This window comes from Limanda limanda, chromosome 21, assembly GCF_963576545.1.
Source record: "Limanda limanda chromosome 21, fLimLim1.1, whole genome shotgun sequence".
NCBI classification, from domain to species: Eukaryota; Metazoa; Chordata; class Actinopteri; order Pleuronectiformes; family Pleuronectidae; genus Limanda; species Limanda limanda.
This window is the reverse complement of record NC_083656.1, coordinates 465001-522500: the sequence shown is the minus strand read 5'-3', so window position 1 is coordinate 522500 and position 57500 is coordinate 465001. Positions and strand designations below refer to the sequence as shown.

At 46.9% G+C, this 57500-nt stretch overlaps 5 protein-coding genes across 9 annotated transcripts in view; 4 read left to right on the top strand and 1 right to left on the bottom strand.

Moving 5' to 3' along the window:
• LOC133027381 (SUN domain-containing protein 2-like) overlaps positions 1 to 6488 on the top strand; it is a 10464-nt gene extending 3976 nt beyond the window's left edge. For 3 of the 4 annotated variants that reach the window (XM_061094373.1, XM_061094371.1, XM_061094372.1), the window contains 13 exons: positions 615 to 699; positions 1142 to 1194; positions 1272 to 1468; positions 1577 to 1828; positions 2704 to 2766; positions 2844 to 2905; positions 2987 to 3131; positions 3203 to 3640; positions 4363 to 4447; positions 4798 to 4913; positions 5024 to 5191; positions 5259 to 5351; positions 5669 to 6488. In XM_061094373.1, the coding sequence (XP_060950356.1) occupies positions 615 to 699; positions 1142 to 1194; positions 1272 to 1468; positions 1577 to 1828; positions 2704 to 2766; positions 2844 to 2905; positions 2987 to 3131; positions 3203 to 3640; positions 4363 to 4447; positions 4798 to 4913; positions 5024 to 5191; positions 5259 to 5351; positions 5669 to 5815 (1904 nt within the window). In that variant the 3' untranslated portion in view covers positions 5816 to 6488. The remainder of the gene's footprint in view (positions 1 to 614; positions 700 to 1141; positions 1195 to 1271; positions 1469 to 1576; positions 1829 to 2703; positions 2767 to 2843; positions 2906 to 2986; positions 3132 to 3202; positions 3641 to 4362; positions 4448 to 4797; positions 4914 to 5023; positions 5192 to 5258; positions 5352 to 5668) is intronic. The other variant, XM_061094369.1, reaches the window with a different exon arrangement.
• A 1540-nt stretch (positions 6489 to 8028) lies between these two features.
• On the top strand, positions 8029 to 15390 carry LOC133028123 (microfibril-associated glycoprotein 4-like). Its single transcript, XM_061095318.1, has 7 exons — positions 8029 to 8144; positions 12274 to 12337; positions 12771 to 12929; positions 13530 to 13568; positions 13640 to 13736; positions 13904 to 14074; positions 14980 to 15390. Exons 1-7 carry the CDS (start codon positions 8029 to 8031, stop codon positions 15240 to 15242), a joined length of 909 nt encoding a protein of 302 aa, XP_060951301.1. The 3' UTR covers positions 15243 to 15390.
• A 511-nt stretch (positions 15391 to 15901) lies between these two features.
• Positions 15902 to 23376, top strand: LOC133028122 (uncharacterized). The gene is made up of 16 exons (XM_061095317.1): positions 15902 to 15922; positions 16092 to 16251; positions 17043 to 17213; positions 17959 to 18043; positions 18486 to 18538; positions 18616 to 18812; positions 18921 to 19172; positions 19798 to 19860; positions 19942 to 20003; positions 20085 to 20229; positions 20301 to 20834; positions 21557 to 21641; positions 21992 to 22107; positions 22218 to 22385; positions 22453 to 22545; positions 22863 to 23376. The coding sequence occupies exons 1-16, from the start codon at positions 15902 to 15904 to the stop codon at positions 23007 to 23009; spliced, it is 2352 nt and encodes a 783-aa protein (XP_060951300.1). The 3' UTR covers positions 23010 to 23376.
• Positions 23377 to 31190: 7814 nt separating this feature from the next.
• LOC133028121 (ficolin-2-like) lies at positions 31191 to 42825 on the top strand. Its single transcript, XM_061095316.1, has 6 exons — positions 31191 to 31455; positions 31527 to 31647; positions 32489 to 32727; positions 33174 to 33190; positions 33403 to 33452; positions 42408 to 42825. The coding sequence occupies exons 1-6, from the start codon at positions 31429 to 31431 to the stop codon at positions 42665 to 42667; spliced, it is 714 nt and encodes a 237-aa protein (XP_060951299.1). The 5' UTR covers positions 31191 to 31428; the 3' UTR covers positions 42668 to 42825.
• Positions 42826 to 46266: 3441 nt separating this feature from the next.
• On the bottom strand, positions 46267 to 56945 carry a1cf (apobec1 complementation factor). 2 transcript variants are annotated; one of them, XM_061094859.1, is made up of 13 exons: positions 56856 to 56945; positions 54289 to 54439; positions 54014 to 54148; positions 53807 to 53937; positions 53477 to 53715; positions 52850 to 53014; positions 52537 to 52634; positions 50946 to 51083; positions 50170 to 50314; positions 49323 to 49558; positions 48577 to 48713; positions 48336 to 48490; positions 46267 to 47862 (listed from the first exon to the last, which is right to left on the bottom strand). In XM_061094859.1, exons 2-13 carry the CDS (start codon positions 54388 to 54390, stop codon positions 47708 to 47710), a joined length of 1836 nt encoding a protein of 611 aa, XP_060950842.1. In that variant the 5' UTR covers positions 54391 to 54439; positions 56856 to 56945; the 3' UTR covers positions 46267 to 47707. The 2 variants fall into 2 exon arrangements, with proteins under 2 accessions (XP_060950842.1, XP_060950843.1); XM_061094860.1 differs by having other exon boundaries at positions 47794 to 47862; positions 48326 to 48490.
• Positions 56946 to 57500: the final 555 nt, after the last annotated feature.

The window sequence follows — 57500 nt, the reverse complement described above, 5'->3', positions numbered from 1 at the left end:
TCGAGGAGAACTTCCTGCCTCAGTACAAACCATCTTCTCTGAATTTCATGTCTTGCTCCTCTGCACCAGCAGCTCCCTGTGGCCCAGAGGTGTGTGTTTTCATATTATATCTGATATCTCAGAATACCTTCAGGGAATTTCATCAAATTTGGCACAAACTTTCCCTTGAACTCAAAGAAGAACTGGTTTGATTTCAGAGGTCACAGTGACCTTCAAACAACCACAGGGTGGTGACTCGATATCTGTCTTCTGCAGTTTGGTGAGTGTCAGCTGACAGGAAACGTGTTCAGCTTCATGGAGCGCCGGACGCTCTGCAGGGTTATTGATATTCTTCTTCTCTGACCTGGTGTCTGAGCTTCTTGAGTTAATGTTTGTTTGTTCTTGGCTCTGCAGCAGATTTGTGATTAATTTACAGAAGCAGGAAATGACCCGGTGTCCTCACCTGTCTCTGCATCTCGTGTCTGTAGTTGATCTCAGCAGCTTGAGTCACCTGACAACCTTCCACCGCCGTGTTCCACCTGCTGCTGAAATCTTCACTGATCCTGTGTGTGTGTGTGTGTGTGTGTGTCTGTTTGTGTGTGTGTGTGTGTGTGTGTGTGTGTGTGTGTGTGCAGGTAAAACAGGAGGGGCCATCCTCCGGTGGCTCAGCAGAAGATGGCATCACATGACTGCTCCTGACCGTCCCGTCCTGCTGACACGGCAAGTTTCCTTTTTCTTTTACTGTCCTGTTGCCGTGGTTACAACTGGACACGTGTGGCATCAAAAGATCAGAAATGTACGGAGCTATAACGAAGCCTTGAAAGTAAAAACACTCAAGTTGAAATCAGAGAAATGTCTGTTGTGGATTTGATGAGACGTTATAAACTAGATGACATTCACACATGAATGAAGACGATTGGAGTTGTCTTAATAAAAGGAAATTAAACATCTAAATATCATCTCAGTTAAGCAAAATATTTTAAATTACAACAAACCTGTTGAATTGATAAACTCCACATCCAACAGGACTTTGTGAGAGTTTCACTTTTCTCTGTCGAACCATTATTCAGTAAATAACTTCCTTATAAAATACAAACACGTCTTCAGCTGAAGTCAAACTGCAGCACCTGTTTGTTAATGAACCAGATGTTGTTTCCTGCAGCTTCCCGCCCAGATGTGTCCTGCTCCTGGTTCCTCTGCTGCTCGTCCTCATCGGTCAGCTTCACATCCTCATCATACATGTCATGTTTGCAGCTTTCAGACTGTGAGCTTTTCTCTGGCTCCCTCTACAGGCCCGTGTTGGTTCGGCCTCGCCGGCCTACAGTCCGTCCTCGCAGCTCTAAACCTCACAGATTGGACGAAGGTGGTCTCCGACGTCCCCCCTCTGTCCTCCATGTACAGCTTCATGTCCTCACAGAGCCCATCAGCAGAGACCGCTGCAGAGGGGTCGGGGGAGGAGCTCTATCCTCGACCGCCACCAGCCGAGGAGGTAGCGACGCCACGTTCAGCTGGTAGAGCGAGAACGTTCCATGTGGAACTATTTACCTCCGAGCGTTTCAGATCCATCTCTTTAAATCCAGATTTCATTGTTTGCCAGGAGGAGTCGGCCCGGCTGGTCGACCTGGAGCGGAGCCTGACGGAGCTGTGGCGGCGTGTGGAGGCCGCAGGTCAGCAGGCGGAGCAGAGACACGGGGAGGTTCTCCAGCTGTACGCCGACCTGCAGCAGCGGCAGGTCTCTGCTCAGAGCGGCGAGGACGACCTGCAGCAGCGGCTCAGCAGCCGGATCGACCACGAGCTGACGGAGCTGAGGAGGCGACTGGACGAGGAGCGACAGGTCAGAGAGCAGCAGGTCAGGATGTGGTCATTAGTTTTCTTTTCATTCATAGTTATTTATAATCAAGTTTATGGTTAAACTGTCAAATATCAAAGCTCAGAGAGAGTTCAGAGGCCGAACTGTAGATTGGATGATTCCGAGCAGGTTGGGAGCTGAGCATGATGGGAGATGCGTTTGTCTTCCTGCGTTTGTCTTCCTGCGTTTGTCTTCGTGTGTTTGTCTTCCTGCGTTTGTCTTCCCGCGTTTGTCTTCCCGCGTTTGTCTTCCCGTGTTTGTCTTCCTGCGTTTGTCTTCCTGCGTTTGTCTTCCTGCGTTTGTCTTCCTTTGTTTGTCTTCCCGCGTTTGTCTTCCCGCGTTTGTCTTCCTGCGTTTGTCTTCCTGCGTTTGTCTTCGTGCGTTTGTCTTCGTGCGTTTGTCTTCGTGTGTTTGTCTTCCCGCGTTTGTCTTCCCGCGTTTGTCTTCCCGCGTTTGTCTTCCCGCGTTTGTCTTCCCGCGTTTGTCTTCCCGCGTTTGTCCTCCTGCGTTTGTCTTCCTGCCTTTGTCCTCCTGCGTTTGTCTTCCTGCGTTTGTCTTCCTGCGTTTGTCCTCCTGCCTTTGTCCTCCTGCGTTTGTCTTCCCGCGTTTGTCTTCCTTTGTTTGTCTTCCTGTGTTTGTCTTCCTGCGTTTGTCTTCCCGCGTTTGTCTTCCCGTGTTTGTCTTCCCGCGTTTGTCTTCCCGCGTTTGTCTTCCCGCGTTTGTCTTCCTGCGTTTGTCTTCCCGCGTTTGTCTTCCTGCGTTTGTCTTCCTGCGTTTGTCTTCCCGCGTTTGTCTTCCCGCGTTTGTCCTCCCGCGTTTGTCTTCCTGCGTTTGTCCTCCTGCCTTTGTCCTCCTGCGTTTGTCCTCCTGTGCAGACGCAGCAGCAGAGTCTCTGGTCTGGTCTGGATCAGCTGCAGCTGCTGGCGGCTCACACGCAGGTGAGAGCTTCGACCACAGGTTGTTCATCATGAGACTCGCTCCTCGGACGCAGTGACAGGTGGACGATGTGTTTCAGGAGGATCGGTGGAGGCGAGAAGCTGCGTCCGTTCCACAGTCAACGCTTCCTGCCGCCATCAGGTAAACAACTAGGCAACGTGAAGCTGAGGAAGAGGATGAAAACACAGAGTAAAGATGTTCCTCTTTTCTAACTTCCTTCAGCACGGGTGTGGACCGTCAGTCCCACGACGGCCTGCGGGCGGAGGTAGCGAGGCTGGAGGCGGCTCTGGAGGACGTGAGGCGGGAGGTGGACGCTCTGTCTGGGTTCAAGGAGCGTTGCCAACAACTGGATGGAGTCCAGCAGACGGTGAGAAGAGAACAGTTCTTCAGCCGGGAGGTTCGACTCTTTAACCTTTTTGAATCTCTTCCTCCGGTCAGATCTCGGAACAGGTCTCGGTTCAGGTGCGCGAGGAGCTTCGGGTTCTCGTGAACGGGAATCGGGTGAGAGCGGCGGGCGGAGGAGACTCCGACAGTCTCCCAGAGTCGCTCCTCCAGTGGCTGTCGCAGCAGTATGTCAGCAGGGCTGACCTGCAGGTGGCGCTGTCGACTCTGGAGCGCAGCCTCCTGCAGAACATCAAACTGCCGCATGGCAACGAGGAGGTCGCAGAGAGCGTCCTGCAGACCCCCGGGGACACCGTCCTGCAGACCCCCGGGGACACCGTCCTGCAGACCCCCGGGGACACCGTCCTGCAGACCCCCGGGGACACCGTCCTGCAGACCCCCGGGGACACCGTCCTGCAGACCCCCGGGGACACCGTCCTGCAGACCCCCGGGGACACCGTCCTGCAGACCCCCGGGGACACCGTCACGCCCGAGGTGAGGGGGGGTTCGGTCTCAAATGTCGTTAAAAAATCTTTCCTTTATTCGGGATCAAGACCCTTTGAAAGGAAAAGTTTGTTCAATCGTCTCCGTCATTCAGAGTCTCGGGGTCAGATTCTTTAGCTAGCAGCAGCTTAGCGTAGCATAGCGCCTGGGAACGGCTAGCCTCGGCCTCTAAACAAGCTCAGCGACGAACTGCTTTGTGGTTCTGCTGCGTGAGGTCGAAGCTGACACCAGCCAATCAAATCCCACATATGCTAACACATGTTGTGACGTCAGAATGAGGCTAAGGAAGCTGCACAACACAGATTCTCTTTTTTAAACATTGCCAGCTAGCGTAGCAAGTTAGCCTATGAGCCAGGAAACTCATCATGATGCCATTACACGTGTCACTAGCGCCAACACAATGCATATGTGAGTCCTTCATACGCCTGGAAGATCCTCAACTCACGTTGACTGTTATTGAAGTGACGGTTCTGTGTGATGACGCTTCTCTCGACGCCGCTGAACCTGCTGCTGACTCTGTCTCGTGGTTGTTAGTTTTGTTAAAGCATCAGAACTGAGGAATGAGACAGATTCATATTTGCGTTGTTACGGTGATTTTCATGTTGTGGACGCTGGACAAACACGTCTCTGTTAATCCGGTTTACTTTGCTCAGAGGTGTTTTCCCAGGTTCCAGCTCTTGAAAGTTAAACAAGCTTTGTGTCGTCTCCTCCAGGAAGTCCACGTGATCGTGAAGAACGCTCTGCGGCGGTTCTCCCAGGACCAGACTGGCCTCGCCGACTACGCTCTGGAGTCTGGAGGTCAGGAGAAGCTCGGTGGTCGTGTCGCACCCGTAACGTTTATATTTATTTATTGTCAGAAAATCTCAGGTTAGTAAGTAAGAATAAAATTATACGACGAGTCAACTCCACTGCACAGACATTAAGCTAAAATATCTGATAGGAAGGCTGCCATCATGTGGTGGTTGTGTGTCTGTGCAGTCGTGCTCATGGAGCGGCGCGGTGGTAAAGCGGTTCCGTCCACACATGTATATCCATCATGACGTCTCAGACTGTTTTTACACATCGAGTAACTCTTTAAAACCCGGTGGTTCGGGAGCTGCGATGTCGTCCACATTCATTTGAGTTTACTAACATCTGCATTCCTGCAGGGGGCAGTGTTGTGAGCACTCGCTGCTCCGAGACGTTCGAGACCAAGGCGGCGCTGCTCAGTCTGTTCGGACTTCCTCTCTGGTATTTCTCTCAGTCTCCTCGAGTTGTCATCCAGGTAACATCTGTTCATCAGCTCTGTTCCACACGAGCAAAAACTAATATACACAAGCGTCATCATCTTTCTTCTTCACGCCTGATGAACGCCGCCCTGCTGTCTTCCTGCAGCCGGACGTCCATCCTGGAAACTGCTGGGCGTTCAGAGGCTCCACCGGTTTCCTGGTGATCCGTCTCTCCATGAGGATCCTCCCCAGCGCCTTCTCCATGGAGCACATCCCCAAAGCCCTGGCGCCCAGCGGCGCTCTGCACAGCGCTCCCCGAGACTTCAGCGTCTACGTAAGAGTCAACGCCATCGCCAGCGCCCTGTCGGAGATTCTGCTTCTTACTGAACGCTTTGTTTCAGGGTCTAGATGACGAGCAGCAGGACAGAGGGAAGCTGCTGGGAGCGTACACGTATGACCAGGATGGAGAAGCTCTGCAGACCTACGCCGCCACGGTGAGTTTCCTGTTTACCCAACATGCATTTCAACTCAGAAAGAAAAGGCTAAAAATAGTTGTCTGTTTGATCCTCGATCTCAACATCAGTGAAGTTCTGACAATTATTGAAGGAGTGTTTTCCTTCCAATGATTCAAGTATTTAAATGAACAACTGTCTATTTTGTTCTAAAAACGTTTTAACTTGAACTTGTTTAATCTTTTACTTTTTGCGACGGTTGAAAATCTCATTGTGATGCTGGTGAGTCAACAGCTGAGGAAGCCAAACTTTATCTGTGACTTCACTGCACTCGTATCATAATGTTTCTGTTTCAACAGGAGGAGAACGATCAGATGTTCCAGATCCTGGAGGTGAAGGTTTGGTCCAACTGGGGCCACGAGGAGTTCACGTGTGTTTACCGGTTCAGAGTGCACGGCTCGCCCAGCGGCGTCCGACGACCACGCTCACACACTCAGTCAGACTGAGGGTTTGAATTGAAGCTGTGCTGCTCGCTGCTGATTGGCTGCTGACTGTGCCTGAGCATCCACGCACTTCAATTTCAAGTGGATGTTGTTGATCAAAGTCTCGACAGTGACGGTAGCCCCGCCCCCTTTAGGCGTGATCCGAGCGCCGTGGCTTTCCTGTGGAGTGACGACACTTTGACGACTTTGAGTTTTCTGTCCATAGTTATTTTTATATCTGCGTTGTTTTGTATTTGTGGTTTATGGGTTTTTATCTTTGCCTTTGTCACACAGACAGTTTTATAGGATCAGCTCATATTCTGTATCAACACATCTATGAACATGTTTTAATTGTTCCTCCTGTTGACGCTTTAATAAACTATGATTTTACCATGTGGCCTCTGAGCAGATTAATGCACTCGGATCTTTCAGAGTTTCAGGAAAATACATTTCTTTAAGTTTCAGTTGCACAAAGAAATAATTTGTCAGTAGAAAATAACGTTGTTTGTTTAACACAGAAAAACCAAAATCTCTTCAGGAGGAAACGTCAGCGTCGGTATAAACGAGGAAAAACCTGATTCCTGTTTTAGAGAACTTGAATAAATGTGTTTTTTTTACTAGAAAATAAATGATTGGATAATCTGATCCAGAGCAGCACATTAAATCATGACTGTTCAAATCTGCTCCGATGAACGTACAGAGCAGATAAATATCAATAAAGAATATTACACTCTACTGCCAGGACCTGAACCAGAGCCCGGACCAGAGCCCGGACCAGAGCCCGAACCAGAACCTGAACCAGATCCTGAACCAGATCCTGAACCAGATCCTGAACCAGATCCTGAACCAGATCCTGAACCAGATCCTGGACCAGAGCCTGCACCAGAACCTAGACCAGAGCCTGGACCAGAACCTGAACCAGATCCTGGAACAAAACCTGAACCAGAGCTTGAACCAGAACCTGAACCAGAGCTTGAACCAGAACCTGAACCAGAACCTGAGCCTGAACCAGAGCCTGGACCAGAGCCTGCCTTCTCACTCAGAGGGGGCGTGTTCTCCCCATGGCGTGCAGCATGTGTCTGCAGGTCAACTGGTCTGTTAGTTTTCTGAGGCCGACACAAGAGGTTCATGTTCATTGTGTTGAACGTGTTGTTGCAGTGATGTTGGCAGTGAGGGTCACACCCAGGGGGGGGGGGGTAGTATGAAGGAGAGTTTTCCTTCCAATGATTCAAGTGTTTAAATGAACAACTGTCTATTGTGTGTGTATAATGTGGTGTGAACGTGTTGTTGCAGTGAGGGAGAGTCGAGGGTCACACCCAGGTTCTAAAAACGTTTTAAATTGAACTTGTTTAATCTTCTACTTTTTGCGACTGTTGAAAATATCATTGTGATGCTGGTGAGTCAACAGCTGATGAAGACAAACTTTATCTGTGACTTCACTGCACTCGTATCATTATGATTTATTAGATCATGATCATTTATGTTTCAATAACATTTGACAATCGTGTCTTTTTTTAATCTGTTCCATTGCTAAGATATAAAAATGAGATTTCACTTTTTTGTGACAGGAATTGTTAAATGTCTTTATTATATCATATTTGTTTAGTTTATTATACATTTATCACTGAATCCTTTTATTTGACAAACCTCAAATGTAAGAAAACAGTCAAAACACTTTGTACAGATCTCGTGTTAATTCTGAACGTTTTTTTTCTATTCTAATCAAATTTCTTCTGATGTTTTTTCCAGAATCAGAAACAAAGTCTGACATATTTATAATATTAGTAATTTTTAATCTGCATTTATGAACAATATTGATCGATGATCAGTCCACGTCCATCTGTATAGTTTATATTCTCTCTTTTTTTTATAAAATACATTTTTATTTATCCCACACACATGCACAAACATGCACAGACACACTCATGCAATTGAGGGAAATGTAACCTCTGCTTTGAACCCATCTGGTGCAGGACACACAGAGCAGTGAGCAGCCATGTACGGCGCCCGGGGAGCAGATGTTGGGGGAGTAAGGTGCCTTGCTCAGGGGCACTAGACAGGGTAGGGAGAATCCTCTTGGATTTTTGGACAGATCAATCCAGGTTCGTCTTTTTGTTGTTATTCCATCCACTGCTCTGTGCATCTTCGTACCGCACAATGACGAGATGCTTTTTCAACTGATCGGACACTTTTTATAACTTTTAACCGCACTTCGGTCTCTTCGGATCACTGGGAGCATGCCTGCAACACACGCCGGCTTTGTTTACACCCGCGACCAGCTGATGGCCCTGAGGCACACAGCCCTCTTGGCCGGAGAGAGACCCACCATCCCAGAGGAGCTGAAGAGGAGACGGCGAGGCTGCAGAGCGGGACTTAAACGGAGGATGGAGAAGAGGAAGTTTAAGACTTATAGAACACTTACTTCACATCATATGTGTGTTGTGCAATAGGAGTAGACTTGACGTTGGCTAATTATTAATAATCATGAAATATGATTATTTCATGATGATTATGAAAATTATTTATTAAAAATAATTAAAAATTATAAGGCTATCACTTAAGAATAGTAAAATAATTAATTAGAAATGATGAGGTTATCCATTAAGAATAGTTAAATAATTAATGAAAACAATAAAACTATCAATTAAGAATGATACAATCTGTAATTATTACTTATCGTAGCAGGGCACCACCCTGATTACAGGGACCAACAATCAATCTATAAATATCAGTCTCATTTGATAAATGTTAAATTAATAATCTCAATAGTTAATGTTAATGATTATATAATAAACAATGAAGGGTTTTAAGTTCGAGCACAGGCTATCATAATCCAGCTGTATTCACACACATATGCACAAATAATCACAGAATACAGATACTTTAATTACAAAAGCATTTATTAAAAAGGGGAAATTAAGTTAATGTTATTTAATGATTCATCATTTTAACAAACTCCAATATTTCAAAGATAACCGCATCAGCAGCACTTGTCACAATTCAGAAACACATGCGAAACCTATGGTTTATGTATGTCTGTCTGTGTGTGTGTGTGTGTGTGAGAGAGAGAGAGGGGAGTGGCAATGACGTATGACGCAGTCACGTGGTGACGTGGTCTGGTCACATCCAAGATGGCGGCCGATAATGATTCAAGGAATTATTAGGGCCGAAAAACTCTCAAAATGGTGGTGACTACAAACAAAATGGCGGCGCTGCTTTGGAATTTAGAGCCAGAATGGAGGGCGGGTCTAGAGATGAATAATCTTCTATGGCCACCGGACCACGTGTAAGACACAAAGGATGAGGTAGAACAAAGGATTATTTGTCCTAGCTTAGCTTTGGCGTCAAAATGGCGGCGAGATGCGTTCAGGCCCTCTAACTATAGATTTAACTATGTGACGTGAACTGTATAAATACAGATCGGAACATGTGTGTAGGTAGGTTTAGGAGAAAAGAGAGAGAGAAGAGAAAGAGAGAGCATGCCAGGAAATATCAAAGAAGCTCTTAAAAACACTGCAGAGACAAGTTTTACAATCACTCTAGCACTCAGCACCCAAGCGGCGTTGTGTGCTGAGGTTTGACCGGTAAAGTCTCTGTAAAGTTGGTCAGACGGTCACAGTGCAGCCGGAGACGCTTCGTCGCGGCGCTTAAACACTGTAACAAAGCCGGAACCCCGGAAACGGAAGTGCCGGCTCGTCACGGCTAAAAATAGGAGACACAGAGGTCCCATAAACAAATACACTCAAATAAAGACAAAACGCTAAGTATTAAAACTAGTCTCTGCCCAGACAAAATAGCCTCTTACTGTGACCGTGGTTTCGTAGGGTGCATGCGCGTTCCGCGCGAATGTCCCGGACATCCATTGAAAAAAACTCGTGGTCTCTCAAGCGGGGCTCCGGAGCTTCTCGTGGGGGCCCGGAGCTCGGCGCTGGACCGGAAAGGGAGCGGATTTTCTCGTGCTGCCTTGGACGGAATGAAACTTCGTCTTCTTCTGTGGCAGCGGAGATCGTGTTGCTGTACAGGAACGGAGTGGATTTTCTCATACTCCTCCGCGGAATTGAACGTCGCGCTTCTGCAGGGAACGGCTGTGGGGGAAGGCGTCTGTCGATCGTGTGGGAAGAATAAAAAGTCCGTGGGCAAAATGTCTGAGCTCACCCGCGAGTGAATTTCCTGTTAGGTCTTCCAAGTTAAAATAGCAAAAAAAGTTCTATCAAAATAAAACTTCGACTGAGATAAAAGGAAGAGAATTAAAATGAATGGAAACAAGCATTTGTGATTCGCTCCCTATAGCAACTAAATCATCTAGATAGACCTGGAGAGGTCTGGAGAGGTCATCAGCGCAGGGAAAAAAGCTGAAACAACAGTAGTTCTCGCCTCCTTTAGTTACTGGGTTATCTGGTCAGGCCTGGGGAGGTCTAGTTGCAACGTCAGTACAGGAAAATGCCAACGTTTTCTGTGAGTTCAGCTGTTTTGTTCCACCTGAGGAGTTCCTGCCTCCTCAGGAAGTGGTCATGGGCTTCAGTTGGCTCTCAGCCAATGGAATGTCAGGGTAACAACCTTAGTGGGCGGGGATTCGACCTCAGTGGGCGTTTTAGAGTCACGGTGGGGGTCCCTGAAGGAGCCCAGGAAGTGCCCCCCCCCCCCCCAGGAGAGGCTCCACGTTGTCTGAGGAAGGTGTGAATTAAGAGTGAAAACTGGTTGAACTGGTTTCAGCTTGGCCTACAGGCCGCAGTTTTATTGCCCTTTGTCTGGAGGTCAGATCTCAGGACTTCACCCCAACATGTGATATGTGTTAATATAAACCATATTGATATTATATATCATTTTATACAATAATATTGTCTTTTGCACACTCTGTCTACATATTCTTACACTCATAGTATATTATATTATCTATTGTATAGTCAAATATTTATACCTCATATCATATTATATCATACTCTCTGTATATTCTTTGTATATATAAGTCTATATACACATATTTATACATGTGTACATGTTATTAATATTATTATATTTACTATTATTATTATATATACTGTTGCTGCCATTATTACTATATACTGCTATTATATTTGTATAATTACAATCATATATAAATATATATTATGTTATATTATATACTATATATACTGTACTATTTTTATATACTGTCTAATAATAACATTACCATCATATCATCAGTACTATTACCATCCTCTTGCCACTGCACCTTATCTACCTATTTATCTTGTGTTTCTGTTTTTATTCTTTTTACCTCAATATTTTTTATTTTTTTATTTTATTGTAATGTATTTTATTGCATTCACATATACCGGCTGCTATGACGACTTAATTTCCCTTCGAGGATGATTAAAGTAATCTATCTATCTATCTAATGCAGCTAACCATTAACAGTAGCATTGGTTCATGTTGTATAAAACACGTAGCTGAGCTGAGTCCACATCTGGTGACGTTAGGGACCCGCCTTCAGTTGAGCGTGTTTGGAGCGATTAGTTGAACAAACATGTTTTTATTTGAACGTACGTTGTTCTACTCAAGCGTTTACGACTCTTTAACATAATATTTGTTTTTCTTCACTATCCGTCCAAAATAAACTTTTTCTTTATTTCATTAAAGTAATTAGGTGAGGGAGAGTCGACTGTCGAGGGTCACACCCAGGTTCCTAGCAGCCTGGGGGGGGCGGGGGAACTCGTGGTTTGTTGACATATGAGACGTCACAGATTCATGTGCAGATAAAAGACGTGAAGGAGAAACATCAGTTCATCTGTTTCCTCTGAAGGTGAAGACGTCTCTTCAGTTTGACTCAAAGGTGAGTTCACACAGGTGAGGTGAGACAGGTGAGGTGAGACAGGTGAGGGGAGACGGGTGAGGTGAGACAGGTGAGGAGAGACGGGTGAGGAGAGACGGGTGAGGAGAGACAGGTGAGGGGAGACAGGTGAGGAGAGACAGGTGAGGAGAGACAGGTGAGCAGAGACGGGTGACGAGAGACAGGTGAGGAGAGACGGGTGAGGAGAGACAGGTGAGGGGAGACAGGTGAGGAGAGACAGGTGAGGAGAGACAGGTGAGGGGAGGTGAGACGGGTGAGGTGAGACGGGTGAGGTGAGACAGGTGAGGGGAGACAGGTGAGGTGAGACAGGTGAGGTGAGACAGGTGAGGTGAGACAGGTGAGGTGAGACAGGTGAGGTGAGACGGGTGAGGAGAGATGGGTGAGGGGAGACGGGTGAGGGGAGACAGGTGAGGTGAGATGGGTGAGGGGAGACGGGTGAGGAGAGACAGGTGAGGGGAGACAGGTGAGGTGAGACAGGTGAGGTGAGACGGGTGAGGAGAGACAGGTGAGGAGAGACAGGTGAGGTGAGACAGGTGAGGTGAGACAGGTGAGGTGAGACAGGTGAGGGGAGGTGAGACAGGTGAGGTGAGACGGGTGAGGTGAGACAGGTGACTTCACTCATTGGTTGACTGTGTTTTTGTTTTATTTTCAGATTCAGCAGAAATCTGTTGGTGATGGAAGTTTCCTGGACGCTGGTGAGAGGAAGAGACCAGAAGGTGAAACTATATACAAACACTAACCAGACAGGGCACCTCTCTCTCTCGCTCACTCGCTCGCCCCCTGAGCGTCCTCTCTCGACCAGGGGGGGGGCAGGCCCTACCTGTGATGATCCCTTCACAGAGTTTGACTTCCTCTAGAGTCAAGTTTGATCGTCTTCTCGGCGTCCGCCAGGTTATACCGTGGTCTACTGGTGTTCAGATGCACTAGTCCATTGCTATTTGTGTGTTTTAAGCGTGTGTCATACATGTTGTCATACTCCACTCAGGGAACATGTAATCTTCTGTTGTGTTGTTGTCCAGAAGTTTGTGAGTCGTGGCTTTGGGGACAAACTATGTGGATCTTTATCTTGATAAGCTCCACCTCTGTTGACTGTGGCCACACCCCCATGACTCAAGAGGTCAAAGTATTGAAACATCTGCTCTGTTCCAGATGTTTCAGGTGGTCCTCCTCCTCCTCTTGGCTCCGGCGCTGACCAGCTGCCGTGTGGCTGAGTTTCCAGCTGACTGCAGCCAGGTCAGTGAGGTCGGAGGTCAGCAGCAGAGCGGCCCCTACTCCATCTACCCTGCAGGAGAGAAGCTCGGAGTCCAAGTACGTTCACACGTTTTTATTATTGGACAGAAACACGTTCACCTCTCATACGTAGAATCATTAAAGCAACATGTCACTGATACTGATCAACAGCGCCCCCTGCTGCCACATGAGGGGATTGATTCCTGCTGAATCTTGGAGATAAACTCTGGTTGTTAATAACTTCAGAGAGTTTCTAACTGATCTCAGTTCAGCTTCACTCTTCAGCTGCAGCTGCTTGAGACAGGTTGTGACTCTCAGTCAGTTCTTCTCTCAGGAGATGGAACCCACTCAGCAGGGGGGGGGGACCCACTCAGCAGGGGGGGGGGGGGACCCACTCACCGGGGGGGGGGGGACCCACTCAGCAGAGTCACAGAGAACAGACGCTCAGGGAGAGAAGGAGGAAACTTCCTCTTGTTCTCACTCACACATCAGACTCTCTCTCATCCAGCTGCTGCTTTCAGGAGGAAACGTTTGAATGAAGTAGATTCCATTCTTGCCATGATCACTGGTATCAGATGAATCTCTGGGCTTCTATTGGTCAGTGTCACCGAACGTGTTGGAAGTGGAAAAGACGAGAGTGAAACATTAGAGTTGATCACATGTGTTGATGTGTTGCAGGTGTACTGTGAGATGAGTCCAGACCAACCAGCCTGGACAGTGAGTATTTTTACTGACTTTCAATAAACGTCAAATCAGTCAGACTCATAATCCTCTGTTTACCTGCTCAGGTGATTCAGACCAGGATGGATGGAACCGTCAACTTCTACCGGCCCTGGACTCAGTACAAGGTCGGCTTCGGTTCGGTGACAGGAGAACACTGGCTCGGTGAGAAGTGGAACCACAAGAACAGCTGAGAACCTGACTGTTAACACACAACCTCCTTCAACTGTGTGTGTGTGTGTGTGTGTGTGTGTGTGTGTGTGTGTGTGTGTGTGTGTGTGTGTGTGTGTGTGTGTGTGTGTGTGTGTGTGTGCGTGTGTGTGTGGTCACAGGTCTGGACAACCTCCACTATCTGACCTCAGGACCCACGAAGTTTGAGCTGCAGGTGGACATGGAGGACTTTGAGGGAAACAAAGCGTCTGCACATTACAGGATCTTCTCCGTCGACTCTGAGTGTAACGGATACACTTTGACTGTGTCTGGATTCACAGATAAAGGAGCAGGTAAGTGAGTGTGTGTGTGTGTGTGTGTGTGTGTGTGTGTGTGTGTGTGTGTGTGTGAGTGAGAGACATTTATCATTAATCTTCTTTCATTTTAGAAAATAAAAAAATGTTTTTTAGTTTTTGTTCTTTTCTTGAGTCAAAAGAAAAACTATTAAAAATCTTTTCCATGGACACTTCTCCTGAGAGACTGCATCGAACTGATAGACAGAGACAGACAGAGACAGACAGAGACAGACAGAGACAGATAGAGACAGATAGAGACAGACAGAGACAGATAGAGACAGACAGAGAGAGACAGAGACAGATAGAGACAGATAGAGACAGATAGAGACAGACAGAGACAGACAGAGACAGACAGAGGCAGACAGAGACAGACAGAGACAGATAGAGACAGACAGAGAGAGACAGAGACAGATAGAGACAGATAGAGACAGATAGAGACAGACAGAGACAGACAGAGACAGTTAGAGACAGACAGAGACAGACAGAGACAGACAGAGACAGTTAGAGACAGATAGAGACAGACAGAGACAGACAGAGACAGACAGAGACAGATAGAGACAGACAGAGAGAGACAGAGACAGATAGAGACAGATAGAGACAGACAGAGACAGATAGAGACAGACAGAGACAGACAGAGACAGATAGAGACAGACAGAGAGACAGAGACAGATAGAGACAGATGGAGAAAGACAGAGACAGACAGACAGAGACAGACAGACAGAGAAAGAGACAGATAGAGACAGATAGAGACAGACAGACAGAGACAGACAGAGACAGATAGAGACAGACAGAGAGACAGAGACAGATAGAGACAGATGGAGACATGTTTCCTTCAGAAAAATCCCTCGTTCATTACAGATATTTTCAGTCTATGACACTGTGTCTTCTCTGTGTCTCTGTAGGAGACTCCATGACGGGCCACAGTGGCATGAAGTTCTCCACCTTTGACAAAGACCAGGACAAGTGGTCTGGTAACTGTGCCTCAGCCCACATGGGAGGTTTCTGGTACAGCGGATGTCACCATGCAAACCCGAATGGGGTTTATCGCTGGGGGCAGGAGAAGACTCCCTATGCTGCTGGAGTCATATGGTACACTTGGAAAAACACCCATGACTACTCTGTGAAGTCCATGGTCATGAAGGTCCGTCCTGTGCAGCCTAAGTAACTTTCCAGGAGCAGCAGCAGACACATGTTTATCTGTCTCAACATCTGTCGCCTTCATCAGTCAAAGTCAAATGAAATCAAACGTTTGAACCCTGATGTTAATCATCGCCTTCTGCATGTCCTCAATAAACCAGACGCAACAAATCTGATGTGAACATTTGTCTTTGTCTCATGTGTCTTTTCATTTGTTTCATATGTCCCATGTGTGTCATGTGTCTTGATTGTAATAGTCCATATATATATCAATTTCAAAATACAAAGAAATAGACCAAAAGATTTAGTCTTGTCATTCACAATTTCACAATGCAATGAAATAAAACGTAACTTATTTGAAGACGACATAAAAATGCATGTCGTCGTCTTAAACTTGAACACAGGGAAAATGCATAGGGCACTCTCTAGACCAGTGCCGCAGTTTTCCACATCTAAAACAAGCGTCAGTTCTTCTACGTCCTCTTCCCCTCCATTGACCTCTCCCTCTGCCGCGGCCTTGTGTCTGATACGCCGCCAGCTGCGCCATCTGTAGCTCTGTAAACTCTTTTCTTACTGTTCAAGAGTTTTTTCAGCATTGGTGGCATGTAACTCGTTCTTCCCGAGATTTGCAGACTCCCAAGCGATGCAGGTTGTTTTCACCATCTCACTGATCTCCGGTCTGACGCCATGGATGAAGCGATCCCTCAAGTGAGCTTCCCACGGGGTGATAGGATTCTGTCGCCCCGTGGCATTCGGCCTCTCGAGGCCACTATTTGCAGTTTGGACCTCTGAGAGCCTCTTCAGGTGTGCTTCTGAGTGTGAGCTGCCGACCACTGAGTGCTATAGGCTGGAGGGCTGTCTTTCCCCTCTGCTGCAGGGAGGTCGAGGTCTGGGTAAAGTTGAGAGACGGCTGGAACTGCCGCTTGCGCCGTCTGCAGCGGTGACGGCCGAGCGCTCGGCGGGTCCTCATGCAGCACCGCTGCCGGCTGTGATCGCCGCTTTGGCGGAGGTGAGTCGAGATCAGGATCTAAGTGGAGGTCAGTAACTATTACTGTCATTAGCACTTCCTGTCATTAGCACTTCCTGTCAGTAGCACTTCCTGTCAGTAACTCTTCCAGTCAGTAGCACTTCCTGTCAGTAGCACTTCCTGTCAGTAGCACTTCCTGTCATTAGCAGTTCCTGTCAGTAACACTTCCTGTCAGTAGCACTTCCTGTCAGTAACACTTCCTGTCAGTAACACTTCCTGTCAGTAGCACTTCCTGTCAGTAACTCTTCCAGTCAGTAGCACTTCCTGTCAGTAGCACTTCCTGTCAGTAGCACTTCCTGTCAGTAGCACTTCCTGTCAGTAACACTTCCTGTCAGTAACACTTCCTGTCAGTAGCACTTCCTGTCAGTAACTCTTCCAGTCAGTAGCACTTCCTGTCAGTAGCACTTCCTGTCAGTAGCACTTCCTGTCAGTAGCACTTCCTGTCAGTAGCACTTCCTGTCAGTAGCACTTCCTGTCATTAGCAGTTCCTGTCAGTAGCACTTCCTGTCAGTAGCACTTCCTGTCAGTAGCACTTCCTGTCAGTAGCACTTCCTGTCAGTAGCACTTCCTGTCAGTAGCACTTCCACCTCGTCATCACTGCTCCTCCTTAAGAGGAGTTTCTGTTACTAAGCAACCAACTGCAGAGGAGACATCTACTTCCTGTTTACATCACATGACCATGTATGTTAATGGTCACATGACGTGTGTTTGAGTGTCAACGGAGGTTGTTTTAGAATAATAACCTAATTGTGGGAGGAGCCTGATTTTTCGAATGACCTTTTCATCACATGACCGTCTCAGCTTCCTCTTTTGTCGTGTGTCTGTCAAACGCACTGAGCTCACTGCTGACACCTACAGGTGACGACTGTAAGGAGACGCAGCTCTCGGAGACGGACGCCGTCCCCTCGTCCTCGAGGTCGTCTCTGGCGCCCTCTGTGTTGGGGCTGATGCGGAGCGCTGCTGTTTTCACAGGTTCTGAGTTACACATTTTACTTTCACATTATTTCTTCCTCTGGATTTTTTTCGTCTTATTTGTCGTAACGTGCGTTTGTGAATCAAATCAAAGTCCGGAGGCTCTTTCACTTCCTGGTAAATGACCCACAACTCGAGGAGAACTTCCTGCCTCAGTACAAACCATCTTCTCTGAATTTCATGTCTTGCTCCTCTGCACCAGCAGCTCCCTGTGGCCCAGAGGTGTGTGTTTTCATATTATATCTGATATCTCAGAATACCTTCAGGGAATTTCATCAAATTTGGCACAAACTTTCCCTTGAACTCAAAGAAGAACTGGTTTGATTTCAGAGGTCACAGTGACCTTCAAACAACCACAGGGTGGTGACTCGATATCTGTCTTCTGCAGTTTGGTGAGTGTCAGCTGACAGGAAACGTGTTCAGCTTCATGGAGCGCCGGACGCTCTGCAGGGTTATTGATATTCTTCTTCTCTGACCTGGTGTCTGAGCTTCTTGAGTTAATGTTTGTTTGTTCTTGGCTCTGCAGCAGATTTGTGATTAATTTACAGAAGCAGGAAATGACCCGGTGTCCTCACCTGTCTCTGCATCTCGTGTCTGTAGTTGATCTCAGCAGCTTCAGTCAGCTGACAACCTTCCACCGCCGTGTTCCACCTGCTGCTGAAATCTTCACTGATCCTGTGTGTGTGTGTGTGTGTGTCTGTTTGTGTGTGTGTCTCTGTTTGTGTGTGTGTGTGTGTGTGTGCAGGTAAAACAGGAGGGGCCATCCTCCGGTGGCTCAGCAGAAGATGGCATCACATGACTGCTCCTGACCGTCCCGTCCTGCTGACACGGCAAGTTTCCTTTTTCTTTTACTGTCCTGTTGCCGTGGTTACAACTGGACACGTGTGGCATCAAAAGATCAGAAATGTACGGAGCTATAACGAAGCCTTGAAAGTAAAAACACTCAAGTTGAAATCAGAGAAATGTCTGTTGTGGATTTGATGAGACGTTATAAACTAGATGACATTTACACATGAATGAAGACGATTGGAGTTGTCTTAATAAAAGGAAATGAAACATCTAAATATCATCTCAGTTAAGCAAAATATTTTAAATTACAACAAACCTGTTGAATTGATAAACTCCACATCCAACAGGACTTTGTGAGAGTTTCACTTTTCTCTGTCGAACCATTATTCAGTAAATAACTTCCTTATAAAATACAAACACGTCTTCAGCTGAAGTCAAACTGCAGCACCTGTTTGTTAATGAACCAGATGTTGTTTCCTGCAGCTTCCCGCCCAGATGTGTCCTGCTCCTGGTTCCTCTGCTGCTCGTCCTCATCGGTCAGCTTCACGTCCTCATCATACATGTCATGTTTGCAGCTTTCAGACCGTGAGCTTTTCTCTGGCTCCCTCTACAGGCCCGTGTTGGTTTGGCCTCGCCGGCCTACAGTCCGTCCTCGCAGCTCTAAACCTCACAGATTGGACGAAGGTGGTCTCCGACGTCCCCCCTCTGTCCTCCATGTGCAGCTTCATGTCCTCACAGAGCCCATCAGCAGAGACCGCTGCAGAGGGGTCGGGGGAGGAGCTCTATCCTCGACCGCCACCAGCCGAGGAGGTAGCGACGCCACGTTCAGCTGGTAGAGCGAGAACGTTTCATGTGGAACTATTTACCTCCGAGCCTTTCAGATCCATCTCTTTAAATCCAGATTTCATTGTTTGCCAGGAGGAGTCGGCCCGGCTGGTCGACCTGGAGCAGAGCCTGACGGAGCTGTGGCGGCGTGTGGAGGCCGCAGGTCAGCAGGCGGAGCAGAGACACGGGGAGGTTCTCCAGCTGTACGCCGACCTGCAGCAGCGGCAGGTCTCTGCTCAGAGCGGCGAGGACGACCTGCAGCAGCGGCTCAGCAGCCGGATCGACCACGAGCTGACGGAGCTGAGGAGGCGACTGGACGAGGAGCGACAGGTCAGAGAGCAGCAGGTCAGGATGTGGTCATTAGTTTTCTTTTCATTCATAGTTATTTATAATCAAGTTTATGGTTAATCTGTCAAATATCAAAGCTCAATTTCGTTTGATCAGTCGGGCAGAAGAAGATCAGAGTGTAAAACATGAGAGTTCAGAGGCCGAACTGTAGATTGGATGATTCCGAGCAGGTTGGGAGCTGAGCATGATGGGAGATGTGTTTGTCTTCCTGCGTTTGTCTTCCTGCGTTTGTCTTCGTGTGTTTGTCTTCGTGTGTTTGTCTTCGTGTGTTTGTCTTCGTGCGTTTGTCTTCCTGCGTTTGTCTTCCTGCGTTTGTCTTCGTGTGTTTGTCTTCGTGTGTTTGTCTTCGTGTGTTTGTCTTCGTGCGTTTGTCTTCCTGCGTTTGTCTTCCTGCGTTTGTCTTCCCGCGTTTGTCTTCCCGCGTTTGTCCTCCCGCGTTTGTCTTCCTGCGTTTGTCTTCCTGCGTTTGTCTTCGTGTGTTTGTCTTCCTGCGTTTGTCTTCGTGCGTTTGTCTTAGTGTGTTTGTCTTCGTGTGTTTGTCTTCCTGCGTTTGTCTTCCCGCGTTTGTCTTCCCGCGTTTGTCCTCCTGCCTTTGTCTTCCTGCGTTTGTCCTCCTGTGCAGACGCAGCAGCAGAGTCTCTGGTCTGGTCTGGATCAGCTGCAGCTGCTGGCGGCTCACACGCAGGTGAGAGCTTCGACCTCAGGTTCACTGTTCATCATGAGACTCGCTCCTCGGACGCAGTGACAGGTGGACGATGTGTTTCAGGAGGATCGGTGGAGGCGAGAAGCTGCGTCCGTTCCACAGTCAACGCTTCCTGCCGCCATCAGGTAAACAACTAGGCAACGTGAAGCTGAGGAAGAGGATGAAAACACAGAGTAAAGATGTTCCTCTTTTCTAACTTCCTTCAGCACGGGTGTGGACCGTCAGTCCCACGACGGCCTGCGGGCGGAGGTAGCGAGGCTGGAGGCGGCTCTGGAGGACGTGAGGCGGGAGGTGGACGCTCTGTCTGGGTTCAAGGAGCGTTGCCAACAACTGGATGGAGTCCAGCAGACGGTGAGAAGAGAACAGTTCTTCAGCCGGGAGGTTCGACTCTTTAACCTTTTTGAATCTCTTCCTCCGGTCAGATCTCGGAACAGGTCTCGGTTCAGGTGCGCGAGGAGCTTCGGGTTCTCGTGAACGGGAATCGGGTGAGAGCGGCGGGCGGAGGAGACTCCGACGGTCTCCCAGAGTCGCTCCTCCAGTGGCTGTCGCAGCAGTATGTCAGCAGGGCTGACCTGCAGGTGGCGCTGTCGACTCTGGAGCGCAGCCTCCTGCAGAACATCAAACTGCCGCATGGCAACGAGGAGGTCGGAGAGAGCGTCCTGCAGACCCCCGGGGACACCGTCCTGCAGACCCCCGGGGACACCGTCCTGCAGACCCCCGGGGACACCGTCCTGCAGACCCCCGGGGACACCGTCCTGCAGACCCCCGGGGACACCGTCCTGCAGACCCCCGGGGACACCGTCCTGCAGACCCCCGGGGACACCGTCCTGCAGACCCCCGGGGACACCGTCCTGCAGACCCCCGGGGACACCGTCCTGCAGACCCCCGGGGACACCGTCCTGCAGACCCCCGGGGACACCGTCCTGCAGACCCCCGGGGACACCGTCACGCCCGAGGTGAGGGGGGGTTCGGTCTCAAATGTCGTTAAAAAATCTTTCCTTTATTCGGGATCAAGACCCTTTGAAAGGAAAAGTTTGTTCAATCGTCTCCGTCATTCAGAGTCTCGGGGTCAGATTCTTTAGCTAGCAGCAGCTTAGCGTAGCATAGCGCCTGGGAACGGCTAGCCTCGGCCTCTAAACAAGCTCAGCGACGAACTGCTTTGTGGTTCTGCTGCGTGAGGTCGAAGCTGACACCAGCCAATCAAATCCCACATATGCTAACACATGTTGTGACGTCAGAATGAGGCTAAGGAAGCTGCACAACCCAGATTCTCTTTTTTAAACATTGCCAGCTAGCGTAGCAAGTTAGCCTATGAGCCAGGAAACTCATCATGATGCCATTACACGTGTCACTAGCGCCAACACAATGCATATGTGAGTCCTTCATACGCCTGGAAGATCCTCAACTCAGGTTGACTGTTATTGAAGTGACGGTTCTGTGTGATGACGCTTCTCTCGACGCCGCTGAACCTGCTGCTGACTCTGTCTCGTGGTTGTTAGTTTTGTTAAAGCATCAGAACTGAGGAAAGAGACAGATTCATATTTGCGTTGTTACGGTGATTTTCATGTTGTGGACGCTGGACAAACACGTCTCTGTTAATCCTGTTTACTTTGCTCAGAGGTGTTTTCCCAGGTTCCAGCTCTTGAAAGTTAAACAAGCTTTGTGTCGTCTCCTCCAGGAAGTCCACGTGATCGTGAAGAACGCTCTGCGGCGGTTCTCCCAGGACCAGACTGGCCTCGCCGACTACGCTCTGGAGTCTGGAGGTCAGGAGAAGCTCGGTGGTCGTGTCGCACCCGTAACGTTTATATTTATTTATTGTCAGAAAATCTCAGGTTAGTAAGTAAGAATAAAATTATACGACGAGTCAACTCCACTGCACAGAAATTAAGCTAAAATATCTGATAGGAAGGCTGCCATCATGTGGTGGTTGTGTGTCTGTGCAGTCGTGCTCATGGAGCGGCGCGGTGGTAAAGCGGTTCCGTCCACACATGTATATCCATCATGACGTCTCAGACTGTTTTTACACATCGAGTAACTCTTTAAAACCAGGTGGTTCGGGAGCTGCGATGTCGTCCACATTCATTTGAGTTTACTAACATCTGCATTCCTGCAGGGGGCAGTGTTGTGAGCACTCGCTGCTCCGAGACGTTCGAGACCAAGGCGGCGCTGCTCAGTCTGTTCGGACTTCCTCTCTGGTATTTCTCTCAGTCTCCTCGAGTTGTCATCCAGGTAACATCTGTTCATCAGCTCTGTTCCACACGAGCAAAAACTAATATACACAAGCGTCATCATCTTTCTTCTTCACGCCTGATGAACGCCGCCCTGCTGTCTTCCTGCAGCCGGACGTCCATCCTGGAAACTGCTGGGCGTTCAGAGGCTCCACCGGTTTCCTGGTGATCCGTCTCTCCATGAGGATCCTCCCCAGCGCCTTCTCCCTGGAGCACATCCCCAAAGCCCTGGCGCCCAGCGGCGCTCTGCACAGCGCTCCCCGAGACTTCAGCGTCTACGTAAGAGTCAACGCCATCGCCAGCGCCCTGTCGGAGATTCTGCTTCTTACTGAACGCTTTGTTTCAGGGTCTAGATGACGAGCAGCAGGACAGAGGGAAGCTGCTGGGAGCGTACACGTATGACCAGGATGGAGAAGCTCTGCAGACCTACGCCGCCACGGTGAGTTTCCTGTTTACCCAACATGCATTTCAACTCAGAAAGAAAAGGCTAAAAATAGTTGTCTGTTTGATCCTCGTTCTCAACATCAGTGAAGTTCTGACAATTATTGAAGGAGTGTTTTCCTTCCAATGATTCAAGTATTTAAATGAACAACTGTCTATTTTGTTCTAAAAACGTTTTAAATTGAACTTGTTTTATCTTTTACTTTTTGCGACGGTTGAAAATCTCATTGTGATGCTGGTGAGTCAACAGCTGAGGAAGACAAACTTTATCTGTGACTTCACTGCACTCGTATCAGAATGTTTCTGTTTCAACAGGAGGAGAACGATCAGATGTTCCAGATCCTGGAGGTGAAGGTTTGGTCCAACTGGGGCCACGAGGAGTTCACGTGTGTTTACCGGTTCAGAGTGCACGGCTCGCCCAGCGGCGTCCGACGACCACGCTCACACACTCAGTCAGACTGAGGGTTTGAATTGAAGCTGTGCTGCTCGCTGCTGATTGGCTGCTGACTGTGCCTGAGCATCCACGCACTTCAATTTCAAGTGGATGTTGTTGATCAAAGTCTCGACAGTGACGGTAGCCCCGCCCCCTTTAGGCGTGATCCGAGCGCCGTGGCTTTCCTGTGGAGTGACGACACTTTGACGACTTTGAGTTTTCTGTCCATAGTTATTTTTATATCTGCGTTGTTTTGTATTTGTGGTTTATGGGTTTTTATCTTTGCCTTTGTCACACAGACAGTTTTATAGGATCAGCTCATATTCTGTATCAACACATCTATGAACATGTTTTAATTGTTCCTCCTGTTGACGCTTTAATAAACAATGATTTTACCATGTGGCCTCTGAGCAGATTAATGCACTCGGATCTTTCAGAGTTTCAGGAAAATACATTTCTTTAAGTTTCAGTTGCACAAAGAAATAATTTGTCAGTAGAAAATAACGTTGTTTGTTTAACACAGAAAAACCAAACCAGATCCTGAACCAGATCCTGGACCAGAGCCTGCACCAGAACCTGAACCAGATCCTGGAACAAAACCTGAACCAGAGCTTGAACCAGAACCTGAACCAGAGCTTGAACCAGAACCTGAACCAGAACCTGAGCCTGAACCAGAGCCTGGACCAGAGCCTGCCTTCTCCCTCAGAGGGGGCGTGTCCTCCCCATGGCGTGCAGCATGTGTCTGCAGGTCAACTGGTGTGTTAGTTTCTGAGGCCGACACAAGATGCCCTTGTTCATTGTGTTGAACGTGTTGTTGCGGTGATGTTTGCAGTGAGGGAGAGTCCAGTTCAAGTTACTAAATAACAATTGAACTATGGAGCGACATTAGAATAAACTAATAGAATAAACTAATATGTGGTTCAGAAACTGTGTTATGAGTTTAACTTCCTCTTGAGTCAAGTTTCGTCTTCTCGGCGTCTGCCAGGTTCTAATGTGGTTTGTTAGCGTTGCTAGGGCGACACAAGAGGTTCATGTTCATTGTGTTGAACGTGATGTTGGCAGTGAGGGTCACACCCAGGGGGGGGGGTAGTATGAAGGAGAGTTTTCCTTCCAATGATTCAAGTGTTTAAATGAACAACTGTCTATTGTGTGTGTATAATGTGGTGTGAACGTGTTGTTGCAGTGAGGGAGAGTCGACTGTCGAGGGTCACACCCAGGTTCTAAAAACGTTTTAAATTGAACTTGTTTAATCTTCTACTTTTTGCGACTGTTGAAAATATCATCGTGATGCTGGTGAGTCAACAGCTGATGAAGACAAACTTTATCTGTGACTTCACTGCACTCGTATCATTATGATTTATTAGATCATGATCATTTATGTTTCAATAACATTTGACAATCGTGTCTTTTTTTAATCTGTTCCATTGCTAAGATATAAAAATGAGATTTCACTTTTTTGTGACAGGAATTGTTAAATGTCTTTATTATATCATATTTGTTTAGTTTATTATACATTTATCACTGAATCCTTTTATTTGACAAACCTCAAATGTAAGAAAACAGTCAAAACACTTTGTACAGATCTCGTGTTAATTCTGAACGTTTTTTTTCTATTCTAATCAAATTTCTTCTGATGTTTTTTCCAGAATCAGAAACAAAGTCTGACATATTTATAATATTAGTAATTTTTAATCTGCATTTATGAACAATATTGATCGATGATCAGTCCACGTCCATCTGTATAGTTTATATTCTCTCTTTTTTTTATAAAATACATTTTTATTTATCCCACACACATGCACAAACATGCACAGACACACTCATGCAATTGAGGGAAATGTAACCTCTGCTTTGAACCCATCTGGTGCAGGACACACAGAGCAGTGAGCAGCCATGTACGGCGCCCGGGGAGCAGATGTTGGGGGAGTAAGGTGCCTTGCTCAGGGGCACTAGACAGGGTAGGGAGAATCCTCTTGGATTTTTGGACAGATCAATCCAGGTTCGTCTTTTTGTTGTTATTCCATCCACTGCTCTGTGCATCTTCGTACCGCACAATGACGAGATGCTTTTTCAACTGATCGGACACTTTTTATAACCTTTAACCGCACTTCGGTCTCTTCGGATCACTGGGAGCATGCCTGCAACACACGCCGGCTTTGTTTACACCCGCGACCAGCTGATGGCCCTGAGGCACACCACCCTCTTGGCCGGAGAGAGACCCACCATCCCAGAGGAGCTGAAGAGGAGACGGCGAGGCTGCAGAGCGGGACTTAAACAGAGGATGGAGAAGAGGAAGTTTAAGACTTATAGAACACTTACTTCACATCATATGTGTGTTGTGCAATAGGAGTAGACTTGACGTTGGCTAATTATTAATAATCATGAAATATGATTATTTCATGATGATTATGAAAATTATTTATTAAAAATAATTAAAAATGATAAGGCTATCACTTAAGAATAGTAAAATAATTAATTAGAAATGATGAGGTTATCCATTAAGAATAGTTAAATAATTAATGAAAACAATAAAACTATCAATTAAGAATGATACAATCTGTAATTATTACTTATCGTAGCAGGGCACCACCCTGATTACAGGGACCAACAATCAATCTATAAATATCAGTCTCATTTGATAAATGTTAAATTAATAATCTCAATAGTTAATGTTAATGATTATATAATAAACAATGAAGGGTTTTAAGTTCGAGCACAGGCTATCATAATCCAGCTGCATTCACATACATATGCACAAATTATCACAGACTACAGATACTTTAATTACAAAAGCATTTATTAAAAAGGGGAAATAAAGTTAATGTTATTTAATGATTCATCATTTTAACAAACTCCAATATTTCAAAGATAACCGCATCAGCAGCACTTGTCACAATTCAGAAACACATGCGAAACCTATGGTTTATGTATGTCTGTCTGTGTGTGTGTGTGTGTGAAAGAGAGAGAGAGGGGAGTGGCAATGACGTATGACGCAGTCACGTGGTGACGTGGTCTGGTCACATCCAAGATGGCGGCCGATAATGATTCAAGGAATTATTAGGGCCGAAAAACTCTCAAAATGGTGGTGACTACAAACAAAATGGCGGCGCTGCTTTGGAATTTAGAGCCAGAATGGAGGGCGGGTCTAGAGATGAATAATCTTCTATGGCCACCGGACCACGTGTAAGACACAAAGGATGAGGTAGAACAAAGGATTATTTGTCCTAGCTTAGCTTTGGCGTCAAAATGGCGGCGAGATGCGTTCAGGCCCTCTAACTATAGATTTAACTATGTGACGTGAACTGTATAAATACAGATCGGAACATGTGTGTAGGTAGGTTTAGGAGAAAAGAGAGAGAGAAGAGAGAGAGAGAAGAGAGCATGCCAGGAAATATCAAAGAAGCTCTTTTAAAAACACCGTCAGAGACAAGTTTTACAATCACTCTAGCACTCAGCACCCAAGCGGCGTTGTGTGCTGAGGTTTGACCGGTAAAGTCTCTGTAAAGTTGGTCAGACGGTCACAGTGCAGCCGGAGACGCTTCGTCGCGGCGCTTAAACACTGTAACAAAGCCGGAACCCCGGAAACGGAAGTGCCGGCTCGTCACGGCTAAAAATAGGAGACACAGAGGTCCCATAAACAAATACACTCAAATAAAGACAAAACGCTAAGTATTAAACCTAGTCTCTGCCCAGACAAAATATCCTCTTACTGTGACCGTGGTTTCGTAGGGTGCGTGCGCGTTCCGCGCGAATGTCCCGGACGTCCATTGAAAAAAACTCGTGGTCTCTCAAGCGGGGCTCCGGAGCTTCTCGTGGGGGCCCGGAGCTCGGCGCTGGACCGGAAAGGGAGCGGATTTTCTCGTGCTGCCTTGGACGGAATGAAACTTCGTCTTCTTCTGTGGCAGCGGAGATCGTGTTGCTGTACAGGAACGGAGTGGATTTTCTCATACTCCTCCGCGGAATTGAACGTCGCGCTTCTGCAGGGAACGGCTGTGGGGGAAGGCGTCTGTCGATCGTGTGGGAAGAATAAAAAGTCCGTGGGCAAAATGTCTGAGCTCACCCGCGAGTGAATTTCCTGTTAGGTCTTCCAAGTTAAAATAGCAAAAAAAGTTCTATCAAAATAAAACTTCGACTGAGATAAAAGGAAGAGAATTAAAATGAATGGAAACAAGCATTTGTGATTCGCTCCCTATAGCAACTAAATCATCTAGATAGACCTGGAGAGGTCTGGAGAGGTCATCAGCGCAGGGAAAAAAGCTGAAACAACAGTAGTTCTCGCCTCCTTTAGTTACTGGGTTATCTGGTCAGGCCTGGGGAGGTCTAGTTGCAACGTCAGTACAGGAAAATGCCAACGTTTTCTGTGAGTTCAGCTGTTTTGTTCCACCTGAGGAGTTCCTGCCTCCTCAGGAAGTGGTCATGGGCTTCAGTTGGCTCTCAGCCAATGGAATGTCAGGGTAACAACCTTAGTGGGCGGGGATTCGACCTCAGTGGGCGTTTTAGAGTCACGGTGGGGGTCCCTGAAGGAGCCCAGGAAGTGCCCCCCCCCCCCCCCAGGAGAGGCTCCACGTTGTCTGAGGAAGGTGTGAATTAAGAGTGAAAACTGGTTGAACTGGTTTCAGCTTGGCCTACAGGCCGCAGTTTTATTGCCCTTTGTCTGGAGGTCAGATCTCAGGACTTCACCCCAACATGTGATATGTGTTAATATAAACCATATTGATATTAAATATCATTTTATACAATAATATTGTCTTTTGCACACTCTGTCTACATATTCTTACACTCATAGTATATTATATTATCTATTGTATAGTCAAATATTTATACCTCATATCATATTATATCATACTCTCTGTATATTCTTTGTATATATAAGTCTATATACACATATTTATACATGTGTACATGTTATTAATATTATTATATTTACTATTATTATTATATATACTGTTGCTGCCATTATTACTATATACTGCTATTATATTTGTATAATTACAATCATATATAAATATATATTATGTTATATTATATACTATATATACTGTACTATTTTTATATACTGTCTAATAATAACATTACCATCATATCATCAGTACTATTACCATCCTCTTGCCACTGCACCTTATCTACCTATTTATCTTGTGTTTCTGTTTTTATTCTTTTTACCTCAATATTTTTTATTTTTTTATTTTATTGTAATGTATTTTATTGCATTCACATATACCGGCTGCTATGACGACTTAATTTCCCTTCGAGGATGATTAAAGTAATCTATCTATCTATCTAATGTAGCTAACCATTAACAGTAGCATTGGTTCATGTTGTATAAAACACGTAGCTGAGTCCACATCAGGTGACGTTAGGGACCCGCCTTCAGTTGAGCGTGTTTGGAGCGATTAGTTGAACAAACATGTTTTTATTTGAACGTACGTTGTTCTACTCAAGCGTTTACGACTCTTTAACATAATATTTGTTTTTCTTCACTATCCGTCCAAAATAAACTTTTTCTTTATTTCATTAAAGTAATTAGGTGAGGGAGAGTCGACTGTCGAGGGTCACACCCAGGTTCCTAGCAGCCTGGGGGGGGGCGGGGGAACTCGTGGTTTGTTGACATATGAGACGTCACAGATTCATGTGCAGATAAAAGACGTGAAGGAGAAACATCAGTTCATCTGTTTCCTCTGAAGGTGAAGACGTCTCTTCAGTTTGACTCAAAGGTGAGAGACGGGTGAGGAGAGACAGGTGAGGTGAGACAGGTGAGGAGAGACAGGTGAGGGTAGACAGGTGAGGAGAGACGGGTGAGGTGAGACGGGTGAGGAGAGACGGTTGAGGGGAGACGGGTGAGGAGAGACAGGTGAGGTGAGACGGGTGAGGTGAGACAGGTGAGGTGAGACAGGTGAGGTGAGACGGGTGAGGTGAGACGGGCGAGGGGAGACAGGTGAGTTGAGACAGGTGAGGAGAGACGGTTGAGGGGAGACGGGTGAGGAGAGACAGGTGGGGTGAGACAGATGAGGGGAGACAGATGAGGGGAGATGGGTGAGGAGAGACGGATGAGGAGAGACGGGTGAGGTCAGACGGATGAGGTGAGACGGGTGAGGAGAGACAGGTGAGTTGAGACAGGTGAGGAGAGACGGTTGAGGGGAGACGGGTGAGGAGAGACAGGTGGGGTGAGACAGATGAGGGGAGACAGATGAGGGGAGATGGGTGAGGAGAGACGGATGAGGAGAGACGGGTGAGGTGAGACGGGTGAGGTGAGACGGGTGAGGAGAGACAGGTGAGGGGAGACAGGTGAGGAGAGACAGGTGAGGTGAGACAGGTGAGGTGAGACAGGTGAGGTGAGACAGGTGAGGGGAGACGGGTGAGGTGAGACAGGTGAGGTGAGACAGGTGAGGAGAGACAGGTGAGGAGAGACGGGTGAGGTGAGACGGGTGAGGGGATACAGGTGAGGGTAGACAGGTGAGGAGAGACGGGTGAGGAGAGACGGGTGAGGAGAGACAGGTGAGGGGAGACAGGTGAGGAGAGACAGGTGAGGAGAGACAGGTGAGCAGAGACGGGTGACGAGAGGCAGGTGAGGAGAGACGGGTGAGGAGAGACAGGTGAGGGGAGACAGGTGAGGAGAGACAGGTGAGGAGAGACAGGTGAGGGGAGGTGAGACGGGTGAGGTGAGACGGGTGAGGTGAGACAGGTGAGGGGAGACAGGTGAGGTGAGACAGGTGAGGTGAGACAGGTGAGGTGAGACAGGTGAGGTGAGACAGGTGAGGTGAGACGGGTGAGGAGAGATGGGTGAGGGGAGACGGGTGAGGGGAGACGGGTGAGGAGAGACAGGTGAGGGGAGACAGGTGAGGTGAGACAGGTGAGGTGAGACGGGTGAGGAGAGACAGGTGAGGTGAGACAGGTGAGGTGAGACAGGTGACTTCAATCATTGGTTGACTGTGTTTTTGTTTTATTTTCAGATTCAGCAGAAATCTGTTGGTGATGGAAGTTTCCTGGACGCTGGTGAGAGGAAGAGACCAGAAGGTGAAACTATATACAAACACTAACCAGACAGGGCACCTCTCTCTCTCGCTCACTCGCTCGCCCCCTGAGCGTCCTCTCTCGACCAGGGGGGGGGCAGGCTTTACCTGTGATGATCCCTTCACAGAGTTTGACTTCCTCTAGAGTCAAGTTTGATCGTCTTCTCGGCGTCCGCCAGGTTATACCGTGGTCTACTAGTGTTCAGATGCACTAGTCCATTGCTATTTGTGTGTTTTAAGCGTGTGTCATACATGTTGTCATACTCCACTCAGGGAACATGTAATCTTCTGTTGTGTTGTTGTCCAGAAGTTTGTGAGTCGTGGCTTTGGGGACAAACTATGTGGATCTTTATCTTGATAAGCTCCACCTCTGTTGACTGTGGCCACACCCCCATGACTCAAGAGGTCAAAGTATTGAAACATCTGCTCTGTTCCAGATGTTTCAGGTGGTCCTCCTCCTCCTCTTGGCTCCGGCGCTGACCAGCTGCCGTGTGGCTGAGTTTCCAGCTGACTGCAGCCAGGTCAGTGAGGTCGGAGGTCAGCAGCAGAGCGGCCCCTACTCCATCTACCCTGCAGGAGAGAAGCTCGGAGTCCAAGTACGTTCACACGTTTTTATTATTGGACAGAAACACGTTCACCTCTCATACGTAGAATCATTAAAGCAACATGTCACTGATACTGATCAACAGCGCCCCCTGCTGCCACATGAGGGGATTGATTCCTGCTGAATCTTGGAGATAAACTCTGGTTGTTAATAACTTCAGAGTGTTTCTAACTGATCTCAGTTCAGCTTCACTCTTCAGCTGCAGCTGCTTGAGACAGGTTGTGACTCTCAGTCAGTTCTTCTCTCAGGAGATGGAACCCACTCACCGGGGGGGGGACCCACTCAGCAGGGGGGGGGGACCCACTCACCAGGGGGGGGGGGGGACCCACTCACCGGGGGGGGGGGGACCCACTCACCAGGGGGGGGGGGACCACTCAGCAGGGGGGGGGGGGGACCCACTCAGCAGGGGGGGGGGGGACCCACTCACCAGGGGGGGGGGGGGGGGACCCACTCAGCAGGGGGGGGGGACCCACTCACCAGGGGGGGGACCCACTCAGCAGGGGGGGGGGGACCCACTCAGCAGGGGGGGGGGGACCCACTCACCGGGGGGGGGGGGACCCACTCAGCAGAGTCACAGAGAACAGACGCTCAGGGAGAGAAGGAGGAAACTTCCTCTTGTTCTCACTCACACATCAGACTCTCTCTCATCCAGCTGCTGCTTTCAGGAGGAAACGTTTGAATGAAGTAGATTCCATTCTTGCCATGATCACTGGTATCAGATGAATCTCTGGGCTTCTATTGGTCAGTGTCACCGAACGTGTTGGAAGTGGAAAAGACGAGAGTGAAACATTAGAGTTGATCACATGTGTTGATGTGTTGCAGGTGTACTGTGAGATGAGTCCAGACCAACCAGCCTGGACAGTGAGTATTTTTACTGACTTTCAATAAACGTCAAATCAGTCAGACTCATAATCCTCTGTTTACCTGCTCAGGTGATTCAGACCAGGATGGATGGAACCGTCAACTTCTACCGGCCCTGGACTCAGTACAAGGTCGGCTTCGGTTCGGTGACAGGAGAACACTGGCTCGGTGAGAAGTGGAACCACAAGAACAGCTGAGAACCTGACTGTTAACACACAACCTCCTTCAACTGTGTGAGTGTGAGTGTGTGTGTGAGTGTGTGTGTGTGTGTGTGTGTGAGTGTGAGTGTGAGTGTGTGTGTGTGTGTGTGTGTGTGTGTGTGTGAGTGTGAGTGTGAGTGTGAGTGTGTGTGTGTGTGTGTGTGTGTGTGTGTGTGTGTGTGTGTGAGTGTGTGTGTGTGTGTGTGTGTGTGTGTGTGTGTGTGTGTGTGTGTGTGTGTGTGTGTGTGTGTGAGTGAGAGACATTTATCATTAATCTTCTTTCATTCTAGAAACTAAAAAAATGTTTTTTAGTTTTTGTTCTTTTCTTGAGTCAAAAGAAAACTATTAAAAATCTTTTCCATGGACACTTCTCCTGAGAGACGGCATCGAACTGATAGACAGAGACAGATAGAGACAGATAGAGACAAACAGAGACAGATAGAGACAGACAGATATATAGACAGATAGAGACAGATAGAGACAGATGGAGAAAGACAGAGACAGATAGAGAGACAGACAGAGACAGATAGAGACAGACAGAGACAGATAGAGACAGACAGAGACAGACAGAGACAGACAGAGACAGACAGACAGAGACAGATAGAGACAGATGGAGAAAGACAGAGACAGATAGAGAGACAGACAGAGACAGATAGAGACAGACAGAGACAGATAGAGACAGATGGAGAAAGACAGAGACAGATAGAGACATGTTTACTTCAGACAAATCCCTCGTTCATTACAGATATTTTCAGTCTATGACACTGTGTCTTCTCTGTGTCTTCTCTGTGTCTTCTCTGTGTCTTCTCTGTGTCTTCTCTGTGTCTCTGTAGGAGACTCCATGAGGGGCCACAATGGCATGAAGTTCTCCACCTTTGACAAAGACCAGGACACATGGCCTGATAACTGTGCCTCAACCTTCATGGGAGGTTTCTGGTACTACACCTGTCACTCTGCAAACCCGAATGGGGTTTATCGCTGGGGGAAGGAGTCGACTCCCTATGCTGTTGGAGTCATATGGCACTCTTGGAAAAACACCTATGACTTCTCTGTGAAGTCCATGGTCATGAAGGTCCGTCCTGTGCAGCCTAAGTAACTTTCCAGGAGCAGCAGCCGACCACATGTTGATCTGTCTCAACATCTGTCGCCTTCATCAGTCAAAGTCAAATGAAATCAAACGTTTGAACCCTGATGTTAATCATCGCCTTCTGCATGTCCTCAATAAACCAGACGCAACAAATCTGATGTGAACATATGTCTTTGTCTCATGTGTCTTCTTGTGTCCCATGTGTCCCATGTGTCCCATGTGTCCCATGTGTCTCATGTGTTTCACGGGGTCTCTTGTGTCCCATTTGTCCCATGTGTCCCCTGTGTCTCATCTGTCCCATGTGTCTCATGTGTCTCAAGTGTCCCATGTGTCTCATGTGTCCCATGTGTCTCATGTGTCTCATGTGTCCCATGTGTCTCACGGGGTCTCTTGTGTCCCATGTGTCCCATGTGTCCCCTGTGTCTCATCAGTCCCATGTGTCTCATGTGTCACATGTGTCTCATGTGTCTCATGTGTCCCATGTGTCTCATGTGTCCCGTGTGTCTCAGGTGTCTCATGTGTCCCATGTGTCCCATGGGTCTCATGTGTCTCATGTGTCCCATGTGTCACATGTGTCTCATGTGTCCCATGTGTTTCACGGGGTCTCTTGTGTCCCATGTGTCCCATGTGTCTCATGTGTATCATGTGTTCCCTGTGAAGAAGATCCGGAGCCCAAGTTGTTTTGGCCTCTCTTCTCTTCACTGTTGGAGGTAGAGGAAGAAGATTTTCTCTCCTGGGTGATCAGCCACCGAAAACTTCTTGGGTCCAGACGATCCTTCAAGGGTTCCTGTTCGTGATGCCAAGTTTGTGATGGAAATTCATCTTGAGATTTGAAATAATGAAATTCCCAGACTGGAGTTGCCTCTGAGTCTTTTTAATAGTAAGCTCTGCAGAGTTAACACAACAAACATGGGTGCTCAAAGTGGAACTGCCCCAAAGTTCGCAAAAGCCAGAACTTATACAAAGATGTGTTTTATGAAACATATTATGAAAAAGAGACATGACATCTGCTGTGTCCGCTGTGGCAGTTTGAAGAAAACATCACCTAATAAGGGCATACAACCTGTTTATCAGTATCACTGCAGTGAGACACCACCAAATAAGGGTTCCATCCTGTCAGGTAGACAGTATCACAGCAGTGAGACGCTGGTCAGTGGAATTTTCCATGACCTTTAGACATTGGTCAGTGGAAGTCTCGATTCTTCTAGTATGTGGTGGTTTGTTTACATATGAGACGTCACAGAGTCGTGTGCAGATAAAAGACGTGAAGGAGAAACATCAGTTTATCTGTTTCCTTTGAAGGTGAAGACGTCTCTTCAGTTTGACTCAAAGGTGAATTCACACAGGTGTCAAAAGTTCACACCTTCTTCAGCATGCTTTCAAAATGGAGGTTGACCCCCTAAGATAGCAGCTCCCCCCCTCCTTCTGGAGTGGGGACGTAGTTAAGTAGGTGTAGAGATATGCGTGTCTGTGTAAATGGTAATCAGATAATGGAGGAGTCTGTGTAGAGCGTAGCTCACATTAACTTTCATTTAGCTTGTAACTACAATAACACAACACGTATCAAACTTATAAACCCCACACAGAATCAAATTAACAGGCTTGCTTAGTCTAGTATCATTATTAATCCCAGTATGTTACCAGTCCGGGGCGGCTGTGGCTGAGGCGTAGAGTGGTTGTCCTCCAACCTGAAGGTCGGCGGTTCGATCCCCAGTCTTATCCATCTGCATGCCGAAGTGTCCTTGGGCAAGATGCTGAACCCTCAATAGCCCCCCATAGAATAACAAAGTGCTGCAAGTAGATGCACTGTATGAATGTGTGTGTGAATGGGTGAATGTGAAACTGCACTGTAAAGCGCTTTGAGTGGTCTTCATCAGACTAGAAAAGCGCTATATAAATACAAATCCATTTACCAGTCCTCAGAAAGGGAGAAAGTTGCTGTAGTTCAGTTAGCAGATCGTCTTGCTGGTTGTGTGAAGTCTTCTGGCTCGTGTGGTCTCTGCTTCCGCGGTTCTGTTGAGCTGTGATGCTCTCTCTTGTTGAATTTCTTACCTGCAGGACACAGAGTTGCTGCTAGGAGTTTGGTAGAAGCTTGAGATGCGTGAAGGTTTCCTTGAAGAGATGAGTTGGAAACTGCACCTCTGACCTCCAGTTGTTGGGTGGGAAGAGAAGAGTTGCTTCTTCTTCTTCTTCTTCTTCTTCTTCTTCTTCTTCTTCTTCTTCTTCTTCTTCTTCTTCTTCTTCTTCTTCTTCTTCTTCTTCTTCTTCTTCTTCTTCTTCTTCTTCTTCTTCCTCCTCCTCCTCCTCCTCCTCCTCCTCCTCCTCCTCCTCCTCCTCCTCCTCCTCCTCCTCCTCCTCCTCCTCCTCCTCCTCGTCCTGCCATCTACTGGAGGTACTGCAATATCGTAAGTTATGACCATAACTATGGATCTATGAGACCGACCGATGACCGTCACCACGGTCTTAACACGAATGATGTCCTCATCTCCCTATCCTCGAGACCAAATATCAACAATGTCACGTGAGTGACCTTAAGGGGGCTGGGCTCACCGCCCATAAAGCTCCCCGGTGAGCGCGGCCGCCTCCTCCTTGTCTGAACGCCTCAGCCCATTCTGAGTGACAAAAGAGGGTGACGGTCATCGGTCGGTCTCATAGATCCATAGTTATGGTCATAACTTACGATCTATTTCGACCTCCCTCAGACCGTCACCACGGTCTTAACACGGATGACTAGTATCATCAGGGTCGCGAAGAACGGAGGACTCTACCGCCTCACATCCTCGCCCAGCAGCTGAGAGCAGCACTGCAGAAGCCAATGGTGTGGGGGAAGCCACATTGACCCTGTAGAATCTAGAGAATGTGCAGGGAGCACTCCATGTTGCTGCTGCACATATTTCTGAAAGAGGGACCCCCTTTAAAGCAGCCCAGGAGGTGGCCATTCTCCTGGTGGAATGAGCTACCATGGAATCTGGGACTGGTATGTTCTGTCCAGAATAGGCCTCAGCGATAGTATTAACGATCCAATGGGACAAACACTGTTTAGACACAGGGTGGCCGACTTTTTTACCCCCAAAACAGACAAATAACTGAGAGTATGAGCCCCTCAGAGACTTTGTGCGTGCAATATAAGCCTTCAGTGCCCTTACTGGGCACAACATAGGCAGGTCGGCTTCCTCCTGTAGTAGAGCCGGATTAGGTTGAAAAGTGCTGATCTCGATCACCTGATTTACCGTCTGATGGTTTATGACCTTAGGCAAAAACGAGGGGTTTGGCCAGAGAGACACACCTGAGTCACCTGCCCTCCATCTTAGACAATCGTCACTTATAGACAGAGCATGCAATTCACTCATCCTTTTGGCAGAGCATATAGCCAGGAGGAAAGCTGTTTTGTAAGATAGAGACTTAAGGCTGGATTGCCCTATGGGTTCAAAGGGAGACTGCATCAGGGACCGTAATACCAAGGGGAGTTGCCATGATGGAGCCCTGGGAGCCCTGCTTGGTCGCAGGCGGTGTGCTCCCTTAATGAACTGAGACACTAGAGGGTGTCTACCAACTGTAACATCTCCCACTGTCTCATGGAAGAAAGAGATTGCGGCAGTGTATACCTTAATGGTGCTAGGTGCCCTGTTAGAGTCCAAAAGTGACTGAAGGAAACGGAGAATCAGCTCAATAGGACAAGCGGCTGGATTTTCCTGTCTGTTGCGACACCATGTAGAAAACACACTCCATTTATGGCCATAGTTAGCCCGAGTGGAGGGAGCCCGGGCATTGTCTATGGTCCTCAGGACAGCCTCATCTAACCTTTGAGAGAGGTACTGAGAAGGGGCCAAGCCCAAAGCTGCAGGATGTCTGATCTGGGGTGCCATATCTGAGCTTCTGCCTGTGAGAGGAGGTCTGCCCTGACTGGCAGGGCCCATGGTTGACCGTGAACCAGGCGAAGGAGCGTTGGGAACCAATGCCTCCCTGGCCACCTGGGGGCTATTAACAGCACCTCGTAGTGGCCCGAGGCAACCCGGTTGAGTACCTGGGGAATCAGAGGGAATGGAGGAAAAGCGTACAACAACCCTTCCGGCCATTCTTGAGATAGTGCATCTAGGCCTAGGGGACCTCCCTGGTTTTTCAGAAAGAACCACATCCTGCAGTGGGTTGTCTCTGCTGATGCGAATAGATCGGCCTGAGCCGTGCCAAACCGACTCCATAGGAGGGATACAACCTCTGGATGAAGTCTCCATTCTCCTGGGAGAGGACCAGTCCTGGACAAGAGGTCTGCTGCTCGATTTACAATCCCTGGGATAAAGATTGCTTTGAGTGAAGCCAGATGCTGAAAAGCCCAAAACAGAAGTTTCTGTGCCACCTGGAGGCAACGCAGGGACCTTGTGCCTCCCTGGTGATTTATATGATACACAGTTGAAGTGCTGTCTGTCCTTATCAAGACATGCCTGCCCTGGATGGAGGAAAGGAGAGCCTTCAGAGCAAGGTGAACCGCTCTCAACTCCAGAACATTGATGTGTTCGCCACCCCAAGGGGGTATCCACGGGCCACGCACCATTCTGCCTTCCCAGACTGCTCCCCAACCTGTGAGGGAAGCATCTGTCGTCACCACTGTCCTCCTCGAGGGAATGTTCCCAAGGGGGACTCCTTGGAGCAAGAGCACCCGGTCTGCCCATGGGCGTAAGGCTTGGAGACATGTGCGTGTCACACGAAGTTTCACGTGTCTGTCCAGCTTCGGGTCGAGCTTGAAGGCATTCAGCCACCTCTGAATTGGCCTGGCCCTGAGGAGGCCCAGAGGAACAACAGCTGCTGCGGCTGAAATCATCCCCAGCATCCTCTGAAAGCTGATAAATTGTAGCTGCCTGCCGAGACGGAATCGTTCCCGGAAGGCTAGAATCTTCCTCACCCTCTGAGATGTGAGGGATGCAGACATTGTAAGGGAATTCAAGCAAAGTCCCAGAAAAATCACCTGCTGCCTTGGCTCGAGGTTGCTTTTCGTCACATTTACCTTGAAACCCAAGGACCGTACATGCGACAACACCCTCTGGGTATCCTCTACAACTTGGCCAAGAGATGGAGCACAAATCAGCCAGTCATCCAGGTAGGGAAGGATTTTTACTCCTGACAACTGGAGAGGAGACAAGGCCGCCCCAACCACTCTGGTGAACACCCTTGGTGAGAGGGAAAGGCCAAATGGCAGGACCTTGAACTGATAGGCTTGCCCCTGGAATGCAAACCGGAGAAAAGGTCTGTGGTTTGGACAGATGGGCACATGGAAGTACGCGTCTTCCAGGTCTATCGAGGTGAACCACTCTCCTCTTTCGATAGATTCTAAGATCTGACCCGTGGTCAGCATCTTGAAAGGAAGTACCTTTATGAAGGCGTTTAATCGCCTTAGGTCCAAGATGGGACGTATTCCGCCATCTTTTTTCGGCACGAGGAAATACGTGGAGTAGAAGCCAGTGAGCTGTTCGTCTGGATCTACTTTCATAATTGCATCCTTCTGCAGAAGGGTTAAAATTTCCTGTGCCAGGATTTGAGCCTGGACTGGGTCCGTGACAATCGTCATGCGGATCCTGGAGTAAGGTGGGGGCCGCCGCCAAAACTGAATTCTGTACCCCTTTGATACTGTAGCAAGCACCCATGGGTCTGACACAGTTTCTTCCCAGCTGTCCAGGCATAGCTGAGAATGAAGTTCGGCGGGTGTCCCCCCACCCCTAGGCTGTACCGCCCCGAGGTCCTGGACCTCTGGGGGGGCGCCTCCTCTGGGGAGCACCTCTAGTCGAAAAACGGGGATAGAACCCACGTCGACTTTGTGAAGGCTGTTTGGAGTCACCAGAGGCTGTGAATCCTGTAGCCTGTCGCCTGTCATTCACCCATGGCTCCTTACGGGCCCAGGATGATGATCGGTGGGGAGGCTGGGAGCCCCTAAGTTTATACCTGGTAGTCGCAGCCCCTCTGAAAGTGCGCTGTACTGACTCTCTGGTACGCACAGACTGTTCAGCCTTATCTAACACACCCTGGGAGTCAGGATGAAAAACATGTGCCGGCACGACTGGCATATTGGTCAGTTCTTTCCTGATATTCTCGGGAAGAGTTGTCTGTGCCAACCAGATCTGCCTCCGAGCTACCATGGCAGATGACATAGCTGCACCAATGTTCCTTGTTAGCTGGGAATGAGTGACCAGGGCAGAGTCTATCAGGCTCATGGTGTCCTGGTCCTCTGGGTTGGCTGTTCTCCTAAGAGCTGCCAATAAAATGGCGAGTGCATTGCCCGAGCGGGCTGCTCGTGTGGCTGCATTATAAATCCGAGACACCAGTCGGTCTGACTTATCACACTCTTTCAGGGGACAGCGTGGATTGGTGGTTACCCGCTCTGGACCCAGAGATGTTAAGGCTGCCATCTCCCGCTCAACTGGAGGCATATCCCCCATACCTGTTTCAGGAGCATACTGATTCTTAGTCAGTCTCCGGCAACCTGCATTGAACTGAGGTGCCCCACTTGGGATGTTCCATGCTTTCCTGAGCATGTGCAAATAGTCACCAGCCACAGGTACAGTAACTGATTGCTGGGTCTGAGTGATGCCGGCCCAAATCCCATCCATTGGAGCAGGAGCCTCAGTTGGAACATTGAGCCCCACAATCTTTGCCGCACTTGAAACCTTTGAGATGACGTCCATGGGTGAAGGCTCACTTTCACCCATGTTGCTGAGGTTGGACGCCCCCTCACATTGTGTGGATTTAGGCTGTTTTAGCCCAGCAGCACCCTCAGACTGCCCATCACTTCCAAAAAGGGAATTTTGAGCATAGAGAGAGAGAATGTCAGGGTGAACCACATTCTCCTCCTGATAGGAGGGTAACCTGTCCGGGGAGGAGTGCCCATGCCTCGATGCCCTAGCTGTTGTGGCCGGGTACTGGGCCTCAACTCTACCCAACCTGTCTGACAGACCACGTATGGCCGCTAGGATTTGCAGCTGAGTGTCATCATGCTGACCAGCTGGGTTCTGTGAAGGTTTTGGAGCCTGTGTCTCTCTTGAGTCCTGCCTGCGAACAGGGGTGTGCTCATGCCCACGTTTTCGGGGGGCTTTCCTTGAGGTGTGTCCCCTTTCATTTAGTTTGGCTGGTAGAGGCTGCACGGCCCCAGCACGAACAGACTGCTCCACCCATCTGGCTCTTTTAACACGCTCCTCCACAGGCAGTTCCACTGCTGCCACACAGGGGTTCTCAATATCATCCATTAAATGTGCCATGCCCAAACAAGTCGGGCATTCACGTTGGCCATCTCGGGGATCCATGATACCCCGGCAATAATGGCACAAATGTGAGGACATTTCTGTGTTACTTTTGTGTTTTAAGAATAAATATATAAACAATAGCGCCCAGCAGCTACGGATAGCTGGTAAAGGGGATCTTATAAACAGGCTAATCACAGCTGGCCAATATCACATAAAACGAAGGAAGGGGTGAAATAACTAATTCACCTGAAAATGCCCCCTGTATGCCTGCTCAATGGCAGAAAACAAGGGGGGTGGGGGGGTGGAGAGAGAACAACATCCCAGCCACTGCGAACAGGGCTTTAAGGGAAACAAAATAGCACCTACAAAGGGTGATAACTAATAACCAACTGTATTTTATACAGGGAACACAGGTAAACAATCCCACCTGCTGCGCACAGAGGTGAAAAGGGGAAACTACCTGGCCTCAAACACGGTTTATTTATTCATTTTTGAAAGGCAAATAAACGTGAAAAGGTTGGCTTTAAACTCACCTCCACTCACTGTGCGCGAACGCACGAGGGGGAGTTGGAGAAACCCCACTCACTGCGGACAGCGAGTTACGGGGTGAGGAGGGGGGGGCACCCCCGATCCAAATCAGTTTTAAGGGATAGATTATTTATTGATTAAGCTTCCCAACTTTTCTACTCACTCCTGTAAGAGAACAAACTCTGTATGGACACAAACAGCACGAGATAAACAACACTTACCCAAAGCTGTGAACAAGAGTAGTTAGTACCAGGTGCAGCTAATTAAGCTGCCTGAAACAAAGACCAGAGCTTAACACATGCAGTGTAGCCCTCTGCCTCACTTTTAGAGAAGGGGAAAACCACAAACAATCGTCAGGGACACAAGGCGCCTGCACAAAAGTGTCGGATTGATAAAAGTGGAGTCCCAAAATATCTTACTTACCTGTCGGTCTCGTATGAGGCGAGTGAAGAAAAGAGGAGGCGGCCGCGCTCACCGGGGAGCTTTATGTGCGGTGAGCTCAGCCCCCTTAAGGTCACTCACGTGACATTGTTGATATTTGGTCTCGAGGATAGGGAGATGAGGACATCATTCGTGTTAAGACCGTGGTGACGGTCTGAGGGAGGTCGAAATAGATCAATACTGATTTAAGGACAGTTCAGGATGAAGCTTTGTTCTAAACACTCGTCTTGGATCTCCGGTGTGAACCTACCTGCACAGGTGTGAGGGATTTTGGCAATAGAGCAGTTTTGGTGGAAGATAGATTTCAAACATTATACGAAACCTTTGTTCCAGTTTATACATTTGATAAAAAGATCCTGCAGGAAGAACAGGTTCAGTGAAACGGATCAGCTCATTGGTCAGTTTACAGGATGGAGATGGAAGCAGCATCCTAGTGGTTACAGGTGTTATTAACCTGGACTGATTAAGAATTTTCATTTTTTATTTAATATTATATACATATTTTTTATATTTATTATATATTTCTCATATATATATATATAAATTAAAAACCAGAGTTTATTTCCAGGAGTTTGAGAATTCAGAGTGGTGGATTTGTTACAGCAACACAACCCCCCCCACCCATCCACCCACACACACACACACACACACACACACAGAAACCCACACACACACACACACACAGAAACACACACACACACACACACACAGAAACACACACAAACACAGGCAGTGGACAGCACTCCCACCACTTCTCACAGTCAGCATCCTGCAGCTTTGCCTGTGTTTCTGTGTGTGTGTGTGTGAGAGACATTTATCAATAATCTTCTTTCATTCTAGAAAATAAAAATGTTGTTCAGTTTTTGTTCTTTTCTTGACTCAAAAGATCTTTTCCATGGACACTTCTCCTGAGAGACGGCATCGAACTGATAGACAGAGACAGACAGAGACAGACAGAGACAGACAGAGACAGACAGAGACAGATAGAAACAAATAGAGACAGATAGAGACAGATAGAGACAGACAGAGACAGATAGAGACAGACAGAGACAGACAGAGACAGACAGAGACAGATAGAGACAGACAGAGACAGATAGAGACAGATAGAGACAGATAGAGACAGATAGAGACAGATAGAGACAGATAGAGACAGACAGAGACAGATAGAGACAGACAGAGACAGACAGAGACAGACAGAGACAGATAGAAACAAATAGAGACAGATAGAGATAGATAGAGACAGACAGAGACGAATGAGACAGACAGAGACAGACAGAGACAGATAGAGACAGACAGAGACAGATAGAGACAGATAGAGACAGATAGAGACAGATAGAGACAGATAGAGACAGATAGAGACAGATAGAGACAGACAGAGACATGTTTCCTTCAGACAAGTCCCTTGTGGATTACAGATATTTTCAGTCTATGACACTGTGTCTTCTCTGTGTCTTCTCTGTGTCTCTGTAGGAGACTCCATGAGCTACCACAATGGCATGAAGTTCTCCACCTTTGACAAAGACCAGGACACGGCGTCTCATAACTGTGCCTCATCCTCCATGGGAGGTTTCTGGTACAACCACTGTCACCATGCAAACCCGAATGGGGTTTATCGCTGGGGGCAGGAGAAGACTCCCAATGGTGTTGGAGTTTCATGGAACTCTTGGAAAACCCATAACTACTCTGTGAAGTCCATGGTCATGAAGGTCCGTCCTGTGCAGCCTGAGTAACTTTCCAGGAGCAGCAGCAGACACATGTTGATCTGTCTCAACATCTGTCGCCTTCATCAGTCAAAGTCAAATGAAATCAAACGTTTGAACCCTGATGTCAATCATCGCCTTCTGCATGTCCTCAATAAACCAGACGCAACAAATCTGATGTGAACATATGTCTTTGTCTCATGTGACTTTTCATTTGTGTTGGGCAATGTTTTTGTGCAAACCACAGGCCTCCTTTTCGGCCTGTATGTGTAGTCAAAGCCTGAAAGCACATGTTTCTTTGTCTTGAGAAAGCCTCCCGAACTCAGTCTCCCAGAATGCTGCATGTTCCTTTCTTCTGGACAACTTCACACAAAGGTGTCAAGAGCTGCCAGGGTCCACTCCAATTGGTCACTCTGGTCCCATGACCTGGGGGCCACCGGGCCTATTTAAGAGCAGGCCTCCTCCAAATTCTTCCTCTTTCTCCAATCTGAGGGCGGAAGGCTGCTCCAGCTCTTTCTATCGAACCACCGAGGACAGCAGGCGACCAGCCGTCTCTCCTGCAACTCTGAGAGAGGGGGTCCAGGCTGCTCCAGCAACTCTTCTCTTCTCTTCCCAACAACCGGAGGTCAGAGGTCTAGCTTCCAGCTCACCATCTCAAGGAAACCTCCTCGCAACCCAAGCCTCTACCAACTCATCGCAGCGAATCGGTCCTGCAGGTAAAGATTCAATAAGCAACTGAACTGCACAGCTCAACAGAACCGCGGAAGCAGAGACCACACCAGCCAGAAGACTTCACACAACCGGCAGGACGAACTGCTAACTGAACTACAGCAGCTTTCTCCCTTTCTGAGGACTGGTAACATACTGGGATTAATAATGATACTAGACTAGAAGCAAGACTGTTTATTTGATTCTGTGTGGTGTTTTTAAAATGTGATATATGTGATGTTATTAACGTTACAAGCTAAATGAAAGTTAAATGTGAGTTAAGCTTACTCCATTATCTGATTAGCATTTTCACAGACACCGCATATCACTACCTACTTAGCTACGTCCCCTGACCAGAAGAAAGGGGGGGGCTGCTATCTTAGGGGCCATCTTAAAAGCCCTCAGGAAGGTGTGACTTTCTTTGTTAACCACCATTTTGAGAGCCCCTCATTCATACACACACACACATTCATTCACACTGACATACACATCTTTGTTAGTTAGTAAGTTTTGTTAGTAATTTGTGTTTTTATACTTTATTATGTTCATAATAAATGTTTTCTTTTAAAAATGTCCTTTCATTAATGTTGCATAAGTGAATTTTGCCCACCTCTACACTGTTAATAACTCTGTAAACCTTCACTGTTCATTATATAATCTTTAATAGTAAATATTGAGATTTCTAATTGAACTAGATCTAAATGAGACTGATCTTAATCAATAAATTGGCTATCTTTTCCCTTCTGTGAAGGGTGGTGCCCCAAGAGAACTTAAACAAACTAAAGTTATGATTTAATATTAATATTTTAAATATTAATGTTTTATATTTTATTTTGATAACAAAATGTATTAATTGCCTAAAGGCACACCATCTTATGGTATCACTCCTAACCATTTTTGCTAAACATTTGTTTCATGTGTCCCATGTGTCTCACTGGGTCTAATGTTTCTCATGTGTTTTCATGTGTCTCATGTGTTTTCATGTGTCTCATGTGTCTTCATGTGTCTTCATGCGTCTCATGTGTTTTCATGTGTCTCATGTGTTTTCATGTGTCTCCTGTGTCTCATGTGTCTCATTCGTCTTCATGTGTCTCATGTGTCTTCATGCGTCTCATGTGTCTTCATGTGTCTTCATGCGTCTCATGTGTCTCATGTGTCTTCATGTGTCTTCATGCGTCTCATGTGTCTTCATGTGTCTTCATGTGTCTCATGTGTCTTCATCTGTCTTCATGCGTCTTCATGTGTCTCATGTGTCTCATGTGTTTTCATGTGTCTCATGTGTCTCATGTGTTTTCATGTGTCTCATGTGTTTTCATGTGTCTCATGTGTCTCATGTGTTTTCATGTGTCTCATGTGTCTTCATGTGTCTTCATGTGTCTTCATGTGTCTCATGTGTCTCATGTGTCTTCATGTGTCTTCATGTTTCTTCATGTGTCCCATGTGTTTTCATGTGTCTCATGTGTCATTATGTGTCTTCATGTGTCTTCATGTGTCTTCATGTGTCCCATGTGTCTTCATGTGTCTTCATGTGTACCATGTGTCTTCATCTGTCTTCATGTATCTCATGTGTCTTCATGTGTCTTCATGCATCTTCATGCGTCTTCATGCGTCTTCATGTGTCTTCATGCGTCTTCATGTGTCTCATGTGTCTCATGTGTTTTCATGTGTCTCATGTGTCTCATGTGTCTCATGTGTCTCATGTGTCTCATGTGTTTTCATGTGTCTCATGTGTCTCATGTGTTTTCATGTGTCTCATGTGTCTCATGTGTTTTCATGTGTCTCATGTGTCTCATGTGTTTTCATGTGTCTCATGTGTCTTCATGTGTCTTCATGTGTCTTCATGTGTCTCATGTGCCTTCATGTGTCTTCATGTTTCTTCATGTGTCCCATGTGTTTTCATGTGTCTCATGTGTCTCATGTGTCATTATGTGTCTTCATGTGTCTTCATGTGTCTTCATGTGTCCCATGTGTCTTCATGTGTACCATGTGTCTTCATCTGTCTTCATGTGTCTCATGCGTCTCATGTGTCTTCATGTGACTTCATCTGTCCCATGTGTTTTCATGTGTCTCATGTGTCTCATGTGCCTCATGTGTCTCATGTGTCTCATGTGTCCCATGTGTCTTTATGTGTCTTCATGTGTCCCATGTGTCTTCATGTGTCTTCATGTGTCTTCATGTGTCTCATGTGTTTTCATGTGTCTCATGTGTCTCATGTGTTTTCATGCGTCTCATGTGTCCCATGTGTCCCATGTGTCTCATGTGTCTCATGTGTCTCATGTGTCTTTATGTGTCTTCATGTGTCCCATGTGTCTTCATGTGTCTTCATGTGTCCCATGTGTTTTCATGTGTCTCATGTGTCTCATGTGCCTCATGTGTCCCATGTGTCTCATGTGTCCCATGTGTTTTCATGTGTCTCATGTGTCTCATGCGTCTTCATGTGTCTTCATGTGTCTTCATGTGTCCCATGTGTCTTCATGTGTCTTCATGTGTCCCATGTGTCTTCATGTGTCTCATGTGTCCCATGTGTCTTCATTCGTCTCATATGTCTTCATGTGTCTTCATGTGTCCCATGTGTCTCATGTGTCCCATGTGTTTTCATGTGTCTCATGTGTCTCATGTGTCTTCATGTGTCTTCATGTGTCTCATGTGTTTTCATGTGTCTCATGTGTCTCATGTGTTTTCATGCGTCTCATGTGTCCTATGTGTCCCATGTGTCCCATGTGTCTCATGTGTCTCATGTGTCTCATGTGTCCCATGTGTCTCATGTGTCTCATGTGTCTTCATGTGTCTTCATGTGTATCATGTGTCCCATGTGTCTTCATGTGTCCCATGTGTCTCATGTGTCTCCTGCACAGACTCAGACTGTAAATGACATCACTCATCGTATTAAACGTACAAATTGTAAAACAAAACATTCAAGCTTCTGTTTCTTCAGATTCTTTATTTCAGGAAGATTTTGAATCGTGAAATTTATCAATAAGTTTCCTTTCATATGAAAACTGTCGTCACGGATTCTCACTGATTCAAAATCATGAGTCAATTAGGGATCAAAACAAAGGTAGAATAAGTGTCTGGATGTTTCTTCTTCTTCTTCCTGGTATAAAAATAAGATCTAAGTGCTTCAGCACTTTAATACTGTCTCTGCTTCAGCGTGTTCACAGCTCAGGCGTCAGCGCACAACTCTCCAGAAACATCTCAACAAACAAACACAAGAATCAAATCATCAGCTGCTGCTTTTAACGCTAGATTCGTTTTTATCATAAAACACCAAGTCATACTCAGAGTCACCACTAGAGGGGGCCGCTTGCTATCTTTTCACTTGAAAATATACTTTTATTTGCACATGAAAAATGATCAAAAGTTGGTTTATTAATATAAACTAAATGTGACAACGTTGGATGGAAACGATGAGGAAACTGAACCTTCGTCATTTCAACAACATTATGTTTGGATCACCTCTTCTTCTGTGGTTTAACGGCAGTGACGGGAGAATCACTCCAGTTTCATTAACATGTTTCTGTTGACATCTGGTGGTGACTTGATGTTTTACATTTTCATCTGTGAAGCTGTACACTCGACATCATGGTTACAAAGATATTCACAAAGTAAAATGAGCTTTCTTGTATTTATTAAATGAAAGAAAAAGAGTAAATTATCTCAGAGAATTTGTCTCATATTTTAAGGACGAGTAATAAATGTCTCTGACGTCATGTTCATCAGACCAAAGCGTCCAGGGACCCGAGCGTGTCTCCACGTTAGAATCCCAGACTGAAGCTGCATCTTCACAGACAAACTAAACTTCTCATCTACAGAAGTTTAAATGATTTAAAATCCAATGAGACTAAAAGCAGTGAAATGATCTGACGAACACAAGAGAGAAGGTTCAAAGATGAAAAGATAAGATGAGGCAGGCGTTTAGGAAAAGATCAAACTAAAGAAATGTGACGATTCAGTTTAGAACGAAAACAAAACCTGCAGCCAATCAGAGGCCGACTATCCAAATCACCTCAGACACCAACCAACACGATTCAGGTCAAATCAAAGAGGAACGGCAGAAATAGAACAAATGAAGTAAAGAACGTGAGGAATTTATTTCACTGACGAGTCCGACACATTTTCAGCAGCGGTTTTCAAAATGTTGTTTTCTCCCCCTGTTGGACAGAAGGGGCATCGCACTGTTCTGCTTTTGTTTCTACAGAAACAAGCGGTGGATGTTTTCACTCTGATTGACGACTGATGTTTGATTTAGTTTAGTCAGCGATAAACGCTGTGAACTGATTTGAAATGAGAACCTGTTGAAAAAACACAATAGTGTGAATGCAGCCTTGGCTTTGTGTGTTTTCGTTCTTTGGAAACGAGGCTCTAGAAAACGCCGTATCCGTCGGAGTGGCGTGTTGCCACAGCGAAGGCGGGGTAGCCATCGTAGGTGGTGTAGGCCGTCAGGTCCTGACCCAGAGACACCGCCTGCTTCAGCTGGGAGGCGACCGCCGCCGACGCCGGACTCGCCAGAGCGTAGCCTGAAAGAGACCAAACCACAACTCTGGACATCCAAAACAAAATATCCGATGTGTCAAACACATGAACGAACTTTTCACTTTGTCAACAACTTCAAAAAGATTCATCCTCAGGCTCAATGCTACTTTCATATACTATACACTTGACTGTACTATGTACAGACTACATATTCTGCTGACTGTATACATCTACTTTTATATACTATACTATACAACACTATACTATACTGGACTACACCTTACTACACTACATGCTATACAGTACTACAGTATATACTGCAGTATATACTGTAGTACTGTACTAGTTCCAACAGTGACATGAGGGGAAACACTAAGATGTCTCACTCTGTTTGATTTGCTCAAGTTGCAGAAACTGTTCACTCGTGGTTGTACAGAATTGTCACAGAGTGGTAGTTCCTCTGTCGCACACTATCTCTGACTTGTCGGTCTCTGGTTGCGTACGGACCTTCACATACCTGGGAAGGCGACTGAGGCCACAGCGGCAGCAGCAGCACAGCTGGTGTCAGCGGCGCCCTCTGTCTGCAGACCCAGAGTCTGCAGGGTGTGCTCCGCTGCATGGACCCGAGCTTCTTCTACAGCAGCACACAGTTTAGCGGGGGTGAAGGGATGACTGCAGGCGGACAGAGATAGTAAAGTTACTGCGAGTGCATGTAGTAAGAGTAGTAACTGCAGTAACAGTAAGACTAGTTTTTGTACACGCTGGGATACTGTGTAGCCAGAGCTGGGACGGTGATCTTGTAGAGGAACAGTTGTCTCTGGTCTGGACCGATGGCCGAGTGGAGCTGATACACTGGTTGTCCCCAGTTGTTCTTCTGACACAGCTCCTCCAGAACCTGCAGACACCAACAACACCACATGTTCTGCTTCCACTCAAGTCACTGAGTGAGTCCTCACACCAATCACAGGATCTTTGTTCTGACGCCAGGACCGTGTTCAAACCAAAGACTGTAAATAAAGATGGACGACATGACAGCTAGATCGCCCCCTGGTGGCTGGCTGCAGAACAGCTCCTCCTCCATGTTAGCAGATGGGACATGGACCACACAACAAAAATCAAAGGAGACGTTAAATAAATGTTGGTAAAGATGTTTCTGTCGTTTCAGTTCTTCTCTCTGAGGTTTGTTCACTCGTTTCTGATCAGTTTGGTTTCAATCAGTTATTTGATGAAAAACAGGCTGTGATGTCATGATTGACAGCTGAGACTCACTCCTGATTGGACAAAAGCATTTATGGGCGGGACCTCGCTAGCACGACGCCACTCGACATCACTGCTCAGACGCCGACTGTAAGTGACGTCATCACCACAAGATGGCAGCGTTTGTTTCTTAGATATTTTATTTCTTTAGAGGAAGTGAAGACCCGTCGTCGTCTTTATTTACAGTTATTGGTCGTCTGGACAGTAAAGTTATTCCTTTGTTTGCTGGTTGTCGGCGTCTCGTTACCTGTGGCGCCGGTTTGATGGCGGCGGCCTTCAGGCTCATGGGGGTCAGCTCCATGCCGGGCAGCAGGTCGTACAGCTTCTCCTCTGCGTGCTTGTCTATCTTCAGCCCATAGGAGGCGCTGCCAGCGCCACCACCACCTCTGCTCATGGCTCCTCCCCCGGCAGCGTAGGCCAAGTAGCCCCGCCCACCCAGCCCCCGCACCCCCGCAGCCCCTACAGGTACAGTCATGTAAATTTCTACAGGAGATCGAAAAGGCAGTGAAATCAATCAAATCACCGGAAATCAGCCCCGGAAGAAGAATCACACATTCAGACAATGATTCAGGCAGAGTGCACAGGTAGATTGGTCGCCATGGTAACACAGCTCCACCTCCACCATAGTGGTAGTCATGGTAACCATATGATTCATTTTCCACTTACATTCATTAAATTCTTTTTGGTTGTAATCATTTCTGATTGAATCGATCATATTGGATTTTTTATTTTTGAGTTTCAAGATCATGAAAATCTTTATATACAGTCACTGATCATTTTACTTCATCAACATTTTGTGTTGAAATCAGATTTTGTGTTTTTCCGTTTTTAAAACATAAAAAATGAAAATAAATGAAAATTAAAAAGAATTGATTTCAGACGAGCTCAGACTTTGAGAAGTTTGATTCTGTGAGTTTCATGAAACATTGTTTCTGAGCTTGTCTCTTTAAAGTCATTATTCAAAGAATCTCTGTCCACTGTCAAGAGCTGTCAGCAGGGGGCGATATAACTTAAATCAACTTTAAACACCTGTGTGCGAGTGGACGGGTTCAAAGACTGAGTGACACAAAGTTACCCCCCCACCCCCTCCTCACCTCGAACAGATGGCGTCCTGATGAGACCTCGACCTCCAACGTGAGCTTTGGCTGCCGGGAACCGAAACTGACCTGGAATGGCAGCGTAGGCCTGGGGGGCGTAAAACACGGGAGCACCCAGATACGCCGCCGAGGGGTCGTACACCTGCAGCACCACGGAAACATGTGATGTCATTTATTGGTGAGTTCTAGAACCAAACCTTGTTTTGATTGATTTCGGCTGCTGTGTATGATGCAATGATTCTATGTGTCCACTAGATGGAGAGAGATGTTCATGTCGTGGCGGCTGTACTTTGAGGTTAAGAGCTCTTACTTCCTGTTTTACTTTGAAATGACTTTCCTTGTATTTCTCTTGGATGTTCCACTTCCTTTCTTTGTCTCGTGGATGTTCCACTTCCTGTCTTTGTCTCGTGGATGTTCCACTTCCTGTCTTTGTCTCGTGGATGTTCCACTTCCTGTCTTTGTCTCGTGGATGTTCCACTTCCTGTCTTTGACTCGTGGATGTTCCACTTCCTGTCTTTGTCTCGTGGATGTTCCACTTCCTGTCTTTGTCTCGTGGATGTTCCACTTCCTGTCTTTGTCTCGTGGATGTTCCACTTCCTGTCTTTGTCTCGTGGATGTTCCACTTCCTGTCTTTGTCTCGTGGATGTTCCACTTCCTGTCTTTGTCTCGTGGATGTTCCACTTGTGTCAAATCACTTTTACGTTCATACGTTTCCCTTCACCAGTCCAGACATGAAGCTGGTGACAGAGTGTGTGGTGCGTTCAGGGTCTTACCTGTCCCACGGTGTAGGCGGTGTAGTCGGTCTGCAGCTGAGAGCTCCCCCGCCCCCCCGTCCCTCTGGTGTAACGAACGTAACTGTCCTTGTCCACAGGCTTGGCCAGACTCACCTCGATAGGAGACCCGTCCACCACCTGAAGCGGGAACAAGAGCAACAGAGTGTAACGCCTCCTTTCAAAAACACATGTGATGAGTGTGACAATGTGAGATTCTGATGGACCCTGGTGGTCTGTGATGGTCTGTGATGAAACCTGGTGGTCTGTGATGGTCTGTGATGAAACCTGATGGACCCTGGTGGTCTGTAATGGTCTGTGATGGTCTGTGATGGTCTGTGATGGTCTGTGATGGTCTGTGATGGTCTGTGATGGACTCTGATGGTCTGTAATGGTCTGTGATGGACACTGATGGTCTGTGATGGTCTCTGATGGACATTGATGGTCTGTGATGGACTCTGATGGTCAGTGATGGTCTGCAATGGTCTGTGATGGACACTGATGGTCTGTGATGGTCTGTGATTGACCCTGATGGTCTGTGATGGTCTGTGATGAAACCTGATGGACCCTGGTGGTCTGTGATGGTCTGTGATGGTCTGTGATGGTCTGTGATGGACCCTGGTGGTCTGTGATGGTCTGTGATTGACCCTGATGGTCTGTGATGGTCTGTGATGAAACCTGATGGACCCTGGTGGTCTGTGATGGTCTGTGATGGTCTGTGATGGACCCTGGTGGTCTGTGATGGTCTGTGATGGTCTGTGATGGACCCTGGTGGTCTGTGATGGTCTGTGATGGACCCTGGTGGTCTGTGATGGTCTGTGATGGACCCTGGTGGTCTGTGATGGTCTGTGATGAAACCTGATGGACCCTGGTGGTCTGTGATGGTTTGTGATGGTCTGTGATGGTCTGTGATGGTCTGTGATGGTCTGTGATGGTCTGTGATGGACTCTGATGGTCTGTAATGGTCTGTGATGGTCTGTGATTGACCCTGATGGTCTGTGATGGTCTGTGATGAAACCTGATGGACCCTGGTGGTCTGTGATGGTCTGTGATGGTCTGTGATGGTCTGTGATGGACTCTGATGGTCTGTAATGGTCTGTGATGGACCCTGGTGGTCTGTGATGGTCTGTGATGGTCTGTGATGGTCTGTGATGGTCTGTGATGGACTCTGATGGTTTGTAATGGTCTGTGATGGACCCTGGTGGTCTGTGATGGTCTGTGATGGTCTGTGATGGTCTGTGATGGACACTGATGGTGTGTGATGGACACTGATGGTCTGTGATGGACTCTGATGGTCAGTGATGGTCTGTGATGGTCTGTGATGGACACTGATGGTCTGTGATGGTCTGTGATGGATGCTGATGGTTTGTGATGGACCCTGGTGGACTGTGATGGTCTGTGATGGACCCTGATGGTCTGTGATGGACCCTGATGGTCTGTGATGGACGAAATTGCTGAAAAATGCAACCTAATTTTATGCATCTGTCCGTCCCTTCGTCCCTCGTCAGGACTTACCACCACAGTTTGTGTGTTTGTGATCAGCGTCTCCTTGACATCATTTATACAACATCCCAGGAGTGAACTAGCGGCTGACCTTTCCGTTGAGAGCATTGATGGCGTCGAGGGCGTCTTCTCTATGTGTGAAATGGACGAAGGCGTAGTCCCTGATCTTCTTCACTCGCTCTACTGCACCTGCAACACAAACCCTCTTCTGTAAAATCACGTTTTCATCTTTTTCTTCAATCTGAGGCTACAAGCTTCAACCTGGAGGATCCAGTAAGAGATAAACAGCTCTGTGGTTTTCACCCTTTAGATTGGCTTTGACATTTATTTTCCTTGTGGTTGTGTTCAAAGACAGTTTGACATCCGGGCTTTAAAGTTGGCCTTGTGTTTGGTGAGGTTGGTACCTGGTTTGAGGCTGTTGAACTCCTTCTCGATCGTCTCCTCTGTGGTCTGCAGCATCAGGTTCCTGACGTACAGTATCTTGACCGTTGCCATGGTATCCTCATCAACCTCCACCTCCGGCTCAGCCCAGTCCACGGCGATGGCATGACCCCACAGCTGAATACGACCTGGGACAAAAGGATCTGTGATTTTAAACAGCATCAGGAGGTTTGAATCTCTTTATGGTTTTTTACAATGTTTATCTTATCACAGCCGTCCCAACGCTTCTATTGGTTACTGACTGAGTGACGCAGGCTCTGATTGGCTGCTGATAAGTTGTCTTATTCCGTCTCAGGAGACTTTGACATGGTTCATGATGTTGACTTTTATGAGTTTGACACTAAGGGGGTAGTGTTGGTAGGTTGGCTGTTGTTTGATGTGTTGATTCTATCACTGAACACAGTAAATCGTCGGTTTCTCCTGAAGCTCAAATTTAGGTTTTAGTTCTGAGAGAAAAAGAAAACCTGTTGACAGGTGTAAGAAAAGTCGGATATGTTTAATGAGGGAGAACTTTTGAACAGATGCAAACAATGAGTTCTATTCAATACGTTTTGAAAATGAAACTGATGAGGAGCAGATTCCGTCTCTACCTGGCAGCAGTTTGCGTCGAGCCATGGCCGCGGCTCGGTGGCTCTCGTACTCCACGAAGGCGAAGCCTCGGTTCTTGGATTTGTCGGCGGCGCTGGGGTACACGATGACGTCAATGACGCCTTCGGTGACCTTCCTCATCTCCGACAGGATCTCCTCACGCTTCTTGGTTTTGGGAATCCCTCCCACAAACAACCTGCAGTTGTCCACGCTGGCACAAACACCGAGGAGGCGACCGTTCCTGCAGTGACGAGGAAAAATGAAAACATTTTTGATGAGTTAGCATTTACTAGTTTGTTCCAAAGTTTAATAAAAGTAAAAGAGCGGCCGACCTGATCTCGTAGTTGTTGAGCTGCTTCATGGCTGTTCTGGCTTCCTGTTTGGTGTTGAAGGTGACAAAGGCGTAACCTCTGTTGTTCCCGTTAAAGTCCATCATCATCCTCACTTCGTAGATTTTACCAAACTGGAGATACGAAGAGGGAAATTAAAAAATTGTAGAATCACGGTTGGAACTCCCACATTAATCATCTTCCTCTCACCTTCTCACACAGTGGAACCAGTTCATCTTCAAACAGATCTCTCGGCAGTTTCCCCACAAAGATCTCGCTGCCTCTCTCTGGTGGTGGGCCGTCCCATGCGGGCGGTGGGCCGCCATACCGCCGCTGGCCGTTCTCCTGAAACAGGAAAAGGTTTGAAAACATGAGGTGAGAACTCAACTCAACTACAGAACACAGAACTTCAGATCAGGGCACATGACAGGAACCAAAGCAGCAGATGAACGTTCTCCAGGATGGAGATGGAGTCAGCTCCTGACCTGCTTCAGCTGGTATCCTGTTCGCTGGGTGAGCAGCCGCAGCGCCGCCTCCTTCTGCGTCCCCAGCACGCCGTCCCCACTCGCCTTCTGATTGGATTCCATTAGGTGTGATTGTCAGTGAAATGTAAATCAGGGAAATTAGGGGTGCTCACTGGAAAAAAACATGAAATAATATTTAGATAAACATACGTTCGGTTTACAGTGAATAGTACCAGTAGATGTCCTGTAATAAAAAGTACACGTATATAGAAGTGTATATCAGTGAAGTGAATCATGTTGTTTTCCCTCTGAACCTCAGATACCAGCGGTGTTTTCAAGTGAGTTTCATGGAGGTCAAGGTCTGTTCTGTAATCATTGACAGAGACTGAGGACAAACCACAGCAGAGTCAAACCACCAAGAGACGGACGCACCACAGCGTTGGGATTAAATAAACACATCTTTGTCTTCACATGTCTTTTACTGCAGTCGAATATTCTCAGGTGTGTCACCACAGCTTCATCTTGAAACCCTGAAACCAGGTCTCAGCTCTGTGAGGACACACAAACATCACCAGCAGACATAAACGTCCTCTTTGACCTGAAGTGTCCCGTGTTTACAAATAACAAATACTTTGCTTATGTTTTTTTATCTCAGAATATCCCAAGTTTTCTGAAATGTCCAAAAGGTCTGAGTTCCCAACATGTCCTTCAAGAGGTCGGTTCTTTCTAACCTGATGATTAGATGTATGAACAAATCAAGCTAATAAGCAGGTATCACAGACTCAGTGTGCGACTGTGAGTACAACACACACACACACACACACACACACTGAGTGAAGATGATTTCATAATGACTATCAGCACAGAACATAAATGTTTCTGTTGCATCTGCAGAATTTCATTTTAAATTCTAGTGGAGTTTGAATCAGATGAACTTTGATGATCTCGCCTGAAAACACATGAAACATTTCAACAGATGAGTCGGTTTGAATTCATCATTTTATCTGAATGTGTTTAAAAAGTTTGAGGCTGAGGTTGAATTTCACCAATCAATACTGCTGATAGGGGGGGAGTACACACACACACAGACACACACACACACACACACACACACACACACAAACACACACACACAGATACAGACACACGGACACACACACACACACAGATACACACACACACACACACACACACACACACACACACACACACACAGACACACACACAGATACACACACACACACACACACACACACACAAAGCGAGGACCGGACAAAAATACCTCACTTGTAGGTTCTAAGCTCAAACTGGTCCTCACAAAGATAGCTGTACATGAGCACCCTCACACACACAGACAAAACACACACACACACACACACACACACAGCTCATTGATGACACAACAAGAAGAAAATACAAAATACAAAAAAGACGTAGATTGTAAATCTTAATTTAAACCATGTTTTGTTTGTGTTAATATAAAAGATAATAAAGGCTTTTATTTATTATTCCACTTTATTCCTTTACTTTGTCTCCTGTTCTTTCAATGAGGTTAGCATGCCATCTGTTAGCATGCTAGCTGTAAGCTAACTGTTAGCTAACTAGCAGTGTGTGTTCTCTCTGATCAGCAGCTCACAGAGAAAATTGAACTCATCAATTCAGCAATAATCATTTGTATTTATAACCAAAACAATCTTTGATTGACAGCCGGGAGTTTGATTCCCAGCATGCCTTTCAACAAACCTGCCAGCTAAACTCAGCTAATCATCTCATCTCGTTATACCACTTTGAACCTGAAGAGGGCGCAGTGAGTCACTGTGGCTACGCTAGCTGAAGCTAAAGCTTCTGGAGAAAACATTGATTTAGGATTAAAGATTTAAAAACAATGCATCAATAAAATGCTGACTGAATATGGATGAACCACTAATAGAAATAAATCCAGAGGAGCTCTCAGATTCGATTAGTGAATAATAAATGAACAAAGACAACATATTTATATTTCATGTTGATTTTCTGTTAAGATTTTAAATTATTCAAATTGAGGTGAGGGTGAATAAAAACTTTCAAATGCATCTTATTATATAATTATTATTTTTTATTTTCACCTAAATGGAACCAAAACAAATTAAACTGTGAATGTTCTTGAATTATTTCAGGTTATATCAAGTGTATTTAGCTGACAACTAGATTACACTGGTTTGATAAATGATCTTTGATCCGTTCAATATTTCATTTTATTTTGATCATATTTCTGCTCGATGTTATGAATGGATCAGTTTTTCATCTGCTGCTGCAGTAAAATAACCACATTAAAAATATTTGTGTACATATTGTGGGTGAAGAGACCTTCACTCTCTCTCTCTCTCTCTGTCTTTTTGTCTGAGGAACACCAACGATGGTCGAGCGACACTGACTTCACACACACACTCTCCATTAATCCTGCTCAGCCTGTTTGTTCTGCCTGTTCTTCACACACCAGTGAAGAAGAGTGGTCGAACGACACGTACTCTACATGCTCTCTCTCCTTCTCTCGGTCTTTAAATTCACATTTAATAACTTGATTTAATTTGGTGAAAAGAAAAACTCACCTGAGCACGTTCAGAGATCACCTCCCTCCGATCAGAGCTGTGTCATTGTGAACACTGAGTGTGTGTTCACGTGTCATCATGGGCCTGTGTGTGTGTGTGTGTGTGTGTGTGTGTGTGTGTGTGTGTGTGTGAGATCACATCATATCAAACTCCAAAGGTTCAGTGTCTTGGTGTTAGCTTTATGAGCCCACGTTAATGTTTAACCTGCTGCTATCTGTGGACACACACATGCAAATACACTGTGTGTGTGTGTGTGTGTGTGTGTGTGTGTGTGTGTGTGTGTGTGTGTGTGTGTGTGTGTGTGTGTGTGTGTGTTTGGTGTCAGGAGGCCTTTGACCGACCGTCACTATCTGTATCAGAGGGCTCTGCAAATTCTCTTCACCTGCGCACACACACACACACACACACACACTAACAGACACAGCAGATACAAGTCGCTGCAGGAAATATGAGAAATCAAATTTAACTCTTTTATTTATTTTCCTGGAGCGTCTGTAAAACACTGAAAATAGAAAAACATCTTGTCGGTGCTGATGTGTCGTCAAAGTAAACTTTTTAATTTGGAAACATGACTGCTATATATAGCTAGCAGTTATGTTTCCTATAACAATATAAACATACTATAAATATTTCTGAATCTCACTC

Excerpts from the sequence above, each read along its gene's own strand:
- LOC133028122 (XM_061095317.1), top strand. The coding sequence starts at position 15,902 with ATGGATGAAGCGATCCCTCAA. Across the intron at positions 16,252-17,042 it reads AGATCAGGATCTAAGTGGAG|CTTCCTCTTTTGTCGTGTGT; the intron begins GTCAGTAACTAT and ends TGACCGTCTCAG. Across the intron at positions 18,044-18,485 it reads CGTCCCGTCCTGCTGACACG|CTTCCCGCCCAGATGTGTCC; the intron begins GCAAGTTTCCTT and ends TGTTTCCTGCAG.
- LOC133028121 (XM_061095316.1), top strand. The coding sequence starts at position 31,429 with ATGAGTCCAGACCAACCAGCCTGGACA. Across the intron at positions 31,456-31,526 it reads CAGACCAACCAGCCTGGACA|GTGATTCAGACCAGGATGGA; the intron begins GTGAGTATTTTT and ends TTACCTGCTCAG. Across the intron at positions 31,648-32,488 it reads GAAGTGGAACCACAAGAACA|GAGACTCCATGAGGGGCCAC; the intron begins GCTGAGAACCTG and ends GTGTCTCTGTAG.
- a1cf (XM_061094859.1), bottom strand. The coding sequence starts at position 54,390 with ATGGAATCCAATCAGAAGGCGAGTGGGGACGGCGTGCTGGGGACGCAG. Across the intron at positions 53,716-53,806 it reads CTCAACAACTACGAGATCAG|GAACGGTCGCCTCCTCGGTG; the intron begins GTCGGCCGCTCT and ends TCGTCACTGCAG. Across the intron at positions 52,635-52,849 it reads GTTCAACAGCCTCAAACCAG|GTGCAGTAGAGCGAGTGAAG; the intron begins GTACCAACCTCA and ends TTTGTGTTGCAG.
- LOC133028123 (XM_061095318.1), top strand. The coding sequence starts at position 8,029 with ATGCCTGCAACACACGCCGGCTTTGTTTACACCCGCGACCAGCTGATG. Across the intron at positions 12,930-13,529 it reads GAGAGAAGCTCGGAGTCCAA|GTGTACTGTGAGATGAGTCC; the intron begins GTACGTTCACAC and ends GATGTGTTGCAG. Across the intron at positions 14,075-14,979 it reads ATTCACAGATAAAGGAGCAG|GAGACTCCATGACGGGCCAC; the intron begins GTAAGTGAGTGT and ends GTGTCTCTGTAG.